Here is a 72,089-nt window from a genome sequence, read left to right on the forward strand (position 1 = left end):
AACCACTGACGTCCTATTGACGTCAGTGGGAGCAATGCACGCCGGGAAATTCCCCGGACAGCGCATGCGTATTTAAATCGGCGCGGGAGCGCGCCTGATTTAAATAGTACACTCCCCCAGCCGCGGAATTAGAATTCCGCCGGGGGAGTTAGGATCCGCCGTCGCAAGTTTGGAGGTAAGTGTGTTGTGAATTTGACACTTTCCTCACAAACTTGCGAGGGCGGATCTTAAAACACATAGGTTACACGGATCTAAAGATCCGCTAACCTTTGTGAATCTGGCCCCTTGTGTTCTTTAGCCCAAACAAGTCTCTTCTGCTTGTTGCCTTTCTTTAGCAGTAGTTTCCTAGCAGATATTCTACCATGAAGGCCTGATTCACACAGTCTCCTCTTAACAGTTCTAGAGATGTGTCTGCTGCAAAAGGTGGCTACTTTGAAGAACCTAGAATATGAAATATATTATCAGTTGTTTCACACTTTTTTGTTATGTATAATTCCACATGTGTTAATTCATAGTTTTGATGCCTTCAGTGCGAATCTACAATTTTCATAGTCATGAAAATAAAGAAAACTCTTTGAATGAGAAGGTGTCCAAACTTTTGGTCTGTACTGTGTGTATGTATATATATATATATATATATATATATATATATATATATATATATATATATATATATATATATATATCTGAGTATTCTCATAAATACTGCTAAAGAAGACTGTAAATAGTAATGGATAAATAATGTTGAACCCCTGGATGGTTTGTGCTTGCTCCGGAACACCCTCTGCTCCTACCTGGGTGGTTATTGTGGACTTCGGGTGGCTGGATCCGCACTTGACTGGGGTCTGATCACACGCGGCTGAGGACCCCCCGCCATCTTGGGGCCTACGACTCCCTCGCCGATTCCAGTGCTTGGACGCAGTGTCCCGGGACATAGACGGCTTTCCGGCCTCATCCAGCGGTCGCCTCGCCTCCAGAGTACTTGGTGCGGACTTCCAGCGGGGGTGAGACGTTCGAGAAACCCCTGCGCTGGATCCCTCCTTCCTGCGGCCTGCGCCCCCTCAGTGATCCACGGTTTCAGCTGCGGACGCCTGCCCGCCCACAGTGTCAGCCGCATCCTCGCTGGGTGTACTTACCTCCAGCTTGGCCTCCGGCCCTTCAGCGCACCGCTGGGAGCAATCGGCGCTGCGTCTCCTCCTTCTCCAGCTACTCGAGGCCCGAGGCTTCGGCCTATCTCCGGAGGTCCAGTGGCCATCTTGCTGCACCCACAGACTGTGTCCTTTCCTCCTCACGGCCCTGTGTCGCTTCATCTTCCACGGAGGGTAAGACCATCTTTCTACTATCTCAATTATTGCTTGGACACCCGGTTTGCCCTGCTCATACAACAGCCCTGTGTATTCCTCCAAGCCTAGCAGTGACTCAGTGGCCATCTTAGTGCACCTCAGCCTTCTTAACACACCTATTGGGGGCCTTAATGAACTTTTCTGAGCCTGACATAGTTGTTTACCTGGGCCTTCTAACTATAATCCCTCTGCTCCGACCGCAGCAAGATCACTGTGGAGCGCTGTGTATGCAAAGAGGGTTACCCAGGCTACCAGGATGCCTGCCACTCAGGACTCGGCTTCCGCCCATAAAATGGCACCACCGTGTCTCGCCCAGCCGGAACAGCCCGCACCCTGCTATACTGCCCTCGGTGCACCTCCCCAGGACCAACAGCTACCATCCTGCCGCGTAACCCAGACACACAAAGGTAAACTGTATTATGATTTTAGTCAACTACGACTGTTGAATAATCACATGACCCAACTACCCTCACACATCTCCACCCTCTGTGCCTCTGAAGGCATAGGGAAAGTCAGATGCACCACTACGGTACAAGCAAATAAGCGGAAAGTCATCCCAAAATCAGTTGAACTCTTTCACCTAGCACACCTTAACCGGTTGCCGACCACCGCATGTACATGTACGTCCACAGAATGGCACGTACAGGCATATGGGCGTACATGTACGTCCCTGCCTTTCCGCGGGTCAGATCGGGACCCCCCCTGGTACATGCGGTGGTCGGAAACCCGTGGGGGGCGATCCGGGACGAGGGCGTGGCTATTAGTTTCTAGCCGCCCCCTCGCGATCGCTCCCCGGAGCTGAAGAACGGGGAGAGCAGTGTGTAAACACGGCTTCCCCGTGCTTCACTGTGGGGGCTGCATCGATCGAGTCATCCCTTTTATAGGGAGACTCGATCGATGACGTCAGACCTACAGCCACACCCCCCCTACAGTTGTAAACACACACTAGGTGAAGCCTAACTCCTTCAGCGCCCCCTGTGGTTAACTCCCAAACTGCAACTGTCATTTTCACAATAAAGAATGCAATTTAAATGCATTTTTTGCTGTGAAAATTACAATGGTCCCAAAAATGTGTCAAAATTGGCCGAAGTGTCCGCCATAATGTCGCAGTCACGAAAAAAATCGCTGTTCGCTGCCATTAGTAGTAAAAAAAAGAAAAACAATAAAAATGCAATAAAAATATCCCCTTTTTTGTAAACGCTATAAATTTTGCGCAAACCAATCGATAAGCGCTTATTGAGATTTTCTTTACCAAAAATATGTAGAAGAATACGTATCGGACTAAACTGAGGATTTTTTTTTTTATATATGTTTTTGGGGGATATTTATTACAGCAAAAAGTAAAAAATATTGCATTTTTTTCAAAATTGTCGCTCTATTTTTGTTTATAGCGCAAAAAATAAAACCACACAGGTGATCAAATACCACCAAAAGAAAGCTCTATTTGTGGGGAAAAAAAGATGCCAATTTTGTTTGGGAGCCATGTCGCACAACCGCGCAATTGTCTGTTAAAGCGACGCAGTGCCGAATCGCAAAACCTGGCTTGGGCATTTAGCTGCCTAAAGGTCCGGGGCTTAACCGGTTAATGTACGGTCAGCTGGAAAAAAATGACATGACATAGAATCCTTACTTTCTAGGATGCACCCCCATATTATATCTATCACCGAAACATGGTTCAAAGCCGACTACTCTGCCCTTCTGGATGACATGCTACCAAAGGGGTACAACATTATCATTAAAAACCGCCCAGGCTCTCGCATATTTGGCGGGGTCGCAGTCATCATTGACCAATCCATCGCATGTACGGAACTGTCCATCCCCTACGCTTCCTCCTTTGAATCGCTGGCCACCCGATGCCTGATTGACAACAGCAACAGTTTCCTCCTCCTCACTATTTACCATCCTCCAGGTTTAGGAGACGCCACCTTTATTGCAGACTTCAATGACTACATCCTAAAGGCACTAACCCTGGCCGACAGGATTATAGTTCAAGGTGATCTAAACTACTGGCTGGAAGATCCCTCGGCTTCCAACGCCAACCTCCTCTTACAGGATATGACGGAACTTGTTTTTTTCCAACTCGTCAATGGACCCACACACAACAAAGGTCATCGGCTTGACGCTTTATTCACATTAAACTGCGCCCATGAGGATATTACTATCACTGACATCCCCTGGTCTGACCATAAAATGGTGAGCTGCAAACTTCCCGCCTTCGCCCTACGCTCTCCTCTGCCAAAAAAAACAATGATTCTGGGCCCCCCTACCCGAAATTTGAATAAGATTGCCACAAATTCATTTTCCCAAACTTATCCAAAAACAGCACCTTTTGTCAACCCACTTGGATCCCAAGGAAGTCGTGCTGGACGACCTAGAATGAGACACAAACTCGCTGGAAAATGCTATTTTATTATTCGAACAAAAACTAACTACCACACTTAACACCTTAGCTCCTCTAACCATCCATAAAAATAGACCTAGACTTACATAATCTAGACCTTGGTACAACGATTCCCTCCATCTCTATAAAACCATCTGCCGTTGTCAAGAAAGAAAATGGATCAAAACCAAATCTGCCAAAGACCTTTTAGCATATAAAATCGCCAGTAAAAGTTACGCTAAAAGAATCCGTTTAACAAAAAGAACATTTCTCCAGACACAGATCAGCAAAGCAAACAACAAACAATCTAAATTGTTCAAAGTTTTGAAGGAACTTTGTGCCCCTAAAAGATTCCAGCAACACATTGTGCCATCCCAAGAGCTATGCAATAACATCTCGTTGGGATTCTCGAGCAAAGTATCGAGACTCCTCACACAAAGCGCCAACAACTCTCCAGGCCTCTCTAACCAATTTCAGCCTAACACGAACCACTGCCCAGAAAAACGTTTTGATTTCAAACCGGTAAAAACCCACGACCTGGAAGCCCTGATTTTGAAATTTAAAACTACTTACTATCCTGGAGAAGTCTGCCCCTCTTGGCTCATCCAGGAGAATCTACATACAATTATTGATGACTTGTGCTACCTAGTCAATCGCTCACTAGAACTTGGGATTGTTCCCGCATCTTTAAAACACGGCTTTCTGACTCCACTTTTAAAAAAAGCCGGCTTGGACCCGACTGACACCAACAACTTCCGACCCATCTCAGCTTCTCATTTTTTAGCTAGAGTTATTGAAAGAGAGGCCCTTCTCCAGCTTCAAACTCTTGTGAGGATGGCCTGCTCTTCCACAATCTACAGTCGGGCTTCTGCCCGGGTAGGGGAACAGAGCTGGTAGCTCTGTCCACCCGAGAGAAGCTCCTCAGCGTGGTGTATGCGGGCGGGTCGGCAGCCCTGGTGTTGCTTGACCTGTCCGCAGCCTTTGACACCGTGGATCATTCCATCCTGCTAACCAGACTTGAGTCCACTTTCAGGCTTGGAGAGACTGCCCTCGCCTGGTTCCGTGATTTTTTAACAGCCCGCACCTACCAAGTTAAGATGGGCACTTTCCTATCCCAGATTACCACAGTGGAGAATGGAGATCCACAGGGATCCGCCCTGCCCCCCATTCTCTTTAACGCTAATCATAGGCCTTTACCCGACATTATTGCCAAAGGTTCCATCTGTATGCGGACGATGTCCAGTTTATAGTTGATGATCTAACTTACCCTGACATGCCCTTAAGATTAGCCAATTGTCTGTGTGATATTTACCACTGGATGGCCATCAACAAATTGTGCCTTAATGGTAACAAAACAGAGGTCATGGTAGTTGGAAAAGGCAAGACTGACTTCCTTCAAAACTGGCCCACCGAGTTGGGCTTGACACCAAAACCGAAAGATAAGGTGACGGTCCTGGGGGTTATCCTGGACGAAAAACTAAGTATGATTCCCCAGGTCAGACAATCGGTTTCAAGAGCTACTTATTTTTTACGACTCATCCGCAAGACCAAACATCTCCTGACCCAAGATCAAAGGAAAGACTTAATTATCTCTCGCCTAGACTTTTCAAACGGAGTCCTTCTAGGCATTCCCATTAAATGTTCCAAGAAACTGCAGCTGGTGCAGAATCAAGCAGCCAGGCTTATTTACAATCTTCAAAAGCAAGATCACATCAGCCCTGTGCTCAAAGAACTCCACTGGCTCCCTGTTATAAAACGTGCTGATTTTAAAATCCTCTGCCTGATTTGCAGGGGTTACCACCAGCTGGGCCCTCAGTTTCTATCAGACCTGACCCCACACTATACACTTAGGCACTGTCTCCGTTCAGCCGACAAAGCTCTTATCACTGGCAATACCACTAAATTCCATAGGAGGAAAACGGATGGGCTCTGCGGGGGTAACTCTCTGGAACCAAACCCCGCTTACCATTCATATCTCCCCAAGCCTATATAAGTTCAGGAAAAAGCTGATGACCTGGCTATTTCTCCAAGCATTCCAATCCTAGGCCAATTTTCCTCTGTTCATCCACTCGCTGACCTTTAAATCTTTTTCTCCCTCTCCTTTTTCTCTTCTTCTCTCTTCTTCTCTATCTCCTCCTGCTCTGTAGCAGTTGCGTTTATTTATGCTACCCTCGCCAGAACATACAGGCAATCTGTCACAAAGCGCTTCGGCACCACTGGCTGGTGGTATATGTGCGCTTCACAAACAAATAGTAATAAATAAAATACATATTATGCAGAGCAATCCCTCAATACTGTGTACATGAATAGAAAGTAAATGCTGTGAGTTGCAAGGAAAGGTGCATAAATGTAGAGAAAGAATGAAAAAGTGGTTCAAATAGGAAACCTATGGCATAGAAAAAAAACATAAGGAGGGAAGGAGGCAGAGCTGCCAGCAATGGACATGTCCAGCTGAAGCTTCACATCTCTCGGTACTCCTCACAGCATGGTAAACTAAAAATGATCTTACCATAAGCCTGCTTAGTGACCTTGGGATAAATAAAATGGTCTTTGGTGCCGCCTGAGGTAAAAATAAACTAAAGAGCGCCAAGGATACACAGTCCAGAGGCTCCTGTAAAATAGCACAGCCTCCTTCCTCACACACAGGCACATCTCGCGCTGCTAAGCAGCTGCAGTTACTTCACAATCCTTATAATGACTCTGACTGTGATTACAGTGCTGCCTCACAAGAAAAACAAACAGATTCCCTACATCCAAATATTTTGAGACAAATTGAAAAAATATTACAGAAAGCCTTAAGGCAGACCTCAGACTATATAACTGAAAATCTCACAAAAAAAATATGTGAGTTAGGCCAGCTCACTTCTGATCTAGATATCAGAGTGGATGACATGAAAACAAATGTACTGTCTCTAATGAATTAGAGACTCTTAAGGAAGAAAAAACGTATTCTACAAACATTCTTAGAGGACTTCGAGAAAATAGTGCGCGTCAATCAAATGTTCGCATACAAGGAATGAGGCTATTGTTGACCTATGACTGCACTTTTACAATAACTACTACCGTCAATCCCAGTCGAACATTTGGATAGGATTCACAGAGCTTTAACATCACGCAAACCAGAAGGGCCACCTCATGATATTATTGCAAAATTCCACATCTATCGCACCAAAGTACAACTCATGGCTGCAGCTAGAGGAAAACATTCCCTCATCGTTCAAGATCATCCTTTTAGATTATTGCTGACCTTTCCCCAATTACCGTGGCTAAATGACGTGCACTGAAACCTTTACTTTATAACCTACAGCAATACCAGATCCCTTATCAATGGGGATTCCCATTTTCTATCCACTTTACTTATCAAGGTGTCAAACAGTCCTGTAGATCCTCAAATGAACTACAAAACGCTCTACAAGAACTACATCTTCTCAAAAGATCTTCAACTAGCCCTTGTAGACGTACAACATCCAAATCTGGAAAAGATAGAGGCCGATAAAATTCCTCTAAGGCCCCATACACACGGGAGGATTTATCCGCGGATACGGCGCTGTCATATAAGGAATTCCACGCATGCGTCAAATCATTACGACGCATGCGGGGGATCCCTTCGGAAGGATGGATCCGGTGAGTCTATACAGACCAGCGGATCCATCCGTTGGGATGGATTACAGCAGATGGATTTGTTTGGCATGTCAGCAAATATTCGATCTGCTGGAATCCATCCCAGGGGAGAAATATCCGCGGAAACAGATCCGCTGGAGTGTGTTGGTGGTTGAGACCCCTGAGACCCCCGGTCTCACAGATAGTCCCTGACTACCTGATGGCGCGCTCGTGTTGTGTCTGCAGGCCTGGGAGATTGGTTTCGTTTCAGAGAAGTAACACAGACGGAGACATATAAAGTGTGAAACCAAGCTCTGTTTATTTTTGGCTCGTTTGCTGATTATATAGGGGGGAAATGGGGGCGTACATTGTGGCTTTCAAAATACATATAACAATTCTTATAGGTTAAATGTTTTGGAGAAAAACAATCGTCATTTAGGGGATTTTTGGATTTTTAAGCGAGTAAGCATATCACTGAATATAGACATAGAAACTCATGACAAAAGGCAGCTGACTGTCTGAGTTTCTACGTGACCCTTGATTGCATCAGAAAATAGAACAACTCAGCAAAAACACGTATACACTTATATTGCTTATGTGGCTAAAATATGTCTGTATAAAATGGAGTATATGCATACAAAATGGAGTACAAGCTGGATTGAGCTTCTGTCATCCCCCACAACCCCCTCTTAAAATATAATTAAATCCTTAATTAATTTTCTCACCCGAGCCTCCTCGGGTAGTGTTGGAACTCATGATCATTTAGGAATGTCATCAGGGGACATACATCTCCCTGGTATATCTAATGTGCGTGGCGGATTAACCCTTTGCATCCCTGCTGGAGGAAAGGGACCAAGTCACATCCATCCCTAAATGATGAGGTTCTTTTTCTTTTGCTTATGCATTTTAACGTATGTTGAGTAATCCCCGGGTGCGTGTGGCTTTGGGGTGTCATAATCTGGAACTTGATTTGACACCATGGAAGTGTCGTGGGTGGGGGATTTGGAGGCCCTGGCAATGATACACATTATGAGCTTAAAACATGCATATAGAAATAATAGAAAAAGCAAAATTATTATAATAGTCATAGCAATGTCTTTCAACCATGAGAATATCCCTCCAAGTCCAAAATTCCCTTTACCAAAAGGACTCCATGTTTTAGCAATATCCCTGGCTTCTTGTTGCAGGCTATCTACCTCCTTTTGGTGTTGTGCAATAATGTCATAATAATCGGGTATTTCAACAGATGTATTGTGTATCCATGTGCAACACCTGTAATCCTCTGTAACCTCACATAACCCAGTAAGGGCAGCACTCATGCTTTCGATGGCTAGGTCATGGAGCTCAAGTTGTTTCTTAATTGCTCTCATCTCTTCATTTAAATTGGTGATGTCCCCCGAATTTTTATCTAGGATTTCATCAAGAATTTTAGAGTAATTGTTTAGCCTTTTCATTATGTCTATTCCCCACCCGGTCCATGAAGGAAACCAGGCCCATGCCATATCCTTCTCGAAAAATAATTCCCTTTTATGGCGATGTTTAAGGGGATATCTAGGATGCATACTAGCTTCAAGGAGGTGCTCACCCTTGTCATCTCCCACTACGCCCATAATGGGGACTAGGGATGCAAGATAGCACCATCCCTGGGGTTCAGTGGGGATCCAAGGGTGACAGATTTTCCCACAACAAATATAAATACTGTTTCCTAGGGCTAGGGGCCGTTTGTTGAATATTGTCATTACCTCGTCAGAAAGACTTGAAAAGGTGAAACTTGACAACAGCTGACCTACTGGGGAGGTGGAGCTTGAGCTAAGGAAATCCATTAAGGTGGCGTTCATGGTAGGGTCTGAAGTGTGAAATACAGGGTCCTCAATTGAAGTCATGGAAAAATTAATTTTGGCATGTTGGCAAACTTCAGCTCTTTTAGTGGAGTTCCCCAACCTGAAACACCAGTCTGGGGAGTGGCTTCTACCAATAATTGGAAACGTAAGGGTATTATTTGGAAGCGTCCTCGTGACGTTTGTAAGGATAATGGGAGGTGTGCCGTTTAAGAGGGGATAAAAATTTAGGGGCATCGCCATTAGAGGGATCCTAGCAGTACTAGGGTGTAGTTTACTACAAATCCAACACTTTTCATATCCAGTTTTTCGGGCATAGGCATACTTAAACTTTAACAATAACATATTGTCTGTGAGACTATCTGTCTTACTCCCTTCGTTATATAGTTGTGTACCTCTCTTGTGCCTGGTATGTGTAACATTGGTGGTGATCTGATCTCTAATTTGTGTGGAAGGGATACTCCTCTTATCTCGGGGGACTTGCATTTCTTCGCTGTAATTCTTACCGCAAATACCTCGCAATCCCCCTAAATCTTCTGGGCTATAAATACAGTTGGTGGTAACCCATACTATGGAGAAAACTGAAAATGAGGTAAGTCCTATGAGCAACCAAAGTTTTCCAGAGTCCGGTGAAATTAAGATTGTCATTTTTCTACAGGGCCAAGGCTGTCTGCCTCCGGAACCCCCTTTTCTTGATTATCCTGTTCAAGGCCAGAGCAAGTCAGCTTGCCCTCGTTAGTGCCTCTCTTGCTTCCGGATCTTCCTCTTCAAGGCCAAGGCAACTTGCCTCCGTTAGTACCTCTCTTGTCTCTAAATCCGGACTTGCTTCTGGACTTGCTTCTGGACTTGCTTCTGGACTTGCTTCTGCGGTTGGACCTTTCTTTACCAGCTTTACTCGGGTTGCGTGGATCCAGGTGGGGCTGTTCTCTGTCAGGACTGCTGTTCTGGTCACTGCAACAATGATGGTGGGAGGTCCGTAGGTGAAGTCTTGCGGTCTTTTCCCTTTTGGATGTAGCTTGACCACTACTTCGTCCCCCTCCCTGAAGGGGTGCGTGTTTTCCTGGGAAGAAAAAGGACACTTGCGAGTAACATCTTCCTCGGTGCGGACCAAGGTTTCGATCAGCTTCCTTACATATTCATCTCTTAAGTTATCAAGGTAATCCATGGTCATAAAAGTTTTCCTAGACCATGGGGTGGGGAAGGGTCTACCAAACAGGATTTCGAAAGGGGAATACCCTAGAGCTTTATTAGGGGTCATTCTTATTTCAGCCATGATGGCTGGGAGATATCTTTTCCAATTGGAAAAGGTTCCTCCTGTTGCTTTCCTTACCTTATCTTTAATAGTCCTATTCATTCGTTCCACAATCCCAGAGCTTTGGGGGTGGTAGGGAATGTGGAATTTCCATTCTACCTGTAATGTCTTGGCCAGTTCTCTACAAATTTTGGATGTGAAGGCGGGGCCTTGGTCTGAGTTTATTTGTATAGGTATTCCCCATCTGGGGACTATCTCTCTTGTCAGGATTCCTACCACTGTTTTAGTATCTTCTCTTCTTGTAGGGAATGCTTCTGGCCATCTACTGAAAACATCTATTATTACACAAACTGGTTGCGTGCCCCCCTTTACTGGGAGATGAGTGAAATCAATTTGTAGATGGGTGAATGGTGTTGTTGGGTAGGGTAGATGTTCGTGCTTAACCTTATGTGGATTGTTGGGGTTGTTTCTTATGCAGGTTATGCATCTCTGTACAAAACTTTTTACCATAGGTTCAACTTTGGTAATGTAAAACATTGTTTTAAGTTGTTGTAAAGTGGCTTTCCAACCTATGTGTCCTATTCCGTGAACATGTGCTATGTAGATTGGGGCACTATGTTGTGGGATGCATGGTCTCCCCTCTTTGCAAATGAGTCCAGTTTTAGGACTCTTTTGTAACACCGGAAAACACCAATCAGCAAGTTCCTCTGGGGTAGCGGAAGCCTGCAAATCAGTTAGCAGCTGTGTTTCGTCTGGGAGGAGAGGTACCAAGGTTGGCATGGTTAGGAAAGTTGAAATAACTGTCTTAGCTGCTGACTTGGCTGTGATATCAGCAAGGGCGTTTCCTTTTTATATGTCATCTGAACCTTGAGTGTGTGCTCTACAATGGATGATGGCTAATTCTGATGGGAGTTTTATGGCATCTAGCAATTGTTTTATCAATTGGGCATGTGAAATGCGCTTTCCGTCGGCTCCTATATATCCTCTGATGGACCATAGTACTCCATGGTCAAAGACAACACCATGAGCGTACCTGGAATCAGTATATATAGTCACAGGTTGGTTGGCATATAGGGTGCAAGCTCTTGTTAAGGCTATTAACTCGGCTGCTTGTGCTGACTGGTGGTTGATTGGTTCCGCCTCGATGACAACATCAGGTAATTTTACTACTGCATAACCCGCATGATAAGTGTTGTCATTTGGGCGGGAGCAAGAACCATCTACAAAAATTACATCCCCTCTTTCCAGAGGGGCCTTTTGCATGTCTAATCTGGGAGATGTCATGACTTCTATAGATTCTAAACAGCTGTGTTCTTCCGCTATAGTGTCATCATTGGACTTCAGTCCCAGCAATCCATTTAAGATCATTGCTGGTCCTGCCGTGGTGGAATTGTACTGGACTTTTAGTTGGGGGTTACTCAGCAATATAATCTCATATCCGCTCTGTCTCTGGGCAGACATATGTTGGGTGTGTATCCCCTTCAGAATAGATAACACATCATGAGTTGTGTGTAGGGTGGTAGGGTGACCCAGTGTGAAAACAGTAGCCATTTCGACAACCATAGCGCAAGTAGCCAGTGCTCGGAGGCACGAAGGAAAACCCTGGACTTGTAGAGGCATGACCTTAGAAAAAAATGCGACTGGTCGCATCTTCCCACCGTGTTCTTGGCCGAGAACGCCCGCCATGGTTTTACAATTGTCTCTTGCATATAAATGGAACATTTGACTATAATCAGGGAGGCCAAGACCAGGACTTGTCATCATTGAACATTTCAATGCCCTAAACGCTTCACACATTTCTTCTGACCATTTAACATTGTCGGGTGAATCCTTTAGTGTGGCTTGTCTTAAAATGTTATCATAGAAGGAGCAATCACGTATCCATTGTCTGCAATAGCTCACCATCCCAAGGAAAGATAGCATGTCTTTCTTGGTGTGTGGGGTGACCAGGCCCACGATGGCATCGACCCGTGATTTGCTCAAGCTTCTTACTCCCTTTGAGAAGACAAAGCCTAAGTATTCCACCTTCTCTAAACACCACTGTAACTTCTGTTTCGACACTTTGTATCCACATTCTAACAACCATAATAGTAATGACCTGCTATCTTCCTGGCTGGCCTCCACTGACTGGCTGCAGACCATCAGGTCATCAACATATTGCAGCACTACCGAACCTTGGGGGGGGGTTCCATGGCCTTAGTGTGGACTGTAGTACAATACTAAAAACCACGGGGGAGTCCACATATCCTTGCGGTAATCTTGACCAAGTCATTTGGCGCTTACCATCAAGGCTAAAAGCAAAAATGGGCCGTGTCTCTTTGTCAACAGGTATGCTGAAGAAGGCATTCTTCAGATCGATAACCGAAAAATGGGAGGCTTCATGTGGGATGGTTGCCAGAAGCGCGCTAATGTCTGGGACTATTGGCGCGATGGGAATAACTAAGTTGTTAATAGCCCTTAGGTCTTGCACAAAACGGTACTGGCCATCGGGCTTTTTTACTGGGTTTACTGGTGTGTTGTAAGATGAGATACAATACTCCAGTATACCTTTCTCCAGGTATTCTTCTACCTGGGGAGTGATTCCTTCTATTTTCTCTAGTGACAAAGGATACTGTTTTTGGTAAACTGGCATAGCTTGGGGTTTGAGGGTGGCTTTATACGGGGTACAGTCTATTAAACCTGTGTCATGATTCCCTTCTGCCCAGATTTCGTTTGGCAGGTCTAGTGGTAGACTTACACAAATAAAATCTTTGTTTCTCTGTGTCACCTTCAGATTTGGTTCCACTGAAAAACAGGGCGAATCTACAATCAGTCCTCCCCCCTTCTTATCCACTGCGATACTCAAACTTAGTTTTTCAAAGAGATCTCTACCAAGCAGGTTCACCGGGCATCCGGGTATGATACTAAAGGCATGGGAGCAGATGAATCTGCCTGTACCATCGGTAACTTTCAAGCGATTAGTTTTGAAAGTGGGAGTTGATACCCCGTTTATTCCCATAGAAGGCGTTGACCTTTCCCTTGGGCCAGAATAATTACTTGGTGACATAACGCTCGTAGTCGCTCCGCTATCTACGATGAATGCAAGTTTTCTTTGGTTTACCGTTAAGTCTACGAGGGGCAGTTCTTTCCAAGTTTCTGTGATTTGTGGGAAAGTCGGGATATCAGCCTCCGGGCACCATCAGCGTTGTTGCTGTTGGTTTGACCAGTTTATAGGGAATTTATTCCCTGTCGAGGTCGCCTGTGGTTGTTGTTCAGCGGACATGCTGTTGTTCTGGGGTTGGTAGTTTTTCCGGGGTCTAGGGCAGTCCCTGGCCCAATGATTAGGGTCCCCGCAATTGTAGCAGGTACCCTGGGGGTACCTAGGCTGTGGTGGATCTCTCTGGTTCCTACCTCTCCCATATTCATTTCGGTTTTGACTAGGGTAACCTCTACCTCGACCTCTGCTCATTCCCCTCCCATACTGTGGGGCATCAATCTTGTCAGTAAAATGGTGGGTACTGATGGTTGGTTTCTTTATCTCAAAACATCCAGCAGCCTCCTTTTCCAAAAGAAGCTTCTGGAAGTCTGGCACCGTATCAGATGGCCATGATGAAACCATTTGTTTGATGGGGGTGACGAGGTGAGGCAGAGTGTTAATCAGAAAAGTAGAAATGAATAATTGATCATTATCCTGTATCTTTAAACCGGCCTCTTGAACCCAACAGTCATGGAATCTCTTCCAATATTCGGGGATGGGTTCATATTTCCTTTGTTTGCATGCTAACGCGGTGGATAGGGATGATTTTTGTTTAAAAACTCTCTTCATTTCATTTTCCAATTCCTCCCACATTTTGGCTACTCCAACTTCCGTGTTTAATGCATACTGCCCGGCTAAAGGATTGGATGGGGGAGGGGGTTGTGGTGGTGGTGGGTCTACTTCTGCCTCCTGTTTTATCTGTATTGTACTAATGGAAGGTACCTTTGTCCAATCCCACTCTGACCTAGGACCAATGATTCCGTCTATTATTAGACGCATGTCTTCCTGTGTATAATTCCTACCCTTACAAGCCTTTTTTAAATAATTCAATGTTCCCAATGGGGCCGCTGTGGGTTTGGGACAGTTCTTTACTATTCTATCGATGTCCTCTAACTCTATGGGTTTTTTTACCAGATAATTCCCCATTGTCATAAAAGGAAAATGTTTATTGTTCCCTTCGGCAATGGTTGGGGGCCCAGGGGGGTCCGGGTTGGGGTCGGATGCATTATATATTTTTCCACTCCTGTTATGGTGTGGGGAAATTATTTCACCTCCTAAATTACCGATAGGTTCCGGCATTTTCCGAATGGCCGGAGGTGAGGGGGAAGCCAGGGACATTCGAACTGACCTAATCGGGCTGTGGGTAGTGGCACGCAATATACCTAGCCTCCGCGGAGTAGGGGTAGATGACCCCTGAGCGGGTTGGTCTGGTGCTGTAGGTCTTATGTGATATGCTCCCTGTGGGTCATTTATCGGTTCTATCTCGGGCAGTGCGGAGACTATAGCTAGAGTTTCACATTCATCCAATATCGGATAAATATGACTGTAGGGCGGGGGTGTAGTGTAAAATTGTTTAGTGTTATTTTGTTGAATATGGCTTGGTTTGGACAAAGTGTTCATCCGCTCCAAGTCATGGCACTTCTTTGGGTCTAGAACTTTAACTAATTTCTTTTTACCCTTTTTTTGTTGAACTTCCTTCCAGTAAGGGGCATATTGTAACCAACTCAACCCTCCTTGCTCCATATATTCCTGGTCCCACCCTGGGTCGGGACCATAATATGGCCACACTGTTTTGTCTAAAAGACATAATCCTTTCACCATATCCATGTGGAAGGGGTCATTGGCGCCCTCCCGTGGAAAAGGGTTGGAACTATGCATGGCTTCGGTCCATCCCGCTATATTATCCACCCATGGATTGATTAGGAAATAATCAGTCCCACTAACCCTTGCTACATATTCCTTACATGTTTCTCCAAGATCTGGTACAGGGGGTGGTTTACTACCTCCGTGGCCCATGGTTGTAAACAACGGCGGTCTTTGGAGGGGTAAGTCCACCTTAATCGGTGACCAACGCTACCGACTACGCAATTAAAATCGTCGTGCCAGACGACTTGGGAACACGATCCTATTCTTCCTAGTACCGATGGTGCTAATACTTCGTTGGGGGAGTTAATTATTGCCCGAACGACAGAATGTAATAATATCCCGTCGGTATTTGATATTATATATGTAACCCGTGGTTCTCCCCTGTTACACCAGTGACAACTCATTTGTTGCAGAAAGCTGATCCCTGGTGTTGGTAGATATTTCTTATCTGCTTATATGTTATACCGATCAAATTATAGTCTATCTCCCCGTGAAAATTGATCCTATAATATATGGTCCTACACTTGGGATTGGTGGAGATAACTTGGGTCCCTAGAAACCTTCTTACACTAATAGGTGGAACTATGGTAACTAACTTAGCACAATTTAAATTGCAATACGTTATATCAAAACTCAAACAGTGGGTACAAAGGGGACACGTCATGTGTCTTACTATAGTTTCTATGTGTAAAGGTACGGAACGTTCACAGTGCTCGACTGCCACAGGTTGCCCCGTGCGTCTTCCCAAAACGTGAACTGGTCACCGTTGTATTTCAGCCGTGCTGACAATACGGAGCGGTTCGAATGCAGTGTGACCACTCTGGCATTCTCATCAGATAAAGGACATTTAGTAAATGACTTGAGTTTGTCCACTTACCAACCAAACTCGTTGAGTCATACAAACAAATTATCTTATACTTCTATGCGATAGATAAGAAAAGCATAAAGATTTTTTCAGACACAAAACGAGCGAATTTTCTAACTCTTCTAAGCCTCCCCGAGACTTGATATCTCTATTATGTGTGGATAGTATTCCCGGAATACCTCAACACTTTTTGGTTCTATTGGATCTGAGTTTAATCAGCGCCCCCGTCACCTCACTACAATCGGTTACATAGAAAAAAAGATTTCTACTTACCGAGTGAGTAGGTGTTCGTGGAGGATGATTCTCAGATCCCGGACGAGCCCCCACTGCTGTTGGTGGTTGAGACCCCTGAGACCCCCGGTCTCACAGATAGTCCCTGACTACCTGATGGCGCGCTCGTGTTGTGTCTGCAGGCCTGGGAGATTGGTTTCGTTTCAGAGAAGTAACACAGACGGAGACATATAAAGTGTGAAACCAAGCTCTGTTTATTTTTGGCTCGTTTGCTGATTATATAGGGGGGAAATGGGGGCGTACATTGTGGCTTTCAAAATACATATAACAATTCTTATAGGTTAAATGTTTTGGAGAAAAACAATCGTCATTTAGGGGATTTTTGGATTTTTAAGCGAGTAAGCATATCACTGAATATAGACATAGAAACTCATGACAAAAGGCAGCTGACTGTCTGAGTTTCTACGTGACCCTTGATTGCATCAGAAAATAGAACAACTCAGCAAAAACACGTATACACTTATATTGCTTATGTGGCTAAAATATGTCTGTATAAAATGGAGTATATGCATACAAAATGGAGTACAAGCTGGATTGAGCTTCTGTCATCCCCCACAGAGTGTACACACCATAGGATCTATCCGCTGAAACCCATTTGCTGGGATTTTTCAGCGGATGGATTCTATGGTGTGTACGGGGCCTAAGAGAAGTCTATTTGATTCTCCTGATATAGATCCTGTAGACACAATGGACTGAATGCCTTTCAGTCCTCATTTTAAAGCTTATTCTATCTTAAAACTTAGGCCCAGATTCACGTAGATCGGCACATCTTTATGCCGGCGTAGCGCATCTCATATCCGTATTTTCATAGCAAATGCGTCCAATTTTGCGCCCGCGTAACGTAAATTCGTTGGCGTAAGCCGGCGTAATTCAAAGTAGGAAGGAAGTGGGCGTGATCCATTTAAATGAAGCGTGACCCCATGCAAATGAAGGGCCGAACGACCGGCGCATGCGCCGTGACATGATCGTATGTCCCACGCCCCTCTGTGCATGCTCACAACTACGCCCGGCATAAACCCTGAGATACGCCTGCCCGCCGTTTACGCCCAGGGCATAAATACGCCCAGACATGCGCCCGTCGAGTGCAAAAGTACACCCGTCTGTTTGTTAGTGGTGTAAGTGCTTTTGCTGTCTTCCTTTGTGCCATGTCTGCTCGTCGCAGTGATAGGAGGAAGAAAAACTTCTCCCCAGAGGAGAGGTCCATTATCATATCGGCCATGGAGAGGTATGATGCTCGCCTCCATGGGGCACAAAGTAAAGACACCAGCAGGGGGAAGAGGGATGAGATCCTGATGAGGATCACCACCCAGGTAAATGACCTTGGGAATGAGGTGAGGAGGCCCAAGGACATTGTTAAAAAAATGAACGACCTGCGTAGGAGGGTCAAAGAGAAGCTGGGCAAGATGAGGAGGCATGCCAGCACCACTGGAGGTGGACCAGCCTCGACTATTAGGCTGACTCCTGAGGAGCAGGTGGTTGCCCAGGGCCTTGAGAGGGAACAAGTGGAGGGAGTGGAGGGCTATGACTCAGTTGAGCAGGCCTTGAGGACAGGTAAGTGTGTTTTTTCTCCTATTTGGTGTGTAGCATGTGAGGGGTGGAAGGGAACATGTGACAAGTGTGTGGGTCCTCCAACATGTGAATGTTTTGTGTCATCCACAGATGTCCAGGAGGGAGCTGGGCCATCATCTGCCTCTGCCCGTCCCACACCATCATCCCCTGAGCATCATGCCCCTGACCCCCTGGGAAGCCAAGAGGCATTGGTGGAGGGGAGTGCCCAGACCTCCAATGAAGAGGTGGTGGAGAATGACGTTGTCCCTATGGGTGAGGAGGTGTGCCTGTATTTGGAGGAATCCTCCCTCTCGGCTGATCTGTCACGGACGTCAAGCCCCATCTCTTCCAGCCCCTCAGTATCCATCCCCAACACACCCACTCCCTCAAGTGCCTCCCCGTATGCCAGGCCCCAAGCCTCTCCTGGCCCCAGGAAGGCTACCAGGAAGACCAGGGGGGTTCCTGAGTTCCTTCCGGAACATTTAACCAGGACTCCCAGACCTGCCATATGGGTGAGATGGCCGTGGAGATGCGGCGTGTGGCAGACAGCCTGGCCTCCATGGGCAACATAAATGATGCCCTTCAAGATCTGTCTGGCAACAGTGTAGCGGTGATCACCTGCCTGGGTGAGCTGCAGGCCACAACGGCTACCCTCGTGGCAGAGGTGAGGTCCCTGAGAGAGGCCGTACAGGGCAACACAGCTGCCATTAAGGCGGAGGGGAGGCAGTCGCGGCTGGTGCAGGCAGAGACAAATACCATCCTCACCCGCATTGCTGTGGCTTTAGAGGGCAGGCATCCAGCCAGGGAGAGGCCAGGGGATGCTCCTCCACCTGATGCCCCCCCCACCTGAGCCTTATACCAGGCAGTTACAGAGCCGTGGCCGTGGATGTGGCAGCAGGCTTGGCCCACGACAGGGCAACTGATTTTTTGGTTTTGCCTTTTTTTTGCTCTGGTGAAGAGTGTTTTTGTTTTTTTTTGCTCAAGTCATGAGTTTTTTTTTTTTTAATTACTGCACACGGTGAGGTGTGCAGGTGTCACGGAAGCATGAATCAGACGTACAACAATAGATAAATGAAATAGGAAGGCTTTATTGAAAACCAAACAGCAAGGTAAAAGTCCAAACGGATGATCAAACAGTGCAGAGTCTTCCACCGGAGCCAGGGATCAGGAGCCAGAAGGATAGTCCGAACGAAGCCAGGGATCAGGAGCCAGAAGGGTAGTCCGAACGAAGCCAGGGATCAGGAGCCAGAAGGGTAGTCTGTGGAAGCCGGGTCGGTAACCAAAAGCAGCAGCACAATCTCAGGAGCATGTGAATACAAGAGGACCAAGCAGGGGAATGAAGCAACAGACCTCCTATATATATGCAAGGCATCCAGCTCCTCCCAGTGGGAAGGAGGAGCCGCAGGGTGTGGTAAGTTATAAGAAGCCCAGAAACCAACATGGCCGCCAGCACATGTCAGATGAAAGAAGCCAGCAAGAGGTAAGACCATGACAGTACCTCCCCCTCAAGGGCCCCTCCTCCGCGGCGCAAAAAACGGTTTCTGGGGGAAGCGCGCGTGGAAGTCTCGGAGCAAGGCAGGAGCATGGACATCTGCGGAGGGAACCCAGGAACGCTCCTCTGGACCATAACCACGCCAGTGGACCAAAAACTGCACCCGACCACGAACCAAGCGTGAGTCCAGGATATCGCTCACCTCATATTCCTCATGATCGCCCACCTGGACCGGACGAGGCCGAGGAACCGAGGAGGTGAAGCGATTGCACACCAGTGGTTTCAACGGGGAAACGTGAAACACGTTGGAGATCCGCATGCCAGGTGGGAGCGCAAGGGCATAGGCAACCGGGTTTACCCTGCGAAGCACTTGGAAGGGACCAACAAAGCGAGGAGCCAGCTTGGGAGTGGGCACTCGAAGGTTGAGGTTGCGAGTGGACAACCATACACGGTCTCCGACCTGGTAGGAAGGAGCAGGCGCCCGTCTGCGATCAGCCTGGAGTTTCTGGCGCTGTGCAGAGACCTCAAGGGACCTCTGGATCTGTATCCAAGCAGCACGTAGAGCGGAAAGGTGATCCTCCACAGCCGGAATAACTTGGGGAGAGAATGACTCCGGTAACACGGCAGGTTGGAACCCATAATTGGCCATGAAGGGAGACGTCCCAGAGGAAGAGTTCACCGCCATGTTCCTGGCAAACTCAGCCCAAGGCAGAAGGTCAACCCAATTGTCTTGATGATCGGAGACATAGCAACGAAGGAATTGCTCCAGGGCCTGATTGGATCGTTCTGCGGCCCCATTGGACTGAGGGTGGTAGGCCGAGGAGAAGGAGAGATGAATCCCCAACTGGGAGCAAAAGGCACGCCAGAACCTGGACACAAACTGACTACCCCGATCCGACACTATCTCTTTGGGCAAACTGTGCAACCGGAAGACCTCCCTGGCGAAAACCGTGGCCAACTCTTGTGCAGAGGGTAATTTCTTGAGAGGAACACAGTGGCACATTTTGGAAAACCGATCCACAATCATGAGAATGACCGTATGGCCTCGGGATGCAGGAAGGTCCACAATGAAGTCCATCCCAAGGTGTGACCATGGGCGCTCCCCGGTAGCGATGGGTTGCAGAAGGCCCAACGGAAGGTGCCGAGGGGATTTACTCTGGGCACAAACAGAGCATGCCGCTACATATGCGGCGATGTCAGAACGTAGAGAAGGCCACCAGAACAAACGTGTATATATCTACCCTGTTCCTTCAGGAGACTTTTTCTTTGTTTTTTTGTTTTTTTGTTTTTTTTTCTCCCTCTGTTGTAGGTTGGGGGTCTATTGACATTGTGCTGAAATGGCCTATTCCTCATTAGGAGAACACCCTACCCTGATCTCCCACAACCTAAGGGGCCTTAATATTCCGGAAAAGAGGGTATCACTTTTAAGAGAATTAAAAAAGGCTCAACCGGCTTTTGTGTTAATACAGGAGACCCACTTTCTATCCTCCTCTGTCCCTAGATTATTTGATAGACACTTTCCTGAGGTATACCATGCGCCAAACCCTAACTCTAAGTGCAAAGGTGTATCAATTCTGTTGCATAAACATGCAAACTTTAAAGTGTCCCAGCAATACAAGGACCCTAAGGGGCGATTTTTGTTCCTCAAGGGAATGTGGCATAATAAAGAGATTACCCTGGCCAATGCTTATTTCCCTAATTCAGGCCATCTTGCATTTTGTCGTCACTTAATAGACGAATTAAAGGGCTTTGCCACTGGCTGTATTATTTTGGGTGGGGATTTTAATATCCCACTGGTACCCCTACAGGATACTTCTAATGGCAAGTCTAGCATCTCATATTCTATTATTCAGAAAATTAAATCACAGCTGAACTCTTTGACTTTGGTGGATGCTTGGCGCCTGGTATACCCGACGGGCAGAGACTATACATATTATTCTCCGTTACACAAAAAGCACTCCCGTATCGATTATGTGTTTATTTCACAACGTGATTTACCTTTGCTCCAGGCAGCCAACATAGGCATACAATCCCTTTCGGATCACTGCCCGGTTTCGATCTCTCTTTCACAACAAGATAGGCCTTCTAGACCATGCAGCTGGCGGTTGAATTCCACTCTATTGACGGATCCCTTTACCAGCCAACAAATTCACGAGGCGATCAAATTATACTTCCAGCTTAATACTACAGAGGATATGTCACCTCTGACGATCTGGGAGGCTCATAAGTGTGTCCTACGTGGCGAACTTATGCGCCTAGGTTCGATTAAGAAAAGAGAAGCTGAAAAAGCTATCTCGGCATTGGCGGAAAAAATTGCCTGTCTGGAAAGCCAACATAAGCAATCACATTTAGAGGCGCTCATGTCAGAAGTTTCAAAGACGCGGGAAAAACTTAACTCCTTACTTAATCTCAAAGCAAAACGTATTCTCTATCTCAAGAAGGGCTTTCATTATGAACATGGGGATAAGTGCGGCAAATTCCTTGCAAAAACCCTCAAAACAATTTCTTATGCACATTCTATCCTTTCTATTAAGACCCCTAAGGGCCAACTTATACAAAAAACGGACCAGATTGCGGCACAATTTCATGCTTTTTATACTAAGCTTTATAATCTCCCTGTGATACATAAACCTGCAGAGCTTCAAGGAAATAGAGAATCCATTTTGCGAGAATATATCGTGGAGAGTGGCATGCCTACTTTATCCTCGGATGAGAGCGATTCCTTGGAAACGCCGATTTCAGAAGAAGAACTTATGGCGGCAATTAAGACTCTAAAACCGGGTAAGAGCCCAGGCCCGGATGGGTTCACGGCTCATTATTATAAAATTTTTATAGACACCCTGAAAGCCCCCCTCCTCCGTGCTTTGGATTATATCCGAACTTCTTCACCAAGCTCGAGCACTTTTACAACGGCATTTGTAACATTGATCCCTAAACCAGCGAAGGACCCTACTGACTGTACAAGTTACAGGCCGATTTCTTTGTTGAACTTGGACTTAAAAATACTAGCGAAATTAATGGCTTCCAGGCTGACACCTTTCCTTTCCAAACTTATAGGCCCAGAACAGGTGGGATTCATGCCAGGAAGGGAAGCACGGGATAATGTTATAAAAGCCCTTAATTTGGTTCATTATGCACATACCCGGGGAATTGAGGGCCTTCTCCTCTCAACCGATGCGGAGAAGGCCTTCGACCGTGTCGCCTGGGACTATATGTTTGCTACCTGCAGGCATATTGGGTTGGGATCGCACATGATGGCGTGGATTTCGGCTTTATATCATAAACCTCGGGCACAGCTTAAAATCAATGGCACCCTTTCAGAAGCAGTGGATATAAACAATGGCACAAGGCAGGGATGCCCTCTTTCCCCTCTCTTATTTATTTTATCTTTAGAACCTTTTATCCGCACAGTTAATGCAAACCCGGAGGTACAAGGCTTCCAGATAGGCCAGCGTGACTTTAAAATAGCAGCATATGCGGATGATCTTTTATTTTTTTTGACACGGCCTCACGACTCCATCCCGAATCTTTCTAAAGCTTTTAACATTTTCAGTTATATCTCCAATATGAAAATTAATGATTCTAAATCGGAAGCCCTTAATCTCACACTGTCATCTGATTCCTTAGCGAGGGCACGCTCTTCCTGCTCGTTTAAGTGGGTAACCTCATCTATAACCTATCTAGGAATCAAATTGGCGGCTAACTTTGGGGATATCTATAACATCAATTTTCTATCCTTGCTAAAAAAAATCCAAGTAGATCTTAAAAGTTGGACCTCTAGACCCTTTTCTTGGTTTGGAAGAGCTGCCATACTGAAGATGGTAATTCTACCTAGAATTTTGTACCATTTCCATACTCTACCTATTCCACTCCCAGGTTCTTTTTTTAAACGACTTCAGGCTATTGTACGCACCTTTATTTGGAAGGGGCTAAAACCTCGGATAAAGTTGGAAACGCTTTCAAAATTTAAGGAAGAAGGGGGTATAGGCCTGCCTGATTTTAAACTCTATCATTCTGGGATACATTTAGCTAGAATCTTGGATTGGAACTGTCATAGGGGGCAGAAGGATTGGGTTACATTGGAGGAAGCTTCCTCTACATTGCATCTTAGATTCCTACCTTGGACTCCTTGGGGGAAACTCCCGCAGAGCTTGCGGCAGCATCCCTTGGTGGGGTCCACGCTCAGAGTGTTTCACATGATGATGAAACATCATAAATTGTCCTCATGTCCCGGTCCGCTCACCCCTATTACTCGCAATCCGGATTTCCTGCCTGGGATGGACCTGCACTTTTCTGCACCCACGGACCAAACAATGCCCCTCTTAATGATACATTGTGTTGAGGCTAATACCTTAAAATCCTTTGACTCCCTAAAAAGAGATGTAAATCCCCAGAGCACTCTTTCATTTTGGACTTACCGTCAGCTGCATAACTATATACAGGTTTCCCAGTTTAAAAAACAATTCTTTAGATCAATAACTCCGCTTGAACAAACTTGCCTGACTGGAGCCCCGGTTCCGAGATCTACTTCTCGCACATACTCATGGCTCCAATTAGACAGGGGGGGGATAGCGTCGGGATTACAAGTACAATGGGAAAAGGCGCTCAAAATAAGTTTTACAGATAAGCAATGGAAACGTGCCTGCATTTTTGCCCATAAGTGTGCGATTGGCACGAGAATGCAGGAAATGTCGTATAAGCTTTTAACACAATGGTATACCACTCCGGATAAAATTAAAAAATGGTACCCGTTGACATCGGATTCTTGCTGGAGATGCGAGCAAGACTCGGGCACCATTGTTCATATTTGGTGGGAGTGTCCGTGTCTGAGACCCTTCTGGGACAAGGTGTGCGAACTGATCAAAGCCATTACAGATACCACAATCTCTCTTACACCTGCTTGTTGCTTACTCCACATTGCGGACTGCTCCATGCAACATTATAAAAAATCATTGACTAGACACCTGCTGAATGCAGCGAAAGTTTTGATTCCCAGGCACTGGAAATCGAAGGATATTCCTTCCATTCCGGAATGGTTTAGCTCCATAGAGAACATCCACCAATTGGAGGAAACGGTAGCAATTGCCAGGGAATCGTCGGAAAAATTCAATCAGACGTGGTCACCTTGGGTGGCGTTCAGGTATTCTGATCAATACTTACAACTCGATATGGGATGAGACTGCTGTTTTGGCTTTGACCATTTCCTGCTCACTCCTTTTAGTACGTAGAGACCTTAGAAGATCCGTTCATTACGGTGTCTTCAGCCCCCCTTATTTATTATTGTTTTTTCTTTTTTATTGTTTTTTTTTTTTTGTCTTTAGTATTAGCTAGTAGCGGGTAAATCATAGATAGTGATGTTTTTTTCTCTGCTTTCTTTTGATATAGGATATAAAAATTGCCTATATTCAGAGTATGTATTGACATTTTGTGATTATGTGCTACTGTGCGGTACTTAGGTACCTTGGCTGTATTTGGTACTCTGATTTTTCCTTTCTCTAATAAAAAAAAATTATTATTTCAACCAGAACAAACGTGAAACAGCCCAGGACAGCTGATTCTTTCCAGGATGCCCCGCGGTCTTGGAGTTATGGTAGGTTCGCAACAACCGAGTGCGCAACTCCTCAGGCACAAAACATCTGCCGTTGGGTCTCCCAGAGGGAGCACCAGATTGGGCCGCCAAAATCTGCTCTCCAAGGGGAGAGGTCAGGCTGGTGCGAATGGCGGCCAGGATCTGATTAGGAGGTATGACCGAAGTCGGTATCGATTCCTCCCTGGACAGCTCAGAGTATTGACGTGATAAGGCATCCGCCCTGACGTTCTTGGAACCGGGTAGGTAAGAGATCACGTAATTAAAACGTGACAGGAACAGAGCCCATCTGGCCTGACGTGGTGTCAATCTCTTGGACTCAGAAAGGTAAGTCAGATTCTTGTGGTCCGTTAGGATGAGAACCGGAACCACCAAACCCTCGAGCAAATGCCTCCACTCCTTGAGAGCCTGCACGATGGCCAACAACTCTCTGTCACCAATCTGGTAGTTGCACTCCGCGGGAGACAGTTTCCGGGAGTAAAACCCACAGGGAAGCAGAGGACCCTCTGGTGTTCGACGCTGAGACAGAAGGGGGCCTACTCCCGTCTCAGACGCGTCCACCTCGAGAACAAAGGGCAACCCAGGGTTGGGATGAGACAGTATTGGAGCCGACACAAAGGCAGATTTTAGAGCCTCAAAAGCCCGGATGGCCTCGGGCGGCCAGACCTGGGAATTACTGCCCTTCCTGGTCAGATCCGTGAGAGGCTTGGCCAGCATGGAGAAGTCCCTGATGAACTTCCGATAATAATTGGCGAAGCCCAAAAAGCGCTGCAGGGAACGAAGACCATTGGGCTGGGGCCACTGTAAGACAGCCGAAACCTTCTCAGGGTCCATGGAGAACCCCTCAGCGGAAATGATGTAACCTAAGAAGGTTACCTGGGACCGTTGAAATTCGCATTTCTCAAGCTTACCGAACAGCTTGTTCTCTCGTAACCATTGCAACACTCGCTTGACATCCAGAATGTGGGCCTCCATGGATTCAGAATATACCAAGATGTCATCCAAATAGACCACCACACACTGCTGCAACAGGTCACGGAAAACATCGTTGATGAATTCCTGAAAGACTGCGGGCGCATTGCACAACCCAAAGGGCATAACCAAGCATTCATAATGACCGGTCCTGGTGTTGAACGCGGTCTTCCACTCGTCACCAGCCTTGATCCTTACCAGGTTATATGCCGCCCTCAGGTCGAGTTTAGTAAAGACCGTGGCCCCTTTCAGGCGATCAAACAACTCGTAAATCAAGGGTATCGGGTATGCCTTCTTGATCGTGATGCGATTAAGGCCTCTATAGTCGATGCAAGGCCTCAACTCTCCGCCCTTCTTTTTCACAAAGAAAAATCCAGCCCCTGCCGGGGACGAGGATTTGCGAATGTGACCACGGGAAAGCACCTCCTTCATGTACTCCTCCATGGCCTCATTCTCCACAACCGACAGTGGATAGACCCTGCCACGAGGAGGAACGGCACCAGGTTGTAACTCTATGGCACAATCGTATGGGCGGTGCGGAGGCAGGGCAACAGCGCGCACCTTATCGAATACATCCCGGTACCCCTCGTATTCAGGAGGCAATACAGAGTCTGAGGAGGTACACAACAGCTTGACAGGCCCATGGATGCAACTAGCCCCACACTGTGGTGACCACGAGAGGATCTCGGCCGATCTCCAATCGAAAGTCGGATTATGCTTCTGGAGCCAGGGGTACCCCAAGACCACCGAGTAGTGTGGAGACGAAATGACCTGAAGGCAGGCCGACTCCCTGTGAACGGCCCCAATGGCTATCCCCACTGGAAGGGTCTCATGAGTCACGTGTGACGGCTGGAGGGGTCTGCCGTCTATCGCCTCGAGAACCAGCGGGGAAACACGAGCCTGCAGAGGAATGGAGTTGGCGGCAGCGAACTTACTATCAATGAAAAATCCACCAGCACCAGAGTCCACCAACGCCTGGGTCGTCACCGAGCCCCCGACCCAGGAGAGAACAACGGTGATCAGTGGTTTATCAGCACGGGAAACCGGGGACGAAGAGACTCCACCCAAGATCTGCCCCCGACAGGATCTCAGGTGCGAGCGTTTCCCGGACGGTTCGGACATGCCAACCGAAAATGCCCACCGAGACCACAGTACATGCATCGGCCCTCGCGTCTCCGGAGTGCCCTCTCCCCCTCGGACAGGCGAGCTAACTCCAGCTGCATGGGTTCACCCCCAGACATGTCAACTCCAGGAGGCGTGGGAGGAGAGGGAGGCACGGGTGGGACAGCAAACGTAGGCGCCAATCTGTTAGGAGACCTCCGCAGGCTCTCCTTAAAGGAAGGTCTCTCCCTGAGTCTGGTGTCAATCAATATCAGGAAAGAAATAAGAGCCTCGAGCTCCACTGGTAGGTCCTTAGCTGCAACCTCATCCTTCAAGGCATCCGAGAGACCATGGGAGAAAGCAGCGACCAGAGCCTCATTATTCCAGCCCACCTCTGCTGCCAGGGTACGAAACTCAATGGCGTATTCGGCTACCGATCGTGAACCCTGTCTGACGGACATAAGGAGCTTCGCAGCAGAGGCAGAGCGAGACGGTACATCGAATACCTTCCGAAGAGAAGCAACAAAACCGGAAAACTTGGCAACCACCGGATTGTTGTTCTCCCATAAAGGGCTGGCCCAGGCCAAGGCCTTGTCCGAGAGCAGCGAGATCAAGAAGCCCACCTTAGATCTCTCAGTAGGAAAGGCATGTGGCAGCAACTCTAAATAAATGCCCAATTGGTTAAGGAAACCTCGGCACTGAGTTGGCTCTCCCCCAAAGCGCTGCGGAAGGGGGGCAGAACCGGTCATACCCCGAGACACCGCAGGCGCAACAGGTGTCGGGGTAGACTCTGGCGCAACAACCGGAGCGGCAGTAGGAGCGGACCCAGGAGCGACAACCGGCCTATCGGCAATGGGAGCGAGATGAGCCGTGCGTGCAAGCAGGGTTTGCAACGCCTGAGCGAACTGACCCAGCAGGTGATCCTGCTGATCAAGTCTGGCAACCAGCATGGGTAGCGAAGGTGGCCCTGTACCGTCAGAATTCATGGCTTGGTCCTAATGTCACGGAAGCATGAATCAGACGTACAACAATAGATAAATGAAATAGGAAGGCTTTATTGAAAACCAAACAGCAAGGTAAAAGTCCAAACGGATGATCAAACAGTGCAGAGTCTTCCACCGGAGCCAGGGATCAGGAGCCAGAAGGATAGTCCAAACGAAGCCAGGGATCAGGAGCCAGAAGGGTAGTCCGAACGAAGCCAGGGATCAGGAGCCAGAAGGGTAGTCCGTGGAAGCCGGGTCGGTAACCAAAAGCAGCAGCACAATCTCAGGAGCATGTGAATACAAGAGGACCAAGCAGGGGAATTAAGCAACAGACCTCCTATATATATGCAAGGCATCCAGCTCCTCCCAGTGGGAAGGAGGAGCCGCAGGGTGTGGTAAGTTATAAGAAGCCCAGAAACCAACATGGCCGCCAGCACATGTCAGATGAAAGAAGTCAGCAAGAGGTAAGACCATGACAGCAGGTTATAGTGTGACTGGTGTGTGAATGGGGGGTGACACTCCTGCCAGCAAAGGGGTGTCACCCCCGGTCGTTGGGGAGAAGTTATCCCCACGACCGTGTGAATGTGGTATGAATGGACAGCGACATAATTGGGGCATTGGCATGGCGTTGCTGCTCCCAAGTCCTGCATGGTGGACTTGGGCTAATCCAATGTGATGTGGATGTGGTGTGTGTAAACTAGGGACTACAGTGGTGTGCATGCGTGCATTCTCCTTGTGCCATGATGAATGTGTGTGTTTAACGTGCAAAGATGCGTTCCACGAGGCATCTCCTGACTGCTGATCCCTCAGCAGACGGGGTAGCCTCGGGCAGGGGGGGAATGTCTGGTTTGGGGGTCAGGTCATCACGTATGTCAATCTCCAGGCCCTTTCTCTCGGCAAAGTTGTGCAGAATGCAACATGCACCGATGATCTGGCACACAAAGTTTGGGGAATACAACAGGGTCCCCCCGGACTTATCCAGGCATCGGAAACGGGACTTCAGAATGCCAAATGTGCGTTCCACCACTGCACGGGTACGTATGTGTGCTTCATTGTAGTTCCTCTCTCCTCTGGTTTGGGGATCCCGGAATGGATTATTTTTGTTTATATTTTTTCTTATTTTTCCCCCTTTTTTCTCTTTTTTTCTCTTTCTCTTCTCCTTTTCCTTTTTCCTCTTTTCCTTTCACCCCCCCCCCCCCCCTTTTATTTTTTTATTTTTTTTTCCCCTCTTTCACACTCGTTTTTCTCCCTCCCATACCTTTTTTTTTTTTCCATTCCCTTGCATTTCTACCTCTTTTCTTTTGATACTCTTTATCCCAAAGATGGGAATATAGTCGCCGCATACATCACTCGCATCGCAGCCCGTTTCCCGGTTTGCAGCACCCCCTATGATAGTGCTACATGACTGCCTATGTGGGCGGTTGGGGGCCTGTGCCAGCGCTATTATATATATCGCTGAATTCATGCGGAGGCATGAATGTCAGCACAGGTCCGCTCTACGGCTCGTGTCATTGGATATGGCATGCTGGTCATATCTCTGACCATGCCAGCCGCTGTTCCCCGCTCGGCGCCGCCCCTTTGGGCGTCACAGGTTTTCCCTGTGTGACCAGGTTGGGCGGGATCACCCAGGAATCTCCCAGTGACGCCAGCCGCCCTTCTCCGCCCACCCACATCAGGCTGACAGCCCACACTCAGGTGGTGCTGTTTCAGCCTGATTGAGGACATTACATATGCGGCTCACACAGCTACCAGTTTCAGTGTGAGCTTGCTGTGTTTACGAAGATTAGTTTCATCAGGTATGCTGTTGGTCAATCACTTTCTTCCCCCCTTTCTTTTTCTGGTATATCTTTGCAATATGAATACCTTTTTCTTCTTTTTAAAAAAAATCTCTTTCCCTGTAATTATTTTTTGTTTGTAATTCCCATCTTCAACCTTGCAGACTCATCTGGTGTATTCACATTTGTGAGCTTCTAATACACTCAGCGCTGATGTCTTTGTTACCTTCAAGCAATTAAGGTGGCCACACCGACTAGGTATTCCTGATTTAACTTCAACATTTCTCTTTTACAATTCGTCTCTATAGAAAATCCCTTTTCTTGAATTCACTCTGAACTAATGATTGTGATGAACTAATTGATTTAATCTGCTTCTAGGCTAATTTCTGCTTCACAGTAGGGGTCTTTGCAGATTTGACTGACCACCCAGCATACCTTCTTGGAACCACGTATCAATTAAAACATCTACTCCTCTGACATCCATAACTCCCTTTGTTTATTCTACCTCTGAAATATTCAGTAGGCTATAGCAGTAAGTTATTTGCTATTATCTATCCATATGTGGTATTTTTCTATGCAGCAATTTTTAGCGCATCTTGCTGCTATGCTTCTCAATTGCTAATTTTATGCATTTTGCCTTATTTTGTCTTTGGACACTTTCTATCTTCCTTTCCTCTTAATAGGTTTATTCATGATTCTGCACTATTTCTCAGGTATATCTCTGTGATACAGGGTTACCTTCCATCAATAGGGGTGGCTGCATCCAGTTAATGGGTTTGTCGCGATTGCTGTCTTCTGTGACCTCATCTCATTCTTATCAGGTAGGGGCGGCATCTCAGTCCACTTTCATCATATGGTTTTTAATGTTTGATACATTGTAGCCAAATATGGCTACCTTAATCTATCTGTACACAATATAGCATACCCACCAGGCCCGGACTGGGACAAAAAATAGGCCCGGGCATTTTAGACTGAGCAGCCCGGGGGGGGGGGGGGGGGGCACGCGGCGGGGGTTAATGATGGAATGCCCGCACAGAGAGAGAGAGACTGCTCCACATTTGTGGCACAGAGAGAGAAATCACTCCACATTGCTGGAACAGAGAGAAATCGTTGGACATTTCCCATTGTTGTACTGAAGTCAGTTGATAGATCGGAGTCTGTATAACCAGTCTGCACATTGATAGATTGAAATTTCTGCTGAACTGGCAGAATTTCAATCTATTTATGATGGCCTAAGTCCACCAGTCTCTGAGTTTAATAATATCCTCAAATCTTCTGAAAGGGGTTCTCAACTTAGGTTTAGAAATTCACTTTGAACTCCACCTTATTTCCAGAACTCTCATTATGTATTAGATGTGCAAAGAATAAGGTGAGAGAACATCTAATACCTATAAAGAGTAATGAAAATAAGGTGGAGTACAAAGTGAAATATCTGGAGGGACTGGCTGAGGTTAAAACAGGCAGGGAGGAAATTGGGCATCACCTCCTTACTGTCTGTCAAATGCCTCTGAAAAGTGACATGAGAATTGATAACTTTTCAGTGGAGTATCTGTGAGTGCAAGCCTTTTGGCTCACACTGGTGCTCAACATTTTTTGGGGGGGAAGCAATCAAACTGAACAAAAACATCAAATACAGCCACTGTGCCCCATCAAATGCAGCCACTGTGCCCCATCAAATGCAGCCACTGTGCCCCATTATATGCAGCCACTGTGCCCCATTAAATGCAGCCACTGTGCCCATCAAATGCAGCCACTTTGTCCCATCAAATTCAGCTGTTGTGCCCCATCAAATGCAGCCACTGTGCCCCATCACATGCAGCCACTGTGCCCCATCAAATGCAGCCACTGTGCCCCATCAAATGCAGCCACTTTGTCCCATCAAATGCAGCCACTTTGTCCCATCAAATGCAGCCACTTTGTCCCATCAAATGCAGCCACTGTGCCCCATCAAATGCAGCCATGAATCTATCCATTTTACATATGGGGGTGGCATAATGGAGGGGGAAGTGCCTGTGTGCCCTTAATGGACAGGCCGCCACTGTGGCGGTTTCCCATAGCCCCAGTCCCTCAGACTTCTAATTAGAAATTGTGCATTTTTGCTGCATTTTTTGGAATTGCACCACAGATGCGGCATGCAGAACTTTTTGTGCACTTTCAGGACATGCAGCAAAAATGTACAACCTAATAGAAGTCTATGGGACTGGAGGGTAACATGCCAGAACACCAGCACTGCAGCTAAACTGCAGCTTGCCAGTGTGAACCCACATCATAACATCTAGGAGGGCAAGAAACTGTCACAGGCTGCTGTAATATAACACTTAATATGCAGAGAGGGGGACATGGCCAGTGGACAATCCACAACTTGTGGCAGGTGACGTGGCCAGGTGATTTGGCAAGTGGATAATCCACTTGTGGCAGGTGACGTGACAAGTGGACAATCCACAACTTGTGGCAGGTGTCGTGGTCAGGTGACATGGCAAGTGGACAATCCACAACTTGTGGCAGGTGACATGGTCAGTTGACGTGGCAGATGACGTGGCAAGTGGACAATCCACAACTTGAGGCAGGTGACGTGGCAAGTGGACAATCCACAACTTGTGGCAGGTGACGTGGCCAGTTGATGTGGCAGGTGACGTGGCCAGTGGACATTCCACAACTTGTGGCAGGTGACATGGCCAGGTAATGTGGCAAGTGTACAATCCACAACTTGTGGTAGGTGACGTGGCCAGGTGACATGGCAAGTGGACAATCCACAACTTGTGGCAGGTGACGTGGCCAGGTGACGTGGCCAGTGGACAATCCACAACTTGTGGCAGGTGGCGTGGCCAGGTGACATGGCAGATGACGTGGCAAGTGGACAATACACAACTTGAGGCAGGTGACGTGGCAAGTGGACAATCCACAACTTGTGGCAGGTGACGTGGCCAGTTGATGTGGCAGGTGACGTGGCCAGTGGACATTCCACAACTTGTGGCAGGTGACGTGGCCAGGTGATGTGGCAGGTGACGTGGCCAGGTGACGTGGCAGGTGACGTGGCCAGGTGACATGGCAAGTGGACAATCCACAACTTGTGGCAGGTGACGTGGCCAGGTGATTTGGCAAGTGGATAATCCACAACTTGTGGCAGGTGTCGTGGTCAGGTGACGTGGCAAGTGGACAATCCACAACTTGTGGCAGGTGACATGGTCAGTTGACGTGGCAGATGACGTGGCAAGTGGACAATCCACAACTTGAGGCAGGTGACGTGGCAAGTGGACAATCCACAACTTGTGGCAGGTGACGTGGCCAGTTGACGTGGCAGGTGACGTGGCCAGTGGACATTCCACAACTTGTGGCAGGTGACATGGCCATGTAATGTGGCAGGTGACGTGGCCAGGTGACATGGCAAGTGGACAATCCACAACTTGTGGCAGGTGACGTGACCAGGTGACGTGGCCAGTGGACAATCCACAACTTGTGGCAGGTGGCGTGGCCAGGTGACATGGCAGATGACGTGGCAAGTGGACAATACACAACTTGAGGCAGGTGACGTGGCAAGTGGACAATCCACAACTTGTGGCAGGTGACGTGGCCAGTTGACGTGGCAGGTGACGTGGCCAGTGGACATTCCACAACTTGTGGCAGGTGACGTGTCCAGGTGATGTGGCAGGTGACGTGGCCAGGTGACGTGGCAGGTGACGTGGCCAGGTGACATGGCAAGTGGACAATCCACAACTCGTGGCAGGTGACGTGGCCAGGTGACGTGGCCAGTGGACAATCCACAACTTGTGGCAGGTGGCGTGGCCAGGTGACATGGCAGATGACGTGGCAAGTGGACAATACACAACTTGAGGCAGGTGACGTGGCAAGTGTACAATCCACAACTTGTGGCAGGTGACATGGCCAGTTGACGTGGCAGGTGACGTGGCCAATGGACATTCCACAACTTGTGGCAGGTGACATGGCCAGGTAATGTGGCAGGTGATGTGGCCAGGTGACGTGGCAGGTGACGTGGCCAGGTGACATGGCAAGTGGACAACCCACAACTTGTGGCAGGTGGCGTGGCCAGGTGACATGGCAGATGACATGGCAAGTGGACAATACACAACTTGAAGCAGGTGACGTGGCAAGTGGAAAATCCACAACTTGTGGTAGGTGACGTGGCCAGGTGATGTGGCAGGTGACGTGGCCAGGTCACGTGGCCAGTGGACAATCCACAACTTGTGGCAATTGACGTGGCCAGTTGACGTGGCAGGTGACGTGGCCAGTGGACAATCCACAACTTGTGGCAGGTGACGTGGCCAGGTGATTTGGCAAGTGCATAATCCACTTGTGGCAGGTGACGTGGCAAGTGGACAATCCACAACTTGTGGCAGGTGTCGTGGTCAGGTGACGTGGCAAGTGGACAATCCACAACTTGTGGCAGGTGACGTGGCCAGTTGACGTGGCAGGTGACGTGGCCAGTGGACAATCCACAACTTGTGGCAGGTGATGTGGCCAGGTGACGTGGCAGGTGACGTGGCCAGGTGACATGGCAAGTGGACAATCCACAACTTGTGGCAGGTGACGTGGCCAGGTGACATGGCAGGTGACGTGGCCAGTGGACAATCCACAACTTGTGGCAGGTGGCGCACTCGGCCAGCTCAGTGGCCTTTTTGCAGGACATTAGAGCAGCCCAGGGGGCAAATGCATTCTTGCAACCCAGCCCGGACTGCCCCAAGGGCCTTGGTACACCTCTGGGTAGAAGTGACATGTGGGCCGCCGAGGGCCGTTCGCGGGCCGCCGAGGGCCGTTCGCGGGCCGCGATCGGCCCGCGGGCCGCCAAGGGCCATTCGCGGGCCGGTACCGGCCCGCGGGCCGCCGCGGCCCACCGGGCATATGCCCAGTATGCCCTATGGCCAGTCCGGGCCTGATACCCACTCTGTTTGTATATTTATTATTGATTAATCTATCTTGCAATAGATTTATGTGATGTTGTTATTATTATTATTTAATATTTTTTTTTTCTTTTCTCAATTATATTGTAAATATGTCATTTAATTATTATAGACTATCACCCTCCACGGGTTCCTGATGAAGCCATAACGGCGAAACTAGTAGAACCTCTCTACGTGGGGTCCGAAGAAGACTATGTGCAGTTTTTTGCACCACTAGTACTTTTTCTATTTCTTGTCTGAACATTTTAAACATATGTCAAAGTTTCTATATTCTTTCTATGTGTTTGTAATAAATCTTTTTTACTTAATCAATTGTGCTTGTATATTCCATGTGTTTGGGGTTTGACCAGGCTTAAACATATATTTGTTATATACATCCATTTTGCAACATCTAAAATTCCACATCCCATCCTGTTATAGGAATCTTCTCTGATCCCGGAATGGAGTCATGAGATGGGGCCCAAGTGCATATGCAGAGTCACCTGGAAGGGAAAAGCCAGGAGGATGTTAGTCGTGCATGTGCCCCTCCTGATGTCTACATCATGGGGTCGGACAGTCATGCCTGACTCCCATGTCACTCACCAACCAGCCAGCTGTCCCCATACACGTTTTGTTCAAATTCCGTTGGGATGGTGCTTTGACGGTATATGTAGCTGTCGTGGCTGGCCCCTGGGTGTTTGGCACAGGCGTGCCATATGAGGCCTTGACCATCGACTATCACCTGTACGTTGATGGAATGCCAGTGCTTCCGATTGTGGTATATGTGCTCTGTGGCACGGGGCTTTAGTGCCACATGTGTGCAATCAATGGCCCCCACGGTGCGTGGGAATCTGGCAATTTTGTAAAAATTTGTCATTGTCTTCATCCGCAGGTCCTCCTGGGTGGGTTTGATGATTTGGTTGGCCATACGTCTCAGGATTGCAGGGACAACCTGGTGCACACATCTGCTAATGGAGGATTGTGACATCCCAGCCGAAAAGCGCTGAAAAGAGCCAGTGGCAAGGAAATGGAGTGTTGCCACTACCTTGACCAGTGGCTCCAGTGCATGTGAGCGGTGTGTTGGGCTGGTGATGTCATCTTCCAGGGTTCTGATTAATTCCATGATGGCTTCAGGGGTGAATCTGAAGGTGCGATACACCTCAGAAGCAGCCATGCCAAAGACATCTAGGCATGTGCGGTATATTCTCTCCTGTGCCCGCCTCCTCCTCCGTTCCCTCCTCCTTCTGCGTTCCTCTAAAGTCACTAGTATAGCTATGAGCATGGATGCCCCTGGCATGTTGGCAGACAGATTGTTGTCCTGCAAGTGTGTGTGCTCAGCTCTTCCCTAACGGTGTTGATTTAGCTGACCTTTACACGGCTAGTGCAAAGTTAAGGCACCTTTTATAAGGTGTAACTTTCCGCCGTGAAACTAGCAGATGCGCACAGGGCGTAGCCTACGCCGCACAAGCGTACTTTTGTGGATCGCCGTATCTCCCTCATTTGCATATTTAACTAGCAAATCAGTGGTGTGTCTAGCGTATTTTGTGCTCCAAGATGCGCCAGTGTAATCTTTTTACGTTGGACGGAAAAAAATGGTTTTCAGGCGTATCTCGTTTTGAGGATATGGCGCATAAATACGCGCGGCGCATTTTTCAATTACGCCGCGCATCTCTAGATAAGTTGGCGTAAGTGCTTTGTGAATCTGGGCCATAGTTCCGATATGTATTATAAGATTTTACATTCTATAATACATATTTTTTTTCTATTTTTTAAAAACTATGGGCCAGATCCACAAAGAACCGGCGTAACCTAAAAATTCCCATTGAAGTTACACTGCCTTAAAATTTCCACCTAAGTGCCCGATCCACAAAGCACTTACCTAGAAATTTTCGGCTGTGTAACTTAAATTCCGCCGGCGCAAGGCGTTCCTCTTCAAATGGGGGCAATTCCCATTTAAATTAGGCACGCTCCCACGCCGGCCGTACTGCGCATGCTCGTGACGTCATTTTCCCGACGTGCATAGCGCAAAATTACGTTACGCCGAGCTTTGTGGATCGCGACAGGTCAATAAAGTTGCGTCGGAAAAAAAAAAAGATACGGCGAAAAAAAAAAAATTGAAAACTACAAAAAAATGCGTCGCTGGACAGAAGGGTCTGCTATTACAAGGTGTAAACAGTTTACACTTTGTAAAAGCAGCCCTAATTTTACGATTGCAAACTAAAACTTATGGAGAAAAAACGAAGCTGAAAAGCTTCGTGGATCTCCGTAAGTGCTAATTTGCATACCCGAGGCGGCATTTCGACGCAAAATGCCCCCAGCGGCGGATGCGGTACTGCATCCTAAGATCCGGCAGTGTAAGTCCCTTACACATGTCGGATCTTCTGTCTATCTCTTGGAAATAGAAACAGGGATACGCAGGCGGAACAGCAGATCCGCCTGCGTATCTCTTTTGAGGATCTGGCCCTATATTCTTGATAATAATTAAGACCTTGGGCCAGATTCAGATAGATTTCTCTATCTATCTGCTGGCGCAACGTATCTGCGATACGGTACGCCGCCGTAACTTTGGGCGCAAGTTCCATATGCAGAAAGAACTTGCGCCCTTAGTTACGGCGGCGTAAAGTATGTTGCGGCGGCGTAAGCCCGCCTAATTCAAATGGGGATATTGTGGATGTGTTTTATTTAAATTTAAGATAACCTTGCGTATTTTAAATTTTTTGTGAACGGCGCATGCGCTGTTCGTGAAAGAATCCCAGTGCGCATGCTCAAAATTACGCCGCAAAGCCTCATTGTTTTCGACGTGAACGTAACTTATGCAAAGCCCTATTCGCGAACGACTTACGCAAACGACGTAAACATTTCAAAACTCGGCGTGGGAACAACGTCCATACTTAACATTAGCTACGCCTCATATACCAGGGGTAACTTTACGCCGGAAAAAGCCTAACGTAAACGACAAAAAAAATGCGCCGGCCGGACGTACGGCATGCGCCGTCCGTGAAAGTATCCCAGTGCGCATGCTCCAAATTAACCCGCAAGAAGCCAATGCTTTCGACGTGAACCTAAATTACGCCCAGCCCTATTCGCGAACGACTTACGCAAACGACGTGCAATTTAAAAAATTTGACGCGGGAACGACGTCCATACTTAACATTGGTACGCCTCATGTACACCTCATATAGCAGGGGTAACTTTACGCCGGGAAAAGCCTAACGTAAACGGTGTATCTGTACTGCGTCGGCCAGGCGTACGTTCGTGAATTCTAGCTGATTTACATATTTCTAGGCGGAAATCGGTGTACAGGCCCCTAGTGGCCAGCGTAAATATGCAGTTAAGATCCGACGGCGTAAGAGACTTACGCCGGTTGGATCTAATACAAATCTATGCGTAACTGATTCTAAGAATCAGGCGCATAGATACGACGGCTCGGACTCAGAGTTACGACGACGTATCTGGAGATACGCCGGCGTAACTCGTACGAGAATCCGGGCCTGTGGCTTTAAAGATGTAATCATATATAGTTTTGCTTGTAGAATATCTTCATTAGCTATTTAGAGATATATACAAATATATAGTAAGTAACCATATAATGCAAGGATTTTTGTCTACTTAGGCAAAGGTGCATTTTGGTGCCCCCCCATCCCACCGTCCTCCTGCCACCCCCTTGCCTTTACAATGTAACATCCCACCCCCATATTTCATACACTTTATTTGCACTTCAGAATCCCATCCCTCCTTACAGTCCCCACCATTACGTTATACACTAGGGTGCCCAGATTCCCTTCTCACATCAGTGTCCCCAGAGTCCCCCTTTACCTCAGAGTCTTCAGTTTTCCCCTTTTTCACCATAGCCCCATTTTACATCAGAGTTCACAGAGTCCCCCCTAAATCAAAGTTCACAGCATTCCCTCTGTACATTAGTACCCCCCTCACATCAGCTTTCCCCTTTCCATGAGAGTGCACAGATTTTACCCAAACTAAAGTTCCCAGAAGTCCCCCTCATAAAAGAGTTCCCTTGCATTACTTCCTTACAATCAAGGTTCCCAGAGCCCACCTTACAACAGAGTTCCCCTTTACATTAAAGTCCCCAACAGCAGCCGCAATGTCCGCCGGGTACCCACAAATGTTGGTGACAGAGCAGGAACGTGGCTCTGTGTGTGTGTAAATACACAGATCCACGTCCTGTCAGGGGAGAGAAGACAAATTGTGTGTTCCTAGTATATAGAAATGCTGATCGGTCTCCTCCCCTAGTCAGTCCCCTCCCCCACAGTTAGAATAACTCACTAGGTAACACATTTAACCCCTTGATCGTCCCTAGTGTTAACTCTTTCCCTGCCAGTGACATTTATACAGTAACCAGTGCATATTTATGGCACTGATTGCTGTATATATGTCAATGGTCTCAAAATAGTGTCAAAATTGAACCGCGTACTTCTCCTTCCCAGGTGGTGAGACCAATTGTGAACAGGTGCTAGGAATGATACCGCCTCATAGGAGGCGCCGGGGCGAATGGCGCTCTGCCGGGTTGACAGCTCTTTTATAGATATGGGCGGGGCCACATGTCACGTGCGTGGGTGACCCCACCCCCTTTCTGACGCAAGGAGAAAGCCTGGGGTTATCCAATGACGTCCTCCCCCTTTCCTCGTTTCACGCGCATCGGGGAAATTCTGTGCTGGCCATGTCCCTTGCACACAGCTAATCACAGATCGCTGTAAATGGCCAATCACAGTGGCCACTTACAACGCGGTCGGCGTGGCCAATGAGAGATGATCTCAAATGTAAACATATGAGATCATCTCTCATTGCCAGCTCTCCCTCCTCACACAGAGACTGCGTGTGAGGAGGGAGAGCAACCTGTGCTGTTCTGAGTGAGTGTTCTGTGTTACAGTGACCAACATATACAGTGCCCAAACAGTGCCAATCAGTGCCACAGTGCCAATTGGGATACATGTCACAGTCAGTGGCATCAACACTTAGTGCCCACCTGTGAAATCCATGCCCACCTGTGCGATCTGTGACCACCTGTGCCACCTGTGATCAGTGCCCATCTGTGCCGCCTCAGTGCGCATCTGTGCAATCAGTGCACATCTGTGCCCACCTGTGCCACCTCATCAGTGCTCACCCGTGCCAATCAGTGCCCATCTGTGTCACCTCATCAGTGCCCATCTGTGCAATCAGTGTCCATCTGTGCCGCCTTATCAGTGCCCACTGGTGCCACCTTAACTGTGCCCATCTGTGTAACCTCAACAGTGCCCATCTGTGTCGCCTCAGTGCACATATGTGCAATCAATCAGTGCACATATGTGCCACCTCATCAGTGCACATCTGTGCGATCAGTGCCCATCAGTTTTGCCTCATCAGTGCACATCTGTGCTCATCAGTGCCAATCAGTGCAGGCTTAGCACACATCTGTACCACCTCATCAGTGCAGGCTTATTAGCACACATCTGTACAGCCTCATCAATGCCCACCTGTGCAGTCTCATCACCACCAGCAACTATGTCCAAAATATACTTTTCCGCCGAGGAGACATACCAAATACTTTCCACGCCCGACAAGAGCAACAGGGAGCTCTCTTTTTCGGATTCCCTTTCAAATTTGGATTCGCAGTCAGACGTAAATTATGATCCAGTCCTCAGTAGTGGAACACTGACAGACTCAGAGGAGGAAGATCTTCTGCCCGCCAAACAAAGGCGTTCTGGTGAGGAGGCAGTGGCATCCACCAGCACTGCAGTACCATCCACCAGCACCGCAGTACCTCGGCAAGAAAAGCCAAGGACCCATGCCAGACTTCCCTCTGCCCTTCAGAACCCCTTGTGGCTTCCTCCTAATTCACTGTCCAGCCAGGAGTCCAGGTGGACACGGAGAATTTTTCCCCAATCAATTTTTTTATTTTCTTCTTCAAGGTAATGCCCAGAACCAGATACCTCATGATCATGAGGTTCCTACATTTTAATGATAATACTCAGTGCCCTCCCCGAAATGACACAAATTATGACAGGCTTTTCAAAATTCGGCCACTACTAAATAATTTTTCAGAAATATTTCCCCAGTTGTATACCCCGGACCAACACATATGTGTAGATAAGTCCCTTGTTAAATTTAGTGGAAGGCTTAAATTAAAGCAATTTATCCTCAGCAAAAAGGCCCGCTATGGGGTGAAGCTGTAAAAATTATGTGACCGAGTCACAGGGTACATGTAGGCCTTCAAAGTGTATGAAGGGAAGGACACCCAGCTGTATCCCCCAATTGCCCAGACTACTTGGGATCAAGCGGGAAAGTTGTTTGGGACCTCATATACCCCCTACTGGAGAAAGGCTACCACTTGTACGTAGAAAACTTCTACACATCTCTGCCCCGTTTTACAACCTTCAACGGAATAAGATGCCAGCATGAGGCACTGTAAGAAAGAACCAGAAGGGCTTTCCTCAAAGTCTTGTCAAAAAGAAGTTGAAAAGAGGAGAATCAGCAAGTCTGCGAAACAAGAAGATTCTGGCAGTGAAGTGGAGGGACAGAAGGGATGTCTACATGTTGTCTTCGATCCACAATAATACTTTCGGGGAAATCCCCAGAAGGAATGGCCCCATCCAAAAGCCCACATGCATCCAGAAATACAATTTTTACATGGGGGTAGACTTCAACGACCAAATGCTCAAACCCTACCTTGCCACAAGACGGACATACCATTGGTATAAAAAAGTAGCAATTTATTTTTTTCATTTCCCCATGTACAACTCCTATATTATTTACCGCAACTCCACCCAAAACCCCAAACCCTTTCTTTGCTACCAGGAGGACATTTCACTGCCCTTATTTTCAGAATGTCCCACCAGAAAAGATCCGATCAGATGTTCTTAGCTGACGCTCCAAACGAACAAGGGATGTTCCAAAACATAAACGTTTAGCCAGGCCAAGGTCATACACAGGGAGATCAGTAGATGGGGACAGGGAACCGACAGGACAGGGAGAGGATGGATCGGGCTATAGGGTGAAGGTAAAGGTAACAGGGTCACAGGAGGGGCAGGGTCGGGTACAAGGCACAGGGTTCAGGTATCATGTACAGAGACAAGGTCAGGATCCAAGATAGAAGGTTCAGGTCAGGGCCAGGGGCGGACCACCAATGTAAGGAACATTCTTCTCACTGACCACCAATGTAAGGGACATTCTTCTCGCTGATCACCAATGTAAGGGACATTCTTCTCACTGATCACCAATGTAAGGAACATTCTTCTCACTGATCACCAATGTAAGGAACATTCTTCTCACTGATCACAAAATGTATTGAACATTCTTCCCACTGATCACCAATGTAAGGGACATTCTTAGTATACAGATTACAGTGTTAGGGAAAAGCACTCAGTGTATACATTTCAGTGATATATATATATATATATATATATATATATATATATATATATATATATATATATAGAATAAACTCACTTAGCCTAGGTTCACACTGACAGAGGGAATGAAAGCTTGCGAGTTCAGCTAAACTCACACGATTTCATACCCGCATGTCAGTGTGAGTTTGGCAGCAATTCCAGAGACATCTGCGCAGGTTGCTGCACAGAGGTCTATGGAAATTGCACCCAGAAGTCACCAAAAGTTGTACAGAAACTACTTTTGGGAATCAGTGCGGCGCAACAAATGTGGCATCGCACTCTTTTGGGTAGTGCCATTGCCGGAAATTGCTGCTGATTTGCCATGCGATTTGACATGTCAAATCGCATGACAAATTGCTCCAATGTGAACCAGGGCTAAGTGCTATTCCCTATATATAACACTGATATCTATACACTGAGACCCCTTTCACACTGGGGCACTTTGCAGGCGCTATAGCACTAAAAATAGCACCTGCAAAGCACCCTGAAACAGCCGCTGCTGTCTCTCCAGTGTGAAACCCCTGAAGGCTTTTACACTGGAGTGGTGCGCTAGCAGGACGGTAAAAAAAGTCCTGCTAGCAACATCTTTGGAGCGGTGTGTATACGGCTCCTGCCCATTGAAATCAATGGGGCACTGCGGAAAAACCACTGGCAGACCGCCTCTACATAAGCACTTTGCAGTGGTTTTAACCCTTTCTTGGCTGCTAGTGTGGGGTAAAAGCACCCAGATAGTGGCCAAATAGCGCCACAAAATTGACGATAAAGCACCGCTAAAAATAGCATTGCTTTACCGCTGACACGCCCACCGCACCAGTGTGAAAGGGGCCGGAGTGCACTGAGTGGCATTCAATGTACCAGATGTAAGTGTGCACTAGTGAATAGCGAATGACGTGGCTTGAGGCAGGGCCAGCTCTTATATAGGTGAGGCGGGGCCACCCGTCACGTGATCCCGCCACCCTCTGATGCAAGGGAAAGCCTTGGCTTCCCCAGTGACGTAGTCAGAGGGTGCGTCAGAGGGGAGCGGGTCACGTGATGGGTGGCACCGCCTCACCTATATAAGAGCTGTTACGGGCTCAAGCCGCATCATTCGCCGGGCTGTCTCTGGTGGAGACAGGCTGCCGGCAATGCGTGCACTCTGGATCCCGGACCTGGATGGATCTTCTCATTGCTGGACCCCGGCGGAGAGGAGGAGATCACCCGTTGCAGGATACCGACAACGTTGGTTCAGGGATCGAGAGTGGATTACCACCGCTGGATTCATTTTATTTTTTTAATAAAAGGACTTTTTTCATGGTGTGTGTGTTTTTTTACTATTATTTACACTTCCTTAGTGAATTGGTAGAGGTACAATTTACCCCATAACCAATTCACATAGGGGGGGCAGGATCTGGGGGTCCCCTTTGTTAAAGGGGTCTTCCAGATTCTGATAAGCCCCCCGCCCGCAGGCCCCCACAACCACCGGGCAAGGGTTGTGGGGATGAGGATCCTCCCCATGTTGAGGGCATGTGGCCTGGTACAGTTCAGGAGTGGGGGGCGCTCTCTCGTCCCCCCCTCTTTTCTGCGGCCATGCTTGGATAAGGGGTCTGGTGTGGATTTTTGGGGGAACTCCACGCCATTTTTTTTTAAATTTGGGGTGGAGTTCCCCTGAAAATCCACACCAGACCTCAAGGGTCTGGAATGGATATTTGGGGGAACCCCACATCATTTAATTTTTTTAATTGACGGCGGGGTTCCCCTTAATAATCATACCAGACCTGAAGGGCCTGGTAATTGAATTTGGGGGACCCCCACACTTTTTTTTTTTTTTTTTATGAATGAATTTTCTCTGAATTGCCGGGAGCCGACAATTCATTATAGCCGCAAGTGATTTTTAAATTACTTTTTTTCCTTCAGAAATTACACTTTGTGCAGAGACAGTTCTAAGCACGGGAAACATGCGCTATTTCAAAGGCATACTTAATACCCCCCATGTACAAAATGTAAAGGAATATTTCACTTTTATTGTTTCACTTTAAGCATTATTAAATGTACTGCTCCCGAAAAAACTGCCATTTTTAAAACTATTTTTGCATTGATACATGTCCCCTGGGGCAGGACCCAGGTCCCCAAACACTTTTTAGGACAATAACTTGCATATTAGCCTTTAAAATTAGCACTTTAGATTTCTCCCATAGACTTTAACACAGTGTTCCGCGGCTTTTCGAATTTGCCGTGAACACCCCAAATTGTTCGCTGTTTGCCGAACAGGCGAACAGGCAATGTTCGAGTTGAACATGAGTTCGACTCAAACTCGAAGCTCATCCCTAGTAGGGAAATTTGCCTGCTACAATCGGATGTTGGTGTACCGCTAGCAGATTGGCCATACTTGGGACACCTAATTCTACACCTTCATTCCTCTCAGTGAAGGTTTCTGAGAGGACTGGAGGTATAGTGGTGTTGGAGATCCCAGCTGATGAGGAGCAAGCAGAGGTCTGCCTTGTTCTTTGATGTGGGTCTTTTAAGTGCTGTTGCCAACAGACTGCATGGGAGGTCGACATATGTCTGGTCAAGCATGTGGTGCCCAAGTAGCTGCTGTTTTGGCCACACTTGATACACTTCAGACATATGTTGCAAACAGCAAGGTGTGATCTGCTGCATACGTGTCAAAAAAGCCCCACACCAAAGAACTTTTCAAAATACTTGGGGAGTCACCAGCGCCCTGCACATGCTTAGCTCTGCGGTGTGATGCAATAGGGTGGCTGCCATTAACCTGCCTCATTGTAGATGTGCCTCCTCCTCCTCTCTTCTATCAGGCACCCAAGTAGAGTCAGTGATCATATACTCTCCTCACTCCTCGTCACTGGAGCAAACTTGGCAGTATGCTGCAGCTGGGGGGACATGACTGACAGTTTCTTGTCCTTCTTGGGCACCCCTTCTCTCTAGGCTCATGTTACTCCCTTCCTCAACTTGGGTACCATCATCAGAGCCTTAAAAACGCTGTGCATCCTCCTGCAGCATGTACCCAAAACTGTGGTCGAACAGTTCGGGGGACACCTCTGTGCATGATGGTGGGGCTAGGGAAGAAGTGACTGTTGACATGGAGCCGATGGAATAGGCCGCTTTGGCAACTGCATTGGCAGGCAAACTACTCTGAGCCTGGGTGACAGAGGATGAGGAGGATGAGGACGGCTTTGTTATCCATTCAACCAACTCTTCTGCATGTTGTGGCTCAATAACACAGCCAACTGCAGAAAAAAATGACAAGCATGCCCCACGGCCACATGCTGATGATGCACCATGTCCACGACCAGCACTGTTGACTGTAGACACAGAGCCTGCTTGCCCTCTTTTAGTGGCCTGTGAGCATCTGCCTCTCTTTGGTGGCCTTCCGGACATACTGTAAATTTTGATTAGCAAAACACTGCCTGAAGTTTATTAGAAAAAGTACACCAGGAATGGCCTTCAGTCAGATATAGGCTTGGCTAGACTGGATGCAGTGGATATATATATGTACAAGACTGTGTGTATGTATATATATATATATATATATATATATATATATATATATATATATATATATATATATATATATATATATATATATATATATATATATATATATATATATATATATTAAATGCACTGCAGCTCACTGAATTACCTGCCTGCCTGAAAGTATATTTGAAAGAGTACACCAGGAATGTATAGGCCATAGCAAGCTGCTTTCTGTGGGGGCACTTGGCAGGAGGGAGGGGCCAGGAGCACCAAAGAGTGACCCGAGAAGAGAAGGATCTGGGCTGCTCTGTGCAAAACCAGTGCACATAACATGTAAGTATAACAAGTTTGTTATTTTGAAATACAAGCAAAGGAGACTTTAGTATCACTTTACTAGTTCTGGTGATGTCTAACAAAGCAATGCTTCCTTCAATGACTGACAGTAGCTCAAATCATAGAAATACAGAAATTAGAGATGAGCAGACAGTTTAGGATGAAATTTGGCTGTTTGAGTGTTCGGACGAATGCCCGGACTGGGAGCTGTCATTTAACTACGAGTGCCCTTGGTATCAGTCATGTACACTGGGTCATGTTTTATTTTATTTTTTTCAGGGAATCAGCATTGTGATTGATGCTGGATTTACAGTGAGGAATATTTTTGGTGTATTTTATTTTTAAAAAAAGGACTTATTTATTTCTAGGTTATATTTTTAATGTAGGTACTATGGGCCAGATTCAGGTACCTGCGCCGCGGCGTAACGTATCCCGTTTACGTTACACCGCCGCAAGTTTTTAGCGTAAGTGCCTGATTCACAAAGCACTTACCTGTAAACTTGCGGCGGTGTATCGTAAAGACGTCCGGCGCAAGCCCGCCTAATTCAAATGGGGCGTGTACCATTTAAATTAGGCGCGCTCCCGCGCCGAAAGTTCTGCGCATGCTTCGTTCGCAATTTTCCCGACGTGCGTTTTTTACGCGAAATTACGGCGCCCCGACGTGTTTGTGAATGGCGACGTGCGTAACGTACTTACGCCGTACTTATGCCGAAAAAAAAAAAATTAATTCAAAGCGGGAACGACGGCCATACTTTAACATGGCTGGTGTAAAGTTAAGCAATGAAAAAGATTGCTTAACTTTTCGACGGGAAAAAACAACGTTACGCACGCGAGTAGGTTCGTGGATCGCCGTAAATGCCAATTTGCATACCCGATGCTGGAAAACGACACAAACTCCACCCAGCGCCGGCCGAAGTATTGCAGCCTAAGATCCGAAGGCGTACAAAGCCGTAAGCCTGTTCTGTGAATCTGGCCCTATATACCTCATACTCATTCACATAGGGGGCAGTATCTGGGGATCTCTTATTGTTAAAGGGGACTTCCAAATTTTGATAATCCCCTCACCTGCAGACCCTCACAACAACCAGCCATGGTTGAATATGGATTTTTAGGGGGCCCCCACACATTTTTTGTGAAGTCCTCCTTAAGTCTGTACCAGAATCAAAAGGGCCTGGTATGCATTTTGGAGGAAACTCTATGCATTTTTTTTTAATTCTTACTATTGGATGTGTTGCAGCAAAAGTGACATTTACAAAGATGATACTGTACAGTTTAAATTGCCAGCAATTCCACCCTTATAGGTCTGCTGTGTATTTTGGCGAACCTTTGGAATCTGTGTGCTGTTTTAACCTTTTAAAAAAAGAAGCAAGAAGGAAAATTTAATATGCCAGCAATTTAAAAGACTTTTTTTCTTTGCAAATGTCAGCTTAAAAAAAAATTCGCTACTCCTGGCCAAATAAAAAATACTCTTCTAAGTTCCCAAGGACAATTTTCAGAACCCCCCCCCCATGTTATTTTTTAACAACCCCTTGTCTATTAGCCTAGAAAAGGGCCAAAAACACTAGAGGTCAGCCTAAACTGTCCTATTATTATCCCCATATAGGCCTCAATCATAAAGCAGTATAGGCTACTGATGCCCCAAGTTTAACCACTTCCCGCCCGGCCTATGGCCGATTTACGTCCGGGAAGTGGTTATGAAATCCTGACAGGACGTTCTAGAACGTCCTGCAGGATTTCATGCCGCGCGCGCCCGTGGGGGCGCGCATCGCGGCGATCGGTGATGCGGGGTGTCAGTCTGACACCCTGCATCTCCGATCTCGGTAAAGAGCCTCCGGCGGAGACTCTTTACCACGTGATCAGCCGTGTCCAACCACGGCTGATCACGATGTAAACAGGAAGAGCCGTCGATGGCGATGACAGACGTGAGTAGAGGATAGCCGATCGGCGGCTCTCCTGACAGGGGGGGTTAGCGCTGATTGTTTATCAGCGCAGCCCCCCCTCGGATCGCCACACTGGACCACCAGGGATGCCCACCCTGGAGCACCAGGGTGGGCAAAAAAAAAAAAAATGCCCAAAAAAAAAAAAAAGTCTGAAAAAAAAAAAAAAAAAAAAGCATAAAGAAAAAAGATGCCAGTCAGTGCCCACAAATGGGCACTGACTGGCAACCTGGCAAAAATCAGTGCTGCCACCCCAGTGTCCATCAGCGCCACCCCAGTGTCCATCAGTGCCACCCCAGTGTCCATCAGTGCCACCCCACAGTGCCCATCCATGCCCAGTGCCCACCTATCAGTGCCCATCTGTGCCACCCATAAGTATCCATCAGTGCCGCCCATGAGTGCCCATCTGTGCCGCCTATGAGTGCCCAGTGCCGCCCATGAGTGCCCATCAGTGCCGCCTATGTGTGCCCATCAGTGCCGCCTATGTGTGCCCATCAGTGCTGCCTATGTGTGCCCATCAGTGCCGCCTATGTGTGCCCATCAGTGCCGCCTATGTGTGCCCATCAGTGTCGCATACCAGCGCCGCCAATCAGTGCCACCTCATCTGTGCCCGTCAGTACTACCTCATCGATGTCCATCAGTGCCATCTCATCGGTGCCCATTAGTGCCGCCATATCAGTGCCCGTAATTGAAAGAGAAAACTTATTTACAAAAAAATTAACAGAAAAAAATAAAAACGTAATTTTTTTTCCAAATTTTCAGCCTTTTTTTAGTTGTTGCGCAAAAAAAAAAAATCGCAGAGGTGATCGAATACCACCAAAAGAAAGCTCTATTTGTGGGGAAAAAAGGACGCCAATTTTGTTCGGGTACAGTGTAGCATGACCGCGCAATTGCCATTCAAAGTGCGACAGTGCTGAAAGCTGAAAATTGGCTTGGGCGGGAAGCTGCGTAAGTACCTGGTATGGAAGTGGTTAAATTTTACCTTTGTTTCTGACGTTCGAAACTTCCGATCCTCCTTACTCCGCACACAGAATGTAGTTATGACACATGTGTGTTAGCATTATATACGACAAAGAAGAATATACCCCCTTAGTGGGACTTTGCAAGCCAAACACAGTGTTGGTATAAAATGGTCTTTATTGGGACAAGATAAACATGTTGGCACTTGATACAAGCACACAATGCACACCTAGGTGCATATAAAAGCAACACAAGTGCAAATTACAAAAGAATACCACAAAAAGCCAATAAGTGTGCCAAGATTGGCAAGAAATAACAAAACAAAAAACAAAACCTGAAAGCACTCTCCTAGTGGGCGATATGGATATGCCCGACGCGTTTCTGGTTGACAAACCGTCATCAGGGGCCACAGGAGCAGAGAAGTGCAAGTTGTAATTCAAACCACGTAGTGGACTAGGTGTGGATCCCCCTATAGTAGTCCAAGCTCAGTCCAAAAGTTATGTAAGGGTGGGGTAGCGTCCGAACAGCCCTCACTGCCAGAGGAGCAGAAATTTGAAGGGCCCAGGACCTGCTGGTGTATATCCAGCCGATTCGTGTCCTGCCCAATTCCAAGACCTTGTCCTAAAACAATTCCCCTCTGTGGTCTAAATGGACCAAAAGCATTCAGAGAGGTCTGAGGATAAGCTGTGGCATTGTCCCAGTGAGAATAGGTGCCTGGTTCTCACTGGGACAACGCCACAGCTTATCCTCAGAACTCTCTGAATGCTTTAGGTCCATTGAGAACACAGAGGGGAATTGTTTTAGGACAAGGTCTTGGAATTGGGCAGGACACCAGCAGGTCCTGGGCCCTTCTAATTTCCTCTCCTCTGGCAGTGAGGGCTGTTCCGACGCTACTCCACCCTTACATAACTTTTGGACTGAGCTTGGACTATACTCTAGGGGGATCCACACCTATTCCACTAACTACGTGGTTTGAATTACAACTTGCACTTCTCTGCTCCTGTGGCCCCTGATGACGGTTTGTCAACCAGAAACGCATCGGGAATACATGAGACGGGGCGGGGTCACCCATCACATCACTGGGAAAGCCTGGGTTTTCCCTTGCATCAGAGGGGGACGGGGTCACGTCATGGGTGGGGGGATAGAAAGGTACCAGACAGAAAGACTAAGGGCCAGATTCACAAAGCACTTACGCCGATGTATCTAGAGATGCGCGGCGTAATTCAAAAATGCGCCACGCGTATCTATGCGCCGTATCCTCAAAACGAGATACGCCTGAAAACCATTTTTTTACGTCCGACGTAAAACGATTACACCGGCGCATCTTGGAGCGCAAAATACGCTGAATTGTCGGCTCCCGGCAATTCAGAGAGGATTCATTCATAAAAAATAAATAAATAGTGTGGGGGTCCAAATTCAATTACCAGGCCCTTCAGGTCTGGTATGGATATTAAGGGGAACCCCACCGTCAATTTAAAAAAAAAAATGGCGTGGAGTTCCCCCATGTTAATGGGGACAAGGGCCTCATCCCCACAACTCTTGCCCGGTGGTTGTGGGGGTCTGTGGGCAGGGGGCTTATCAGAATCTGCAAGACCCCTTTAACAAAGGGGACCCCCAGATCCTGGCCCCTCCTATGTGAATTGGTTATGGGGTACATTGTACCCCTACCATTTCACAAAGGAAGTGTAAATAGTTGTAAAAAACACACACACACACACACACCGTAGAAAAAAGTCCTTTATTAATAAAAAAAAAATCTAAATGTTGTCTGTATCCAGCGACGGGTGATCTCCTTTCCTATCCAGCGATGAGAATATCTTCCAAAGCGCAGCATCGCCGGCCTCCTCTCTCCGCCGGACAAAGCCCGGCGAATGACGTGGCTAAAGCTGCGACATTTTTTTTATTGGTGAGGCGGGGCCACCCATCATGTGACCCCGCCCCCTCTGATGCAAGGGGGAAGCCAGGCTTCCCCAGTGATGTAGCAGAGGGTGCGTCAGAGGGGGACGGGGTCACGTGATGGGTGGCCCCGCCTCACCAATAAAAGAAATGTCACAGCTTCAGCCGCATCATTCGCCGGGCTGTGTCCAGCGGAGAGAGGCGGCCGGCGATGCTGCGCTTTGAATCCCGGAAGATCTTCTCATCGCTGGACCGGAGAGGAGATCACCCGTCGCTGGATACAGACAACGTTGGAGCGGGGAGCCGGACCGAGTGGATTACCATCGCTGGATATTTTTTCTTTTTTTTTATTAATAAAGGACTTTTTCCTACGGTGTGTGTGTGTTTTTTACAACTATTTACACTTCCCTCGTGAAATGGTAGGGGTACAATGTACCCCATTACCAATTCACATAGGGGGGGCAGGATCTGGGGGTCCCCTTTGTTAAAGGGGTCTTCCAGATTCTGATAAGCCCCCTGCCCGCAGACCCCCACAACCCCCGGGCAAGGGTTGTGGGGATGAGGCCCTTGTCCCCACCTGTGTCCACCAGTGCCACCACAGTGCTCTGCAGTGCAGCCTCACCAGCCACCAGTATGGCAAAAAAATTATTTACCGGTGAGGAGGCCTACCAGCGTCTAATCAATGAAAGCAGCGGGGAGTCTCAGTCCGATTCGGATTCGGCCTCTGAACCCATTACAGACAGTGGGTCTGATTCAGAATCCGAAGAGGAATGTGTGCCCATGAAAAGAAGGGGTGCTGGCGTGGAGAAGCAGCCTACTCCCAGAAGTGCAGGGTCGTCCACCTCAAGCGCAGGGCTGTCCACCTCAATCGCAGGGCCGTCCACCTCAAGCGCAGGGCCGTCTACCTCAAGCGCAGGGCCGTCCACCTCCAGCGCAGGGCCGTCCACCTCCAGCGCAGAGCCGTCCACCTCAAGCGCAGTGCCATCCACCTCAAGTGCAGTGCCACTGCAACAAAGGCCAGGCACCAGTAGGGTGTCATCTCAGCCCCAAAGGGATAGGGGCCATGCCAGCCTTCCATATGGCCTTCAAAACCCCCTGTGTCTTCCCCCTAATTCCGGAGCAGCAAATATCCCCCCTTTCACTGCCCAGCCAGGTGTCCAGGTGAACACCGATAATTTTTCCATGCTCAACTTTTTTAATTTACTTTTCACCGAAGACTTGCTATCCTTCATTGTGGCCCAGTGCAATCTCTACGCACAGCAGTACATAAAAAGCAACCCTGGTTCCAGTTATGCCTGTCCCTTTGAGTGGAGATAGGAGATAACTAACCGTGGAGGAATTCAAAATTTTCTTAGGCCTAACTTTTACTATGGGACTTTAAAAAAAAAAAAAAATTGTACTCCTACTGGTCTACCAAACCCATCCACCACATGCCAGTCTTCTCATCCCTTATGCCAAGATCCCGATACCTAATAATTATGCGGTTCCTCCACTTTAAAGACAACACCCAGTGCCCTCCCCGAAATGACCCTGCTTTTGACAAACTATATAAAATTCGGCCACTCCTAAATTTTTTCTCTCAAAAAATTTCCCCAGTTATATATCCCGGAACAGAATATATCCGTGGATGAGTCCCTTGTCGAAGGCTGGGCATCAAACAGTTCATCCCCAACAAAAAGGCCCGATATGGGGTTAAAATGTACAAACTATGCGACCGAGCCACAGGGTACATCTACTCCTTCATGGTATATGAAGGGAAGGACTCCCAACTGCATCCCCCTGAATGCCCAGAGTATATCGGAGTCAGCGGAAAAGTGGTCTGGGAGATTATCTATCCACTCTTTGGGAAGGGATACCACCTTTATGTGGATACTTTTTACACTAGCTTGCCCCTGTTTCGCTGTCTTTACCTTAGGAATACCCCAGCATGTGGCACAATAAGAGCCAATAGAAAAGGCTTCCCACAAAAACTGGTCAATGAAAAGCTACGACGAGGGGAGACGGCATCATTGAGGAACCAGGAGATATTGTCTGTCAAGTGGAGGGACAAACGGAATGTCCCTATGCTCACATCAATCCACAACGACACCTACGTGGAAGTCCCCAAAAGAAACGGCCCAATCTAAAAACCAGCATGCATCTATGACAATAATTTGTTTATGGGGGGAGTGGACTTCAACGATCAGATGATTGAACCCTACCTTCCCACAAGAAAATCCCGCCACTGGTATAAGAAAGTGTCCATTTATTGTTTCAGTTTGGCCTTCTATAACAGTTATGTTATTTACAAAAAATCAACACAGAATCCCGTACCCTATCTTTACTATCAAGAAGAAGTCATCTCCGCCCTTTTGTACCCTGAAAACCCACCAGAAAATATTCGCTCTGATTCCGTGAGCAGACTCCACGAGCGCCACTTTCCTGAGAAAGCCCTCCCCCGTGAAACAGGCTACAGACGCCAGAAAAATGCAGAGTGTGCTCTAGAGAAGGAATTCCAAGAGACACCGTGTATTATTGTCCCGATTGTCCTTCCCAACCAGACCTCTGTTTCCACCGTTACTATATGTTTCTACATTATTAGGAAAGTATGGTAAACGCAATTCTCATTTCCTGTAATTTTCCTCCACACCCCTTATGCCACTACACTGAACTGTACATACCTCTGCCTTCTCCGGAACCGACCATGGCCTGTTATACGACCACGCTTTTGCCTAACGCTAAACATACCTCTGCCTTCTCAGGAACTGACCCTGGCCTGTTATACGACCACGCTTCTGCCTAACGCTAAACTTTAGCTACCTCTGCCTGCTCCGGAACTGACCCTGGCCTGTTATACGACCACGCTTCTGCCTAACGCTAAACTGTACCTACCTCTGCCTGCTCTGGAACTGACCCTAGACTGTTATACGACCACGCTTCTGCCTAATGCTAAACTGTACCTACCTCTGCCTGCTCTGAAACTGACCCCGGACTGTTTGACCATGTTTTTTACCCGCCTCTTGGATTGATCTTTTACCCTGCTATACTAGTGGGAACACAGGGGTCTCACATATGTGAGGGACTCCAGAATTGTTTTTCTGGATGAAATTTTTTTTTTTCGTTTTCTCATTCCTGGATTAGGGTCTAGTTGCCCGGAGGCTTCAAAGAGATTTGGGTGGGAGAAGCCTCTACCCCTGTCCCCATTCTTTCCTGGCCTGCTACTTGGACCATGTTCCTGCTTACTCCCAGGACGAATATTTTGGCACTGCTGGCAATGTCTCTACTTGCACTGGCCCTGGACTGTATATGGACAGTATCCCTGCCTGTACTGACTATGGACAATATTCCTACCTGCTGCCTGGACAATTCCATTCACTGTCACTGACTACGTCCCTGCCTGCTGCCTGGATCAGGGCTCTCCTCCTGTGGACAATTGCACTACTAAAACCACAGGTAATCTTTGGATGTGTAATTTATGTCCCTAGAACACCTGATGGTGCTTCTTGGATGTTGGGTCTCTATGTGGCCAGGCTGTTAAAAAAGCTCACACATGTGGTATCGCCATACTCAGGAGGAGCAGCAGAATATATTTTGGGGTGTCATTTTTTATATGTACATGCTATGTGTTGGAAATATCCTATAAATGGACAACTTTCTTTAAAAAAAATGCGTTTTAATTTTTTTACAAAATATTTCAAAAACATCTGGAGAAAAATGAACTGTTCAAAAGACTCATTATGCCTCATAGATTATACGTTGGGGTGTTAGCTTTCCAAAATGGGGTCACTTTGTGGGTGTTTCCATTGTCCTGGTGCTCCAGGGCCTTCAAAACTGTAATAGGTGGTTGAGAGATTAAATGTGTAATTTATGCTCCTAGAACGCTTGAAGTTGCTACTTCAGTGCTGGGCCTCTGTATGTGGCCAGGCTGTGTAAAAGTCTCACACATGTGGTATCGCCATACTCAGAAGGAGCAGCACAATATTGTTTGGGGTGTGTGACAGGAATTCAGGTAAATCTGTGGGTGTTGTCACAGTCGGGACATACATTTCTGCCTTGTTAGACAATACACCAATCATTATTAGGCGTCTGCTGCCAGAAATAGCCAGGAAAGGTTGGAGGGCGTTGGAAGACTCCAGCTGTTCAGAGTGAGGCAATTAAGACCTCTATAAGAAGTCCAGAGGGTTACCACTAATTGCTGCATCACTCCTAAGGCTGTGTGAGTAGGAGAGCAGTGCCAGAAGGTCTTCTGTGGAGGTGAGGAGAGGATTGATTTTTCTGTGTGATAAAAATCAAAAGACTATTGTTTTTTGCTGTATGACCAGCACTGTCTACCCAGCAGTAGGCTGTGTTAGACTTCATAGATAGGTTCCTGTGGGGAAGGTAGATGCCCAACGTGGCTAGGATATATTTTATGTTTGATTTTGTTTATGCTGTTTGGATGCTTGCAATTGTTTTCCAGCAAGATGGAAAAATAAACCAGAAACTTTGTTTTCAACCATCTTTGACTGCCAGTCTGTATAAATTCAGTGTGTGGTGAACCCATCCAAGGGGTCACACACCCCGGTACCGAGCTAACCCCTTACATATGGTGGAGTACCGCGGCAATTAAAGTAAACCCAAAATGGAGGAGATACTGAAACAGCTGGTTTTAGCAAATGCAAATCAACAACAGGCAAATGCAGCTCAACAACAGACGAATGCAGGTTTTCAGCGGAGCCTTGCAGCTCAACAACAGGTTCACCAAGAGAGCATTACAGCTCAACAACAGGTTCACCAAGAGAGCATTGCAGCTCGACAACAGGCTCACCAAGAGAGCCTTGCAGCTCAACAACAGGCTCACTGAGAGAGCATGGCAGGCTTGGAACAGAGACACCAGCAGCAAATGGAGTCCATCGTGACACAGCTTCAGAGACAGCAGACCGAGGCTGGGAGTCAGGCCAGTAACATACCGACTTTTTGGGACAGAGAAATGGGATACCAACAAAGCCCAGCAGAGAATTGTCTGTTGTTGGAGGACTGCACAATCTACTGTACAAATGAGGATTTTTTTCAGTGTGAAAGTAGTACAAAATGTTTTGAGAAGAAATGCCGCTGTGATGGGGTGCCACAGTGTCCTGATGGATCTGATGAAAAAAAACTGCTGGAGACCAACAGATCCCTCTGTTCGGTGTCTTTCAAAGACTTGCTGCATTCCTCAGAATTGGACCTGTGATGGTAAATCAGACTTCATTGATGAGCCTGATGAACAAGGCTGTGAACATAAGGAATGTGGCAGTAACAAGTTCCAGTGTACTAATGGACAGTGTATTCACTATACTATGCACTGCGATGGAGACAGTGATTGTGGTGACCATTCAGATGAACAAAACTGTACAGTCACTAAACACGTCCGCTGTCAAAGTGGGGAATTTAAATGTCCATCTGGTGAATGCTTGCTAATGGAATGGAAATGTGATGGTCGCACGGACTGCCATGATGGCAGTGATGAAGTTCACTGCAAACTGCAGATGTGCAAAAGTAACGAGTATCAGTGTAAAAATCTTAATTGTGTTCCAACTAATGCTGTTTGCGATGGACAATCTGACTGTCTGGATTATCTTCGTCTTGATGACTTTTCAAGTCCCTATCCGGATGAAGAAGTTATCAGTAAAACCCCCACTCTTGCTCAGCTAAACAGTGAGGAGCTTTGTGAAGACCTATTTGAAAGAGTCCCCATACCTGTTCAAAATGCTTTGAGTGGTGCTGAAATGAACATGGATGAAATTAATCAGGTGATCATAGTGGGTGGAGCCACTTGTGTACCTAAAGTTCAAGAATGGCTTCTTAAAGCAGTGGGCAAGGAGGAATTGTGAAAGAACATAAATGCAGATGAAGCAGCAGCTATGGGGGCTGTATATCAAGCAGCTGCTCTTAGCAAGGCATTCAAAGTTAAGCCATTTGTAGTTCGTGATGCAGCCAAGGAAAATACTTGTTTTTGTGGTGCTGTAACCAAAAAGCAGGAAAGGACATTTGAAGAGCCCTCCATAGGCCGAAGAAGCTGTGCCATTCTGCCTTTCATAGAGACTCAAAAGCTTTTCTGTCCTCTGCAGAATGTGGCCACAATTGGAGGTGTGAGAAGCCCAGCCATGGAAGCGGACTATTACAGCCCCGAACATTCAGATGACGGTGGTGCAACCCCACTTCAGGATGAGCGTGACTCTGATGATTCAGAAGATAATGAACCTAGGGAGCGAACATCCATCGATGTATAAAATGGTAGCAATAATCGTAATGCTAGTGATTCTGAAAATGAAGATGCTCAAAATCACATTGCCAGTGATTCGGATGATGAGCCAATCAGACAAAAAGGCAGTGGTGATGATGATACACCTGTGAAAGGAGGAGCCAGTGACTCAGAGGAAGAAGAAGACAATGAAGATGACAAACATGATATTAGTGATACCTTCTCAGAGCCAGGTTATGAAAATTATTCTATTGAAGATTTGAAAGGAATAACTGCTGTGTCATCGAGGAAAAGAGGAAAGCAAAGGTATTTCTGGGAATATAGCAATTAATGCCTTCTCAACAGAAAGGGATGCTGAGACTGTCTGAATGGGACAGAGACACGCTTCCCAGTAATATGTACCAGAAGAATGGTCTGCATCACAACAAGTACACTGTGAAGAAACCTCGCAGGACAGGTGTGGAAGACCTAACTCCAAATCCAAGAAAACTTCTGCAGATTGGTGGTGAACTGCAAAAAACTGAATAAAGTAATCAGTGACCTAACACCCATATCAGAGCTTCCTGTCACTGCCAGGCCGCGATCTCGTAAGGAGAAAAACAAGCTGGCTTCCAGAGCTTGTCGTCTAAAAAAGAAAGCCCAGTATGAAGCCAATAAAGTGAATCTGTGGGGCCTGAATACGGAATATGATAATTTGCTGTTTGTGATCAATTTAATAAAACAAGAGATAATGACACGAATACAAATCCCCTGGGTGAAATGGGCTTTGGATTCTCTCCAGTACTACCTCATGGGTAGACAGTTTGAACTGGTGACGGATCATGCCCCATTGAAGTGGAGGGCACAGACCAAAGATTTAAAGGCATGGATTGAAGATTTAAATGAGCTACAACTAAAGCTTAAAGAGGCCCTAAAAACTAGCAAGGCTAGAGAGAATAACCTCACAGAAGACCTTGAAAACCTAAACCAAGAGTTGCGAACAAAGCAGAGAACCCTTAATAAACAACAGAAGGAAAAAGATGAAGTAAACAAGGAAAATGAGGAACTGAAAAAAAGGGTGAAACGTTTGATGAGCAGCGTACAGAGCAAGTCCGAACTGGACAGTAAACAGAGCATGATAGATGAGCTTCAGAAGAAAATTAAAAAGCTTGAACTGGTAATGCATTGCCCTGGTGCTAAAATGGGGAATGCAGATGGGTTGTCCCGAGTATATGCCTGCCTGGCAACCTGTGTTCCACTCCCAACCCTAGGGTTGAAACAAGAGGGGGGTATGTGACAGGAAGTCAGGTAAATCTGTGGGTGTTGTCACAGTCGGGACATACATTTCTGCCTTGTTAGACAATACACCAATCATTATTAGGCGTCGGCTGCCAGAAATAGCCAGGAAATGTTGGAGGGCGTTGGAAGACTCCAGCTGTTCAGAGTGAGGCAATTGAAACCTCTATAAGAAGTCCAGAGGGTTACCACTAATTGCTGCATCACTGTTTTGTGCTGTATGACCAGCACTGTCTACCCAGCAGTAGGCTGTGTTAGACTTCATAGATAGGTTCCTGTGTGGAAGGTAGACGCCCAACGTAGCTAGGATTTATTTTATGTTTGATTTTGTTTATGCTGTTTGGATGCTTGCAATTGTTTTCCAGCAAGATGGAAAAATAAACCAGAAACTTTGTTTTCAACCGTCTTTGACTGCCAGTCTGTATAAATTCAGTGTGTGGTGAACCCATCCATGGGATCACACACCCCACTACCGAGCTAACCCCTCACAGGTGTCATTTGTGAAATATACATGCCATGTGAGAAAAATAACCTGTTATAATGACAATATGGTGTGAAAAAATAAATAAAAATAAAAAATTCTTAATTTTGCAAAGAATTGTGGGAAAAAATGACAACTTCAAAAAACTAACTATGCCTCTCACTAACTACCTTGGAATGTCTACATTCCAAAAATGGGTAATTTGGGGGGTATTTGTACTTTACTGGCTTGTTAGGGTCTCAAGAAATCAGAGCGGCTGTCAGTACATCAGGTGTGATCAAATTGATACATTTTCAGTAATTGGTACCATAGCTTGTAGACCCTATAACTTTCACCCAGACTAAATAATATGCAAAATATTTTTGTTTTACCAAAGATACGTAGCAGTATATATTTTAGGCCACATTTATGAAGAAAAATTACTTTTTTGCAAAATGTTATAATAGAAATGAAGAAAAATTCTTTTTTTTACCAAATTTTCGTTCTTTTTTCATTTATAGCGAGGTGCAGAGGTGATCAAATACCACCAAAAGAAAGCTCTATTTGTGGGAAAAAAAGGACAAAAATTTCATTTGGTTACATTGTTGTATGACTGAGTTATTGTCATTCAAAACGTGAGAGCACCGAAAGCTGAAAATTGGTCTGGTTATTAAGGGTGTTTAAGTGCCCAGTTGTCAAGTGGTTAAAGGAATATTTCACTTTTATTGTTTTACCTTTAGCATTATTAAATTAACCCCCCGAAAAAACGGTAGTTTTTAAAACTTTTTTTGCATTGATACATGTCCCCTGGGGCAGGACCCAGGTCCCCAAAAACTTTTTAGGACAATAACTTGCATATTAGCCTTTAAACTTAGCACTTTAGATTTCAAATGTTCAAGTCCCATAGACTTTAACAGGGTTCTAAAGTTCACACATTTGGTGTGTTTGCAGGTTCTGGTGCGAACCGAACAGGGGGGTGTTCGGCTCATCCCTACTCACAAGTCACCTCAGCATCTCCAGCCTTACTACAGCAATTTGAATGTATGCTCCATAAGGCATTGAAGCAGACTTCAGAACAGATAACAAATAGCCTTACAAAGGAAAATGGGAAACCGCACAGCTCCACTAGAACTCAAAGTAGATGAAATTGAAATGAATTCACAAGACTGTATGACAGAATTGGAAAGCCTAAAAGAAGAAAATGTAACACTCCACTTCAGATTGGAAGATTACGAGAACAGGGCAAGACGTTCCAATCTTCGCATAGGAGGAATCCCTGAATCAGTGACAGATTTGCAATCCACAGTCACAGCTCTATTTTAAGAGCTTCAACCAGCTATTCCTATTGAGCGCTTGGAAATGGACAGGATTCATCGAGCACTCACAGCCAAGAAAGCAGATGGCCCTCCACGGGATATAATCACAAAATTATACTACTACAGAACAAAAGAACAACTAATGGCTGCTGCAAGGGATAAAAAAGATTTAATCTTCCAAGGCCATAACTATCAATTGTTCGCTGACATATCCCAACTCACCATTGCTAAAATGCACTCTATGAAACCTCAGCTAATGAAGCTGCAATGCCACAACATAACTTACTACTGGGGTTTCCCCTTTTCAATTCGGTTTTCCTACCAAGGCAACAGATACACGTTCAGATCTGCAGAAGAGCTACAACATACCCTAATAAAACAACATCTGATGGAAGCCCCAATCATATCCTTTCCATCGCATAGAAGAACAGCCTCATCCTCACCTACAAACAACACTTTGCAATCCTGGGAGAAAAAAGGAAGATACCATTCCCACAAGAGAAGTCACTATGCCACTTCCCCAGTTGAACCAGAAGATTCCATGGACCGACTTATATTACCAGCTATAATTTCCTACTACTGAACTTCCTCAAAGTTGGCTCTTTAAAAGGCTGATTGAGCAAAAACATTATGCCTTTCCATAGTCTCATAGCCCAAGCAAGGCTAGGCTTACTACAAGCCCTAAGCCTAATCCTGGTTAACCTCTTTTTTCTACTATATTAAAGTGTTCTCCTTAAGCCCCATAGGATGCTCCCTCCCCACTAATCTAAAATGTATGAAAATAACGAATGTGTGTAAAACATTCACTGCATAAATGCAGAACAGAAATTGGATGATTTCAGGGATTTCCATAGATCATATATACTCATTAATAACCCACCCCCCTTTATAAACCTATTAGCCCAGTTGACCTGTATTTATTCTCAAATAGTCTAAAAAACTAGGGTAACTCTACTTAGGTAGGTTGTAAAAATGTTTTGACCGTTTGATAGTTATTATAAGTAAAATAAAAATAGGTAGTAAGTATATTGAGTATGCAAGCAACATACTTAAATCTTATCTCCTAGTTATTCTGAAGTTCCACTTTAGCTTCTAAAGTTACTTATCTCAATTTTTAAAATCACTAGTTAATAGCCCCTATTCCTACTATGACTTTAAATGGTACCAAAACTTAACCTGACTGGCACAACATGGGATTAACCCTCATGACTAGCTGCAATATATAGCATAACATCCATTGTATACGCTGCGCTCCAATTACTCAGGCATCGTTAAGATGCTTTCTTTATGGAGATTTTCTCCTGTACGCGGAAGATTTGTGTGCTCTCCTTAACCTCCCTTGTACACCCTGTCCAACTGAGGCATTTTTCCCCTGATACAGGCCATTTGTGAAACTTTATTTATATTAAAACAAGAATTGTGTCCTTTAATCTTAATTGTTTTAAATTTTTTCTTCACTCCAGGCTCTGCTGGATTCTTTTCTACTTTCTTACCTTTCAAGTCCACACAGGTCGACCCACCCAATCAGAAATGCATAGTATTTGGTAAGTTGTATCTCTTTAATCAGTTACCATGGCATCTTTGAACATCCTTTCCCTGAATGTTCAGGGCATAAATGTTCCTCAGAAAAGGATCAAAGATATTTGCATGTTCCAAACACGAAAGGCACACATTGTATGCTTACAAAAAAACCATTTCACCAAGAAATCCACTCCCAAATTCGTGTCACCATTTTACCCACAATTTTTCACGACCTCTGCCAACACCAAACAAATGGGAACCCTGGTAGCATTCCATCGGTCCACTCCATTCACCCTTGCAAAAGAAATTATAGATCCAGAAGGAAGATACATATTACTTATGGGACACATAATGGACACAGCAGTCATGGTAATCTCTTATTATGCCCCTAACAAACAGCCCATTTCCTTTCTCTCTCACCTAATGCAAGTGATCAATACCCATAAGTTTGGAACAGTGATTATGTGCGCGGTCTTGAACCAGGTCCTCCCATGTCTTGATAAATCTCCATATACCCCATCTAGAAACCCAAATAAATTACCTTTCTCACAACTCCTTTCGAAATATAATATGGCTGATTCATGGAGAGAAAATAACCAGAAAAAAAAAGGAATTACCTACTTCTCCTATCCACATCAATCATTCAATGGTATCGACCATATCTTTTTAACAATTTTTGATTCCTGGAATACTTGAATCTGACATAATTCCCATAGCCTAGTCTGACCATAATGTGGTATACACAACTATTGCCTCAACCGTACCAAAAGCACATGACTCAACCTGGTACCTTCCAGACATCCTGCTCAAACACCAATCTTATCGCACAAGTTGAACAAGCTTTAAAGGAATATTTACTACATAACAGTACTCCTGACTTTTCCCCTTTAACATGTTGGGAGGCTCATAAACCTGTGTTGCGTGGTACCCTGCAAAGACGAATGGCTACACTTAAACGGCAGTGCAAAATCCTTGCCCGCAAATTAGAAACTGAATTCAATGCAGCATTCATATCTTTTCAAGATAACTCAACTTCAATTTTCGAAAAAACACTTTGAAAAAACTTGATTAGAATGTAACCTAATCCTCAGGGAATCCTACAAACGCTCTAGACACAATTTCTACACAAAAAGCAACAAACCAGGCACATATTTGTCACGGGCTCTAAACTCACTAAACAAAACATTTAAACCAATCCATCTGAAATTAGCAAAGGATATCCATACTAGCAACCCTGCCAAAATTGTCCACAAATTTCACTCCCATCTACCTTTTTAATATGAGTCAACCAATGAATTCAACCCCTCAGAAGCAGAATCTTTCTTTTCTCAGATTACCCTACCAAAACTATCGCAAACCCAAAGGACTCTGATAGAAAAAGCTACTTCTGTTATTATAGGTTTCTCTATCAGTGACCTAAAAATAAATAAAAGACCAGGCCCAGATGGATATTCAACATTATATTATCGAACATTTACAGAGATTCTTTCCCCATGTTAGCTGAGGCATTTAATATATTATCAAACGGACGTTCTTTCACACAAGAGTCACTAATGGCAATTGTTTGCATTATTCCAAAACCCCACTCTGATGACACCTTTTGCACAAACTACTGCCCCATTTCTCTTTTAAACCTAGATGTTAAGTTGTTGGCAAAAATTATGGCAAAATGCCTTAATGGGATCATAAATAAACTAATACACAGAGACCACGTGGAATTCATGCCAAATAGACAAGCGGGTGACAATGTACGCAGAGCAGTACTCCTTGCGCACATTGCCAGAAAACAATGTATTCCTTCTTTCTTTGTTTCCTTAGACATCAAGAGGGCTTTTGATGCGATATCCTGGTCATATATGTATTACTCTTTACAGAAATGTGGGTTTGGCCCACACTTTATAACATGGATAGGAGCACTCTATAATAAACCTAAAGTATATATAAAATATGCCGGATACAAATCGGAATCATTTAACATTAAAAGAGGCACATGACAAGGATGCCCATTATCTATTAGCCCAGTACATCAGAATCAATCCTATAATAACTGTTATTGACATTGGAGGTCATCCACACAAAATCTGTATGTTTGCAGATGATATTCTGCTTTTCTTGTCATCTCCACAAGTGACAGGACCTAACCTTCTACCCATTTTAGATCTCCGGTCTTGTTATTAACCCTAAAAAAGCCTAGTTATCAGCATATCACTTACAAATAATTCCAACAAAAGTGGCGCTCCCCTTTTCCTGGGCAGAGCAATCTCTACCATACCTTGGAATCCAACTGACAGCCTCCATTACAGATCTATTTTCAGCCAATTACCCCCCTTTATTGAAACAGATTACAAACTTATTAAAGCAATGGACCCATCTTCCACTGTCCTGGATAGGAAAGATCAACACTTCCAAAATGACAATCTTGCCCAAATTATTATACATGTTTAGAGCCCTGCCAATCCCAATCCTTGAGATTAATCCAAAAAAAAACTAATACTTTTGTATGGGGTTCTTCCAAACAATGTATTCCTATACGCACATTACACCTCCCTAAATTAAAGGGAGGCCTTGGTTTCCCCAATTTCACTACCTACTACAAGAGCTGCCCACTTAGCTAGCCTTACAAAATACCACACAACACAGGAATCTCCCTTATGAGTATCAATAGAGGCTTCAGATTGCGACCCTTTATTGATCTCCAACTTATTATGGCTCCAACCTAAAGACCGCCGCAAATTGAGTAACCCTGTAACAAAACATTTTGTATCCCTATGTGATAAACTAAAAAGTAAACACCAACTACAATCAACACATAACCCCCTCTTATCTGTTCTTAAAAATCTGGCCTTCTATCCAGCATGGAATTTCCCAAATTCATTTAAGGCTTGGCCAACATCAGTTATTCTGACACTACACAATTTGTTACTCCAAAAAATATTGTTCCGTTCTCTCCACTTAGGGAGACACATGACTTGCCAGAATCAGAACAGTTCAGGCACCTTCAAATGAATTTTTTTTACACCACTCACGCACATTGCGACACCCCTATCCCAATTATCTAAATTTGAAACAATCTGCAAAAAAAACATTAGTTAAAGGTGTGATATCTTCTCTCTACTGTCAACTCCAAATATACCCTAATTCTGGCAAACCAACCTATGTACGTAAATTGGAGGAGGAACTGGGATGCGCCCTGGATGATGCAGAATGGTCTAAGATCTGGTCAACCATCAAATCATCCTTGCCCAATGTCACGGCAATGGAAACAAATTACAAGGTCCTATCTCTGTGGTATCTTGTACCAGCCAGGTGGCCAAATATGGATAAAACGCTATTTACCTCCGAATTTTAATGACATGGTCCTCCTGCCATGGTAGCTGATTAACTGTATAAAACTGAAGTTATGAATATAACACTGCCCACCGACTGTTTAGATGGTGAAAGATCTCATCAATTCGTTTAGATCATGTTTTATTTATTTTTTTTGCATTCAAAGGTTTTTATTGAAACAAAACTGAGAACAGTTTACATCAAAAGAAAAGTGAATACAGCGAAAACACCTGTGTACAGTAGCAATATTAAAGTGGACAAAATCCATAAACAGATGAAAACGAATACATATCTTGCATCAAAGCATGAACAGTCTTACTTTACATAGAGTATAAAGGCACATTAACTGTCAGGTTTCCTGAGTAGATTAGTAATAATAGGGAATCAAAGTAGAAGGGGGAAGGAGAGAAAAATGGATGAAGAAGGGTAGAGAAAGATAGTGATTGACACAGATCTGATATGTGGTCACAACATAGCTCCTACATAGCATACTTTCAAAATCATTAGTTGAGTGTGAGTATCACAGGAGATGTAAGCCTTTCGTATTCCTGAGAATATTTAAAGATAAACCAGAGGGACCAGGTCTCATGATATTGCTCCACAGCATCATTTGCTTGTGCCGCTGTCTTCTCCATGTCACAGATCTCCTTTATCCTGAGGAGCCAAGCCCTGATAGAAGGAACTTTTGTTGATTTCCAATACAGCGGTATAAGGGATTTGGCTGTGTTTAATAAATGTCTAGAAAGGGAGCATTTGTGTCTTTTGAGCGAGAAGTTATTGACATGTAAAGACAGCATGCAGCGTCAAGCGTTAGACTAGTATCTGTTATAGCTTTTACAATTCTCTTAACCTCCGTTCAATACTGGGTAATCATCGGGCATTGCCACCAAATGTGTGCCTACGTCGGCATGACAGCGCCAGCATAAGTCAGAAGAATGAGGGTACAATTTATGTAACTTGACAGGGGTTGCATACCATTGTGTGAGCAGTTTGTAGGCAGTCTCCTGCACCCTAGTGCTGAGAGAGCATTTGTGTGTAAGTATGCAAGCTCTTTGCCATTGCTTCTCCGTAAGTCTAGATCTCTCAACCAGTTTTCTCTAAATCTATCTGCCGTGTTCTGACTTGAATTCTGGATCCAGGCGTACGACATCGATGTGGCCTTTTGAATTGGTTTTCCCTCCAGGCACACCGATTCCAACTCTGTCAATTGTCTAGTGAAATGTCCTCTACGTCGGGTACTAGTAGCGTAACTACGAATTTGAAAGTAAGTCCATAGGGGAAGTCTCTGGCAGGGAATATCTGATTTGAGAGTTTGGTAGTCTTTAATCAGTTCGTTTTGAAAACAGTGTGTGGCCAGTAACGGATTGTCTGCCTCCGGCGAATGCAAAAGACTATTTCCCACTCCAGGCGGGAAATCTGGATTGTCTTTAAGAGGGGTGAGGGGGCTTAGTTGTGTAGAGAATTTTTGCTGTTTCACCAGGTGGTGAAATACTAGAAAAGTGGCACTAACCAAGGGATGTTGCTTCAGTGTGGCTGAACAAGCCGCCCATGGTAGCCAAGGTGAAAACCTAAGCACAGTTGCGCTCAATCTATTCTCCAAGGAAACCCAATCCTTCTCGTCAGCATGGCAATGCCAGTCTACTATCCTGGTCATTTGGGAAGCATAATAGTACTGTTTATAGTCTGGTAGACCCATTCCACCATCAGCCTTGTGTCTGGTCATTAGGTTAAATCTTATGCGTGGGAGTTTATGCGCCCAGACAAATTTGAGTTGGAGCGATTGCAAGGTTTTGAAAAAACTATTGGGGATTTTTATAGGTAATGTCCTGAGTAGATACAAAAGTCTGTGCAGGACGGACATTTTGCATATGGCCGCCCTACCAAACCACGAGAAGTGCTTTGCATGCCATAAGATCTGCTTCTATTATTTTGAGTAGTGGTGGGAAGTTCTTATCGAAAATCTGAGAGAGATGTGGTGTGAGCCAGACCCCTAAATATTTAAGCGCCGAGGACTCCCATTTGAATGGGCAGCTGACTTGGGTGTCTCTCAAAATCGTGGCCGGAACAGAAACGTTCAATGCCTCAGACTTTGTATAGTTGATTTTCATGTTAGACACATAACCATACAGTGAAAACTCCTTCATTAGTCAGGGAATAGAAGTTAGTGGCTTTATAAAAAAAAAAAAAAGGTTGTCAGCGTAAGCCGCTATTTTAAACTCTCTGTTCACTAGGTGGAAGCCCCTGATCGCCTGCTCCATCATCACCTTCCTAATAAATGGTTCTAGCGTCAAAATGAAGAGGAGGACAACCTTGCCTTGTGCCGTTTGATATATGAATGGTGTCCGATAAGGAGCCGTTTATCTTCAATTGAGCCGAGGGGTTCCTATACAATGCCAAAATCCACGTCCGCATGTGCTCACCCAGGCCTGCAAATTTGCAAGTCTCCAACATGAAATCCCATGCCACGCGATCGAAAGCTTTCTCCGTGTCGGTGGACAGGAGAAAGCCCTCGATCTTCCGCTGTCTAGCAGCATACAACAGGTTGAGTGATTTGATTACATTATCCTTTGCCTCTCTACCTGGTATAAATCCCGCCTGTTCAGGACCATCTAACGTGGAAAGGAGAGACCGAAGTCTATTGGCTATGATCTTCGCCATAAGTTTGACGTCCAAGTTTAGCAGAGAAATTGGCCTATAGCTGGTGCACTGTGTAGGATCTTTGTTAGGCTTGTGTAAAACTATTATGTGTGCAGACAAGAAGGACTGTGGCACTTCCCTGGGAGAGGAGAAGGTGTTTAAGGCTTTAGTAAGAGGATTCGTCAAAATTTCTGCAAATGTTTTATAATAAATAGAGGAGAACCCATCTGGACCAGGACTCTACTTTAAGGTCCTGGATTGCCATTTTGATTTCAGCAGTGTCAATAGGACACTCGAGGGCTAATACGTCTGTTTCTGACAATTTTGGAAGTTTGGATGTTTCAAGGTAGGTTTGAATAATTTGCAGTCTGTCTCCCTCAGTGTTGACCGGTCTATGTTGTCTGGGTAAATTGTAAAGGGTCGAATAGTATTCGTGGAAATGTTTAGCCATAAGGTCTTCCTCCACATCTAACGTCCTTTTTTTGTTTGTAATGCCCAAGATGGTGCTCTTATATCTAGGGCTTTTTAATGCTCTGGCCAAAAATGTGCCTTCCTTGTCTCCAATCTCATAATACATTTTCTTTTTAACCACTTCCCGATGGCCGTACGACTATATAGTTCCGCAGGGTGGCTCTACTTCTCTGGGACGCCGTCTTTTTTTGGCCGCCCCTTTCCTCGTTCCCCGCGCGCGCTCCCGAGTGCGCATCGGGGGAACTTCTGTGCTGGCCGTGTCCCTTGGACACAGCCAATCACAGATCGCCGTGAACGACCAATCGGAGTGGCCGTTTGGTAGGCGATCTGTGCGGCCAATGAGAGTTGATCTCATATGTAAACATGTGAGATCATTTCTCATTGCCGGCTCTTACAATGACAGCGTCCTGTCAGGGAGAGAGAAGACCGATCTGTGTCTCTTGTACATAGGGACACAGATCGGTCACCTCCCCCAGTCACCCCCCTTCCCCCACAGTTAGAACACTATATAGGGTACACATTTAACCCCTTCCTCACCCCCTAGTGTTAACCCCTTCAGTGCCAGTCACATTTATACAGTAATTAGTGCATATTTATAGCACTGATTGCAGTATAAATGTGAATGGTGCCAAAAATGTGTCAAAAGTGTCCGATGTGTCCGCCATAATGTCGCAGTCCCAATAAAAATCGCAGATCGCCGCCATTACTAGTAAAAAAAAAATAATAAAAAATAATAACTCTGTCCCCTATTTTGTAGGCGCTATAACTTTTGCGCAAACCAGTCACTTATTGCGATTTTTTTTTTTACCAAAAATATGTAGAAGAATACGTATCAGCCTAGATTGAATTTTTTTTTATTTTATTTTTTTAAATTGGGATATTTATTATAGCAACAAGTAAAAAAATATTGTATTTTTTTTCAAAATTGTCGTTCTTTTTTGTTTATAGCGCAAAAAATAAAAACCGCAGAGGTGATCAAATACCACCAAAAGAAAGCTCTACTCGTGGGGTAAAAGGGTGTCAATTTTGTTTGGGAGCCACGTTGCACGATTGCGCTATTGTCAGTGAAAGCGATGCAGTGCCGGAAGCTGAAATTTCACCTGGACAGGAGGGGGGTATATGTGCCCAGTAAGCAAGTGGTTAAAGAACAGGAAACATTTAGAAGTAGCTTCCATAACTTGTTGTAACTTCTTCCTAGTATCCAACAGTTTGTCAGCTAGTCTCTCCATCAAGGACTGTTTGTGTAGGGATTCCAATTTCAATATCCTGTCAGTCAGGTCAGAGACGGTCTTTTCCCTATCTCGTTTGCGTCGAGCACCTAGTTTAATGAGTTCTCCCCTCATAAAACGCTTAAGTGCTTCCCAAAATGACATAGGGTCGACATCTGGGGTGTTATTGCAAGCAAAATATTCTGTGAGCTGAGAAGTCAGTTGTGGGAGCAGCGTAGGATCGGACAATAGGGACGTGTTAAGTCTCCAAGTGGGGGATGTGTGTTTAGGGGTAGTCAGGCCAAGGGCAATGGAAATAGGGGCATGGTCAGATAAGGACTGGATCCCTATATGCGTACTCTGCACCACATGAAGGTCTCTTCGGGAGACAAACAGGTAATCTATCCTGGAATACCTATCATGCGGCACAGAATATAAGGTGTAGTCCCTATCGCCTGGATGCGCATATTGCCAGGAATTTATCAGGTGTAGGGAATTCAGCAGTGTTTTTAAGCTTTTCAGAATTCTGAATGTTATGTACGTTTTCCCTGAAGAGGTGTCCGTCAGAGGATTCAGGGGCAAGTTGAAGTCCCCCCCCCAGGATTATGCATCCAGAGGTGAAACTCTCAAGCTCCCCTATCAAGCGTTTACAAAAGGGTAGATGGGATGTGTTTGGGAAATATACATTTGCCAATGTTATGGGAATACCTTTGATAAATATGTACCTTCCCCCTGGGTCTGTCAGCCTACCAGCCTACCAGTCATTTCAAAACAGCCTCTCTGCTAATCAGAATCGAGACCCCTTTGGATTTCGCTTGGTCATTGGTAGCATGGTATGCCTCTGTAAAGTAGGAATCAGCGAGCCTGGGTACCTTATCAGTCTTGAAGTGCGTTTCCTGGAGAAAAGCGAAGAGCGGTTTACTCTTTCTTAGTTCGTGTAAAACTGACGACCTTTTCTCAGGTATGTTCAGTCCTCATACATTGTGAGAGATCACAGTTGGATTGTGACCTAAGGATGAGTACGCCATGGATCAGAAGTAATGTGCCTCGTAAGGTCTGCACCTAAAAAAAATCAGCTCAAGACACAGTAATAAGTCAAGAGTTAATGTGCAGGGTAACAATATATACACTATGAGAGACTACACTAGTTGAGTACAGTCACTATCTATAGAGATATAGCTATATGGAAAAGAAAAGCAAGAGAGTGGGAAGGGGGAACGGAGAACAAGTAGGACGGGTGAAAAGAGATAAGTAGAAGACAAGAGAGTGAGTGAATGGATTACAACCTCCTAAATAGTGATGTCGCGAACCTAAAATTTTGCGTTCGCGAACGGCGAACGCGAACTTCCGCAAATGTCCGCGAACGGGCGAACCCGGTGAACCGCCATAGACTTCAATGGGCAGGTGAATTTTAAAAGCCCCAGAGACTCTTTCTGGCCACAATAGTGATGGAAAAGTTGTTTCAAGGGGACTAACACCTTGACTGAGGCATGCTAGAGGGGGATCCATGGCAAAACTCCCATGGAAAATTACGTTTGGAATAACGTGCTTTAAAACATCAGGTACGATGTTGTATCGATCAGGTAGTGTAATGGTTAGGGTTAGGGTTACAGATAGGGTTAGGGTTACAGCCTGTAACCCTAACCCTATCTGTAACCCTAACCCTGTCTGTAACCATAACCCTATCTATAACCCTAACCCTATCTGTAACCCTAACCCTGTCTGTAACTTACACACTCATGACATAAATTGTATTCCTCTATGCGTCAATCTTGGTGGCACTGGCAAGTGGGCACAGTTTACCCTGTGAGGAAAAGACACCCTGGCAGACAAAAGACTACTATTTAGTATTGCAGTGCATTTTGTTTTTATATCTTATCAACTGTGCCAACACAATATAGATGAGATGTGGCACTGGCAGGTGGGCATAGTTTACCCTGTGAGGCAAAGACACCCTGGCAGACAAAAGACTACTATTTAGTATTGCAGTGAATTTTGTTTTTATATCTTATCAACTGTGCCAACACAATATAGATGAGATATGGCACTGACAGGTAGGCACAGTTTACCCTGTGAGGCAAAGACACCCTGGCAGACAAAAGACTACTATTTAGTATTGCAGTGAATTTTGTTTTTATATCTTATCAACTGTGCCAACACAATATAGATGAGATGTGGCACTGGCAGGCAGGTGGGTACAGTTTACCCTGTGAGGCAAAGACACCCTGGCAGACAAATGACTACTATTATGTATTGCAGTGAATTTTGTTTTTGTATCTTATCAACTGTGCCAACACAATATAGATGAGATGTGGCACTGGCAGGTGGGCACAGTTTACACTGTGAGCCTGGGCCCCTTACATTACACAGCACCCCACAGCTCTGGGCCCCTCTACATAGCACCCAGCACCACTGGACCCCTTTATATTACACAGCAATTTGCACCACTGGTCCCCTTTATATTACACAGCAGCTTGTACCACTGGGCCCCTTACATTACACAGCACCCCACAGCTCTGGGCCCCTCTACATAGCACCCAGCACCACTGGACCCCTTTATATTACACAGCAGCTTGCACGACTGGGCCCCTTTATATTACACAGCAGCTTGCACCACTGGACCCCTTTATATTACACAGCAGCTTGCACCACTGGGCCCCTTTATATTACACAGCAGCTTGCACCACTGGGCCCCTTACATTACACAGCACCCCACAGCTCTGGGCCCCTCTACATAGCACCCAGCACCGCTGGACCACTTTATATTACACAGCAGCTTGCACCACTGGGCCCCTTTATATTACACAGCAGCTTGCACCACTGGGCCCCTTTATATTACACAGAAGCTTGCACCACTGGGCCCCTTACATTACACAGCACCCC

At 46.1% G+C, this 72,089-nt stretch overlaps 1 protein-coding gene across 1 annotated transcript; it reads right to left on the reverse strand.

The window, feature by feature from the left end:
* Window positions 1-7,620: 7,620 nt before the first annotated feature.
* Window positions 7,621-17,002, reverse strand: LOC120945560. The gene is made up of 2 exons (XM_040359817.1): window positions 16,545-17,002; window positions 7,621-10,221 (listed from the first exon to the last, which is right to left on the reverse strand). The coding sequence occupies exon 2, from the start codon at window positions 9,807-9,809 to the stop codon at window positions 8,193-8,195; it is 1,617 nt and encodes a 538-aa protein (XP_040215751.1). The 5' UTR covers window positions 9,810-10,221; window positions 16,545-17,002; the 3' UTR covers window positions 7,621-8,192.
* Between the last annotated feature and the right edge of the window lie 55,087 nt (window positions 17,003-72,089).

This window comes from Rana temporaria, chromosome 7 (assembly GCF_905171775.1).
Source record: "Rana temporaria chromosome 7, aRanTem1.1, whole genome shotgun sequence".
In the NCBI taxonomy this organism is placed as follows: domain Eukaryota; kingdom Metazoa; phylum Chordata; class Amphibia; order Anura; family Ranidae; genus Rana; species Rana temporaria.

Bases quoted from the DNA above. Each gene is read 5' to 3' on its own strand.
- LOC120945560 (XM_040359817.1), bottom strand. From the start codon at position 9,809: ATGACAATCTTAATTTCACCGGACTCTGGAAAACTTTGGTTGCTCATA.